The sequence below is a fragment of the Phyllobates terribilis genome, unplaced genomic scaffold (genome assembly GCF_046119375.1).
Source record: "Phyllobates terribilis strain yellow unplaced genomic scaffold, ASM4611937v1 Scaffold_4__5_contigs__length_816908805, whole genome shotgun sequence".
Lineage (NCBI taxonomy): Eukaryota > Metazoa > Chordata > Amphibia > Anura > Dendrobatidae > Phyllobates > Phyllobates terribilis.
This window is the reverse complement of record NW_027362764.1, coordinates 262,386,221-262,458,309: the sequence shown is the minus strand read 5'-3', so window position 1 is coordinate 262,458,309 and position 72,089 is coordinate 262,386,221.

Sequence of the window (72,089 nt, the reverse complement as noted above, 5' to 3'; positions counted from 1 at the left end):
CCAAGGAGGGAAAAGTTGCGGAAAATGCTGAGGGAATACCTTGCTGACCGTACCAACGTCCTCCGTGATTCTTCTGTGCCTTATAATTATTGGGTATCCAAGCTGGACACATGGCATGAACTGGCTCTCTACGCCATGGAGGTCCTGGCCTGCCCTGCCAATAGCGTTTTGTCAGAGCGGGCTTTTAGTGCCGCTGGTGGAATTATAACGGATAGGCACATCTGCCTGTCAACTGGAAATGCTGACAGGCTGAATCTTATAAAAATGAACAAGGGCTGGATTGGGCCAGACTTCTCAACACCACCAAATGATAGCAGCGTAGCATAAACTCAAATACAGTGTCTTTTTTTGGGGGGAAGTCTGACTCTATTCGCATGCACCTCTGTCTTCACACCCAGTCATGGGTATAAGCTTCCTGATTTTTTCTATTTGCTCTTGTCCTCCTCCTTCTCCTCATCCTCCATCACCATTTCATTCACCACCATATCTACAATATCGCCTCCTCTACGTCTCTTGCAAGGGACATTGGAGTTCCTTCAAATTTTTGGCAGCCATTCCATTCATTGCACAGACAAACAGTATGGGAGATCGACTTCCTAAAAATGGGAACATTGTGTTCAGGAGGCCCTCCGACCTCTACGTCTCTTGCAAGGGACATTGGAGTTCCTCCAAATTTTTGGCAGCTCTTGCATTCACTGCATAGGCAAACAGTATGGGAGACCTACTCCTTTCTAATAATGGGAACATGTCATTACTGTGGCCCAGCTCTATGTGTCTTTAAATTGTTATTGGGGTATTTCCTAAATTTTGGAAGCCGTTGGACTCACTGCATACCCTATAACTGTATAGCAGACCCGCTCCTTTCTAATGGGAACATGTCGTTACTCTTGCCCATGCCTTTGTGTCTTTAAATTGGTATTCGGGTTTTTCCCAAATTTTGGCAGCCCTTGCAGTCACTGCATGGGCATTACCACTATCGGAGACCCACTCCTTTATAATGGTAACATTTTTTTTACTGAGACCCTCCTCTATGTCTCTTCAAAGGGGTATTGGGGTGCGTCCAAATTTTTGGCAGCCCTTGCAGTCACTGCATACCCAATGACAGTATAGGAGACACACTCTTTAATAATGGGAACAACAAAGCATTGCCGACTGCTAGCCCTTTAAGAATAGTAAGGGCCGCCTAATAGCCCTATAAAAATAGTCTTTTTGCCTTTCAGAGTCCCTCCTTCATAAATGAAACAGGATGTGTCTGATGATGTCTCACACACCACATGGCCAGATAAGGTAGTAAAATGTTAAAATGAAATTTCCTGGTGAATGCATTTTTTACTGTTGAAAACAATGCAAAAGTGCAAAAACGCATCAAAAACGCTAAGTGTGAACATAGCCCAAGGTGTGGAGGAGCATTTTTGTTTCTGGTTATTTATTTTGCGTTATATACAAGTCATTACCCTAGAAAGAATGTTCCTTAACATTTTTCCCAGGAAAACCCATTTTGGTTTAGTTTTGTATGTTTTATTGTGAGTCCGTAAAAGTAGCGTAATACTTCTGACAACGTTGTTGACAGCAGTGACCTGGGAGTCAGAGGTGCTTCTAGGGGTCTTCCCCATGCTGTTCCCATGTCATTTGAGCACAGTTCTCATCGATTTGGGCAATTTTTAGGCCCTCTGCAGACCGCGGGGGGGGGGGGGGTGAGGCTCTGGAAAAATGTTCGAGTTTCCCATAGACTTACATTGGGCTCGTTACTAGGACCGAGCACTCGAGCATTCCAATTTGCTCTACCCGAGCAATGAGTACACAAGCATTTTAGTGCTCGCTCATCACTAGTAACTAACTGTATCAATAATTTTTAAAGATCAAATATATCACATCAACATTCAAATATGAAAGTATGTCCTCATTAGATAATATTATACTTATTTTTGTTAACTGACATTCAATGGTTTGGTGATATTCCTTTCAATACAGCTTAAGTTTAAGAAAAAGCATGATCTTGGCTTATCTTTAGAACAAAACATATAATTTAGAAACAGGTGTACCTTCATTTTTAGTTAGCAGTGCTTTGATCATTTTATTTGCCTAAGATGATGTGTCAGCAGTCTGTCAGAGCTAATCTTAGAACTTGTTTCCAAGAAAAACGGTTATATAACTTCAGACATTCTTCACAAAGCTAAATATATGCGTGGCACCCCTCATCCCCAATCCTGGTATGCATGGCTCCCTCATCCCAAATCCTGGTATGCATGGCTCCCTCATCCCCAATCCCGGTATGCATGGCTCCCTCATCCCCAATCCTGGTATGCATGGCACCTCTCATCCTTATCCTGGTATGCATGGTACCCCTCATCCCTATTCTGGTATGCATGATACCCCTCATCCTGGTATGCATGGCACACTATCCCTCATCCTGATATGCATGGTACCCCGCATACTTATCCTGGTATGTATGGTACCCCTCATCCCTATTCTGATATGCATGGTCCCCTCACCCCCCAATCCTGGTATGCATGGTCCCCTCACCCCCCAATCCTGGTATGCATGGTCCCCTCACCCCCAATCCTGGAATGCATGGGCCCCTCATCCCCCAATAATGGTATGTGTGGTACCCCTCATCCTGGTATGCATGGTCCCCTCACCCCCCAATCCTGGTATGCATGGTCCCCTCACCCCCAATCCTTGTATGCATGGTCCCCTCATTCCCCAATCCTGGTATGCATGGGACCCTCATCCCCCAATAATGGTGTGTGTGGTACCCCTCATCCTGGTATGCATGGTCCCCTCACCCCCCAATCCTGGTATGCATGGTCCCCTCACCCCCCAATGCTGGTATGCATGGGCCCCTCATCCCCCAATCCTTGTATGCATGGTCCCCTCACCCACCAATCCTGATATGCGTGGTTCCCCTCACCCCCCAATTCTGGTAGGTGTAGTACCCCTCATCCCCCAATCCTGGTATGCATGGTCCCCTCACCCCCCAATCCTGGTATGCATGGTACCCCTCACCCCCCAATCCTGGTATGCATGGTACCCCTTACCCCCCAATCCTGGTATGCATGGTACCCCTCACCCCACAATCCTGGTATATGTATGGTCCCCTCACCCCACAATCCTGGTATGTGTGGTCCCCTCATCACTTTCACACTGTACACACATACAAAAAAAATAAATAGTTATACTCACCTTTCTTCTCTGTACTTCAGCGCTCCTGCGTCCTGTTCTGCCCGAGGTCGGGGGAGGAGTGTGGAGCCGAAGCACCGCGTTGTCCGGCACCATTTTGCTGAAGACACACTGTAAATGTGTTTTCAGTAAAATGGCGCCGGATAGCGCTATGCGCATGCGCCGATATGACCCCTCACTCCTGCCCCGGTCTCAGGCAAAGAGAGAGGCACCACGGCAACGCTCCTCCCGGTCAGGTAAGTATCTAAGTATGGCGCCGGAGATCGCGGTATGCATTCAATGTCTATGCATACCGCGATCTCCGGCACCATACACCTCCTCTTACCTGTAACGGCTCCATGCATTCTTCTGTCTGGAGCCAGACTGGGCGTCGCGCATACGCAGTCTATCGAGGCTTCAGACAGAGGGACACTTGCAGCGTTATTTTATAGATATCAGCCTGCATGTACTCTAATTTGAGGGCTCATTAGGGAAAGAATAAGGGCAGACAAAGTAGAATGGGGCGCCACTGCATATCTTTTTTAGGGTGCCAACCCCTGACATCAGATAGTAATGTTGCTATATATGAGTTGTCAATATCTCAGACATCTTTTAATCCCTTCACAATATGCTGCTTACCATATTATATTGTTTTTGATGTACTGATATCGGTAAGTACTGGCATTTGGGGTGCAAGAGGTTATATATTCGTAGTTTGCACAAAGGCAGTAATTAAATTATTTTGGCACCCTTAATGAAGGTGTTACACATCTGTCCAGTATATCCAAGGCTCCACTTCCGTCCCCTGACCTCTGTTGTGCTCCATTTTGTGTTTTGTACATTGCCCAGTGTGGCTCAATCAAATGATCTCCCTAGACCCTATTTAAGGTCCATACCTTTGCCTTGAGATCGAGACTCTAGACTTCTATGCTTGGTGTGCTCTACCTTCTGTGCATACTGTGCTTTAATATGCTTCCATCCCTGTTGAGTTCCACTGCTAATGTGTCACCCCAGGCCTGGATGCCACAAATATTAAAGGCTGTGTCTGAGAGCAGGAGGGAGGTTCCCTGGTCAGGGACAATTAGCATACAGCACCTCCTGTCCCAGGCCAGTAGGGGGAGCTGGCTGCCCCTATAAAAGCTGGAACTGAGGGCAGGGTTAGAGAGAACTGGACGACCTAGCTCAGGACTGAGACTAGTCCCAGAGAAGGAGGGACAGTCCAGCTGTAGCCAAGGAGTCTGTGAGGCAGAGGAGAAGCTGCGAGCCAGGGACAGAGGCGACGAGAGCCGGTCCTGGCTGAGAGAACTACACTACCGGACATTGGGGTCCGAGGCTGTCAGGGTTGCAAGCCCAGCAGCAGAGAACCAACCCGCGAGGGATTTCAGGTCCCTTGGCCTAAGAAGCCTGGAGGCTCCGCCACACAGAGGGACCAGTACAGCACGGAGAAGCAAAAGGTACCTAAGGCCCAAGTCGCAAGCCATACAGGCGAAGTACACGGCCAGCTCAGGGACGTGGGCTATTACTCCACGAAAAAGGGGGATAGTCAGCAAGGGCAGAGAGAGAACGGTAGGCCTTCACACTCACCCTGACCAGTGGGGCTCACCCGAATGCTCTCAGACACCCAGGCCCATTCCTACCCGGTACTCCTGTTGGGTCAGTAGTAATACCTACAATAAAGACCATGGACTGTTTGAAGCGGACTCTGAACTCTTATTACTGTGGCCTGCACTATCACCCCCAGCATTCACATACGCTGCCCTGAGGCTACACTCTTCCCGTGGGGAGTTATCCGACCCCTGTGCTGCACACCAACATCAGCCTCAGCGGTCTGCCTTGCAGCAGCGGTCATCCCTGACCGCAATCCACGGGTGGCGTAGTCGGACGTTCATAACTCTACAAATAGTCTGCCACAGCATTTGGTCTGACCACCCTGAGCCACGGGATCGGGTTGCCACCACTACTACCCCCATCATCGCACTGAAGCCCGGTTCCGGGTGCCCCACGGCCCAGGGGGCGAGTCACATACATCCTTATTATCAAGCTTCTGGATTCGAATCCTTGATTCTGTGTTCTGTGGCTGGCGTCTCTTTCCGCTGAGCCACAACAGATACACCATTTCTTTGGGTGTTTTAGTTCTGCAATTTTTGTTGCTTTCCGTTTTAGATAACAGGTGTTTTTCATTTACTCTGTTCTATCACCTTTTCAGGTGCAGCTTTAAATACTTCCCCATACTGGTGTTTCCTGCTGGTGATAGACTTTGCTGGATTCATTCACTGTGCTGTAGTGTCTGTTGGTTGCAGTTGTTTTGTGAGTGATTCCTTTTCTTCTTAGGGAACTTCTACTCTAACGATCCTCGGAGCTGCTAAGTGCATTCAGGGTAAGACGCTGTCGAGTGGGGGCATCATTGCATTACCTTAAGGTGCCACCTCTGCACTTAGGCAGGGACAGACCAGGCTCAGAGGAGGGCTTTTCCTAGTCTGAACAGGGACTGGTCAGTTTCAGGTATTTGTCTCCCTGGTTTGTACCTTACCTGTGTGAATGTGCTTTGGCAGTCATAATACTGCTGCATATGAAATTCCTTAGCCAAGTCCTCGGTTCCCACGTGTCTTCCTGCTTGCTGCATCAATACGTGGGGTCCATGTGCCCACTCAGACCCGAGGCTTAGAAGATCAACCTCACCCAGTGAGCTTAACAGAATTCCAATGGCACAAGTGTGTGTGTCAATAGGCCTTATATAGTCTTCCATCCACTCCACAGTTGGCTCAAGTGTTTTTTAAAGAATTCCGGTTCCATGGTCTTCCAGCCCGTATAGCCTCTGACCATGGTGTGCAATTTATTTCCAGATTCTGGAAGGCACTCTGTAAGAACTTAAAAATTTCCTTGGACTTCTCATCGGCTTATCGTCCCCAAAGTAATGGGCAGAATGAAAGAATTAATCATGCCAACCTACTAAATTGTCCACCAATAAATAGAAAATTACCCATAGGAATATATCTAAACCAAAAACTGATTATTTTCCAATACACCATAATTACAGTGCAAATAAATATTCGGAGAGAAAAGAAAAAAACAGCTAAATGGGCATATGAAAAAATTTGAAAAAAAGTTTATTAATGAATATTATAATAATTCACTAATTCATACAATATATGGTAGAGAGAGGAATAGCTAAAATATATATAGGAATAAAGATGGAGATAAATCGATAATAAGGATCAGTGAATTCCTATAAAGAGAGTCAAATACAAGTTCCCCCAAAAGCTATACTCCTAATTGGCAATGGTAGTTATTTGGAGCACAGATGGTGAGTAAAATGTTTGAGAGTAATTAAAAATCTGAAACATGATATAATTAGCATAGAAAATATGTACTATGACATTATATAAAGAGCAAATGTAATCATAATATAGACAAAAAAATGAAAGCCACCAAAACACTCTATCTAAACTTTAGTAATATCAGTCCACATTGAAATATACTGTATGTACTAGGAGAGATTAGGATGCAAACATTAAATCCAAAAAATACTTTGAGACACAGTAAATAAAAAAATCCAAAAGGAGGATAACAAGGGGCATACAAGCACCTCGACGCGTGTTTCACCACACTGTTCTTCATCAGGATAATAATTAATCAGTTCATGAAGCAGTACTTACGAATATCCTCCAACTCCCACCAAGATAACTGGCCAGAGCAGCTTCCCTGGGCCAAATTCACCCACAACAATTCTGTTTCAGAGTCTTTTGGGAAATCTCTATTTGTTACAGTGTTCGGCCGAGAAACTCATCTCCCTCTACCTATTCCATTTAAAAACCTCCTTCCTGCTGTGAAGAGCATCTATTGGGACATCCTTAATATCTGGACTGAGGTGCAAGCTAATTTAGCAAGAGCTAAGAAGACTAACACCACTGACATGTTCCAAACATTGCCCCCGGAGATAAGTTATGACTTTCCACTAAAAACATTTGTTTGAAGACTCATTGCAAAAACTTCAAAAAGTTAATTGGTCTGTTACACATTATACAGCAAATCTCAGTCATCTTATGTCTTAAACTACCTCCTACTCTGAAAATCTCTAATGCCTTTCATGTTTGTCTACTACGTCCTCTGGTACTCAAGAGATTTTCTCATAAGATCATGACTGTTCCTACGTCTGCCTGTGATCTGGACACAAAGTATGAAATCAAACAAATTTTGCACTATAAGAAGCTTTGTGGAAATCTCTTCTACTTGATAGACTGGAAGGGATACGGTTCTGAGGAGAGATGCTGGGTGCTCAAAAGATGTAAATGCTCCAATCTTGCTCAAAAGATTTTTCTGTAGCACCCTGAGGATTCGGCTGCTACAGGGGTATTACACCTCAAGCCAGAGGTGTGGTATTCCACTCCCGGGTAAGGATGGAGTGTGGAACTGAGCTCAGTAGGCTGCATGCACTACATACATCCCATTTCCGGGGGACAGACCAATGGTACTCCCACTAGAGAAATGTGCAGGTACGACAGTGTCTGTCCCTGGCTGGAGTGGGAGGGGGGTGGAACATCCCAGTAGTGTAGGGGCAGATAGGGGGAGCAGTCTGATTAATGCTAGGAGCTCATTGGGTGCTGGTCACCTGAGCTCACACATAGAGGGAGTATATAAGGTGGGAACCATCTTAGATCAGGGTCAGTCTGTCAGAGTTGAGTCAGAGAAGCAGAGCAGCTCAGCCAGCTCCAAGGCCAAGAGAGAGAGAGAGGAGAAAGAAGGACCCAGAGGGGGAGAAGAGGGAACTCCAAGAACCCAAAATTAGACCAGAGGGTGAAGAGTTGGCACAAGGGTACCGGATCCCAAGCTGGTGGAGGGCCCTAATCCTTAGCCAGAGACCGGAGGTCGTGGGCAGGATCTGCCACGACCACCCACTAAATCCACCCGGAAGGCAAACCAAGAATAGGGTCAGGGAACCCAGAGACAAGGGTTTTACCAACAAGAGGCCCGAGGGAGCCGGACTTAGGTGGATCCCTGGTGGGGAAGGCCAGAGAGAAGGACAAGTCAGAAAGGGAGCTCAGGACCACGCTCCAGAATCACCTGGGGGTTGGCCGAGTCCAGGACCTGGTGGACGCAGCACGGCTCGGGTGGTCACTCAAGGCTGGAGTGACCAACACAAAAGCAGTAAGTAAAACCCTGAACTGCACAGCCCGACTCGGAGTCTTATTACCACTCTCACTGCACCACCACAACCACCACCCTCTACAACTGACCCCCTGAGGCTATACCCCTCCCGTTGGGGGTTATACTACCTGAGCTGCACACACACCACCAGCCTCAGCGGACCCTGCTGCAGCGGCGGCCGTAGTGACCGCAAATCAACGGGTGGCGTAGTCGACACTAAAGAACATCCAGTAACATCTGTAGGACTGCCACACACTGAGCTTGACACCCTGGGCACGGACCGGGTCACCGCCACTCGGAGACTACAACCCCCATCTGATCCGGCTCCGGGTATCCCCCAAACAACACTGGCCCAGGGGGCGCGTCAACTTTGGCGTAGTCGGCAGGATTACGTGCCCGCAACAACCGGGTACTGCGTGCCTGAAGAAAAGTTCACCGTTACCTTAAAAAGAAGTCTCCCGCCGGTTCCGGAGGGTCCCCGCCAACGGACCCCATCACAGGTCGTTTCCCGCCGGTTGTCCGCCATTTGCAGCTTTTTCCCGCCATCCATGGAGTTTCCCGCCACTGGGAGACGATTCCCGCCATTTCCAAAGATTTCCCGCCTTGGAAGAGCGGACGCCATTATGGGCGTGCCAGAGGGTGGCAAAAGGCCACCTCCCATCGTGGGCCAGGTCGAAGAATGGCGCCAAAAGCGGAAACCGCGCCCACCAACAGAGACTGTGATGCTGGAAGTGTCCATCAGCGTGAGAGAACTGCCCCTGGAACTGACAATCACAAAGTTGCCCCGGGACCACCCTCAATGTGGGCGGAGACAGAACAAGAGAGCAAAGATGGGTGTCGCCTGGAGCAGTCTGGAGAGAGCGCACCCGGAGACAAGAAGTCTGGAGAGGAGTCCAGAGAAAGCCTACCCGGAGATGGAGGGAGAGTCAGGCAGCACCGACCCAGTGGTCAGGAGCCTGCTGCAAGCAACAACCCCACTAGGCCTAGTGGAGGTCCTGGCACAGCTCCCCCGAGACCGGGAGTGTGCACAGACTGCGCTGGAGGGCCTCGCACGGAGGATGGCCCGGGTGCAGCGAGAGACATTGGCGGAGTGGAGCCGAGAGATGGCCCAGCAGACCGGAACCCGTCAGCGGAGCACGCCACCCGAGACGAGGAGACAGACCGCCTCTGAGGATGGTGCAGGAGGACTCAAGGCCGGAGACGGCGCCGAGAAGGGAGCTGAACGGACGGAGGCAGGTAAAGGGGACGTCTCTACCCCGAGCCGGGAAACCGTGTACCTGCCCCAGCTCCCCGTCGCAAAGCCCGAAATTCCCCCTGCCGTGCCCGTCGCTGCATCGTCACCGCCGCAGACTAGGCCTCAACCGGAACCCGCGGCCGCGACCCCTGTGACGTCACGCGCTTCGACCCTGAGCGCGGCAAAGCAGGAAATACCATCGGCCTGGTCGCAAGGCCTAGTACCCCCGGGCGCCGCCATTCCAACAGCGCCCCCTACCTCCGCGGAGCTACCAGCCTGGTCGCAGGGCCGAGTAACCACGGGCGCTGCCGTTCTTACGGTGCCCTTTTCCTTTAGCATGCCCCAAGCCTGGTCGCAAGGCCTGGTCAACCTGGGCGCCGCTACCACCACAGCGCCCATAACACCTAAAGTACCGCACCTGGGTGAGGACCTGTTCGCCCAGCATACGTGCCCGGATGGGCAGCCCTTCATATGGCCACCGGAGTTTCACAATTCCCGACTCCGGAAAGAAAGACCCCTAGATGAACCCCTGATTCCGGTTCCGAAGCCCGTCAGGAGGACCCAGCCCCCGCTAGAGGAGGCACAGTTTGAGTGGGACCCCACCGGAGGAGACCTCATGGGATTCACTCAGGAGACTCGGGCGGCCGCAGCGGAGCGTGCAGAGTGCTGCCGCCGGCAGCTCGAGGTCTTCGAGAAGGAGCAGAGAGAGAGGCGGGTCCGGGAACAGCAAGCACAGATAAGGAGCGCGGAGCAGAAGAGCCGGACCAGGAGGAACCCCCGTGCAGTTCATGGTCCCCGTACCACCGGGACTGTGATTAAATTCAACCTGCAGCATGGGTGGGGCTTCATAAAAGACCATCATACCCCCGGCGACGTCTTTGTCACACGCAGAGACGTAGAAAGCCATCTGCCGGAGGGACACAGAGGTCGTGACCTGTACGTAGGGGACGAGGTCACCTTCACCCGGCACAAGTGTGCCAAAGGACCCTACGCCCTCCATGTACATCGCCTGACGGAGGAGGAGCTGCGGTGTGAGGAGGAGCAGGAGGACCCGGACGGGTCTAAATCCAAAGAAAGAGCAGGAGGACGCCGTCGTTAAAGTACGGTAAAGAGACTGTAAATAGTTACCCATCGGGGTACAGTGAACTGTTGCTGCTTTAAATAAGTCCCCGTTGGGACAAGAGTGAACTGTTAACCCGTGTGTCCCTATTCCCATTACCTGGCCGAGGACTGAGAGCGGCCATATTCCCCTTGTATATAGTTGCGCTTCCTAAGGCGCCCCCTACCGGTTTTATAGTAAACTGTTGTTTTTCTTAAAGAGACTGTCGCGCTTTTCCCGGTCACAAGTTGCACCGTGGCCGGAGGAGCAAGAGTGTTTACAAGGACGTTATTTATGAAGAGTTTTTATGAAAAGTTTTATGTGATGTTTTATATGTTTATGTTTATGAAAAAAAATTGTATGTTTTGGATGTTTTTGTATCTTACAGCCCGAGGACGTGCTGTGATTTACCAGGGGGGAATGTAGCACCCTGAGGATTCGGCTGCTACAGGGGTATTACACCTCAAGCCAGAGGTGTGGTATTCCACTCCCGGGTAAGGATGGAGTGTGGAACTGAGCTCAGTAGGCTGCATGCACTACATACATCCCATTTCCGGGGGACAGACCAATGGTACTCCCACTAGAGAAATGTGCAGGTACGACAGTGTCTGTCCCTGGCTGGAGTGGGAGGGGGGTGGAACATCCCAGTAGTGTAGGGGCAGATAGGGGGAGCAGTCTGATTAATGCTAGGAGCTCATTGGGTGCTGGTCACCTGAGCTCACACATAGAGGGAGTATATAAGGTGGGAACCATCTTAGATCAGGGTCAGTCTGTCAGAGTTGAGTCAGAGAAGCAGAGCAGCTCAGCCAGCTCCAAGGCCAAGAGAGAGAGAGAGAGGAGAAAGAAGGACCCAGAGGGGGAGAAGAGGGAACTCCAAGAACCCAAAATTAGACCAGAGGGTGAAGAGTTGGCACAAGGGTACCGGATCCCAAGCTGGTGGAGGGCCCTAATCCTTAGCCAGAGACCGGAGGTCGTGGGCAGGATCTGCCATGACCACCCACTAAATCCACCCGGAAGGCAAACCAAGAATAGGGTCAGGGAACCCAGAGACAAGGGTTTTACCAACAAGAGGCCCGAGGGAGCCGGACTTAGGTGGATCCCTGGTGGGGAAGGCCAGAGAGAAGGACAAGTCAGAAAGGGAGCTCAGGACCACGCTCCAGAATCACCTGGGGGTTGGCCGAGTCCAGGACCTGGTGGACGCAGCACGGCTCGGGTGGTCACTCAAGGCCGGAGTGACCAACACAAAAGCAGTAAGTAAAACCCTGAACTGCACAGCCCGACTCAGAGTCTTATTACCACTCTCACTGCACCACCACAACCACCACCCTCTACAACTGACCCCCTGAGGCTATACCCCTCCCGTTGGGGGTTATACTACCTGAGCTGCACACACACCACCAGCCTCAGCGGACCCTGCTGCAGCGGCGGCCGTAGTGACCGCAAATCAACGGGTGGCGTAGTCGACACTAAAGAACATCCAGTAACATCTGTAGGACTGCCACACACTGAGCTTGACACCCTGGGCACGGACCGGGTCACCGCCACTCGGAGACTACAACCCCCATCTGATCCGGCTCCGGGTATCCCCCAAACAACACTGGCCCAGGGGGTGCGTCATTTCTACTACCACTTACTCATATGGGAGGAGCCCTAAGAGTGTGGGGTACTATTTCACTTCTGTCCTGGGTATCCCGGGCTCTGCTTCCTTTCCCTGGGTCCACTGCCCTCTGTTGTGATTCACATCGGGTTTGCAAGTTGCCTGGTGTGGATCAATCACATCATCTCCCTACACCTATTTAAGGTCCATTGACACACATACCTGTGCTTTGAGGTTAAGACTCTAGACTGCTATGTTTGGTGTGTTCCACCTTTTGTGCATTGCTTCCACTCCTGCTGGGTTCCACTGCATCTGTCCTGCTACTCCTGACATTCCAGGGTGTGCAAGTCCTCTTGATACACGTGCCTTTCGGCTTGCTGCATCAACGTTTAGGGTCCGTGTGCCCACCCATACCTGAGGCTTTGAGGATCCACCTCACCAAATGAACCTAAAATTTTAAATATATAATAATAAAAGGTACATTTTAAAGAGTTTTTTTCATAGAAGTTTTGAGGTGTTATTTTCACAGCCACATTTGTCTTTACTTTTCTGCGTTATCATTCACAACTGTTTCAGGTTAGTACCTCGATTTTTCTCACATTCTACTTGCCCAGATGATAATGCACGAGGAAACATCCTTTTTTCTACTTTTCTTCTATTTCTCATTGAATATATCAGATTGTGTCAGTGCTGATCCAATTGAACTCAATAGAATTCTATGAAGCTGCAGTTAATATAATTGTATTTTCTGTTGTCATATTCATTTAACCTGGCTATCTTTATAGTACATTTTTTTTTGTTTGCAAGGGATAATTTCTTTCTCTAAAAAGTTTGTTTAATGTACAGTCATGGCCAAAACTGTTGGCATCCTTGACATTGTTCCAGAAAATGAAGTATTTCTCCCAGAAAATTATTGCAATTACACATGTTTTGTTATACACATGTTTACTTCCTTTGTGTGTATTGGAACAGCGCAAAAAAACAGAGAAAAACAGGCAAACTTGACATATTTTCTCTGAAAACCCCCAAAAATGGGCTGGACAAAATTGTTTGTACCCTCAACTTAATATTTGGTTGCACTCCCTTTGGAAAAAATACCTGCAATCAATCGCTTCCTATAACCATCAACAATCTTCTTACACCTCTCAACTGAAATTTTGAACTCTTCTTTTGCAAACTGCTCCAGGTCTCTCATATTTGAAGGCTGCCTTCTTCCGACAGCAGTTTTAACATCTCTCCACAGTTGTTCAATGGGATTTTTCCAGACGTATTGCTGGCCATTTCACAACTCTCCAGCGCTTTGTTTCCATACATTTCTGGGTGCTTCTTGAAGTATGTTTGGGGTCATTGTTCTTCTGGACGATCCATGACCTAGGAAGAAAATCCAGCTTTCTGACACTGGGCACTACATTGCGACCCAAAATCCTTTGGTAATCTTCAGAGTTCATGATAACTTGCCTTGGTCAAGACACCCAGTCCCAGAGGCAACAACACAAACCCAAAACATCTTTGAACCTCCACCATATTTGACTGTAGATACTGTGTTCTTTGTAGGCCTCGTTCCATTTTTGGTGAACAGTAAAATTATGTGTTTTACCAAAAAGCTTCATCAAATCTCATCTGTCCACAAGACATTTTCCCAGAAGGACTTTGGCTTACTCACAATCATTTTGACAAACTGCAGTCTAGCTTTTCTGTCTCTGTGTCAGCAGGGGGGCCTCCTGGGTCTCCTTCCATAGCATTTAATTTCATTCCATTCAAATGTCGATGGATATTTCGTGCTGACATTGATGCACCCTGAGCCTTCAGGACAGCTTGAATTACTTTGGAATTTGATTGGGGCTGCTTATCCACCATCCGGACTATCCTGCATTGCAACCTTTCATCAATTTTTTTCTGTCATCCACATCCAGGGAGATTATCTATAGTGCCATGGGTTGTAAACGTCTTGATTATGTTGCGTTCCTTGGACAAAGGAACATCAAGATCTCTGGAGATGGACTTGTAACCTTGAGATTATTGATATTGTTCCACAATTTTTGGTTCTCAAGTCCTCAGGCAGTTCTCTTCTCCTGTTTCTGTTCTCCATGATTAGTGTGGCACACACATATACACAGTGCAAAGATTGAGTCAACTTCTCGCATTTTTTTCTGGTTTCAGATATGATGTTCATATTGTTCCCACCTGTTACTTTCCACAGGTGAGTTTGTGTGAGCATTACATGCTTGAAACAAAGTTGTTTACCCACAATTTTGGAAAGGAGCCAACTATTTTGTCCTGCCTATTTTGGGGCTTTTGTGTGAAATTATGTCCAATTTGCCTTTATTTCTCTGTTTTTTCTTTTGTGTTGTTCCAATACACACAAAGAAAATATGTGTATAACAAAACATGTGTAATTACAACAATTTTCTGGGAGAAATACTTCATTTTCTGGAACAATTTCAAGGGTTCCAATACTTTCGGCCATGACTGTATTTTCCTGAAGTGGCCTTTTATTTTCTGTATTATTTCATCTGTTTTTTAATAATCTCAAGGGGTTTATTTAAGATGTCAAACAACTGTTATTCATACTGCTAAAATATTAATACACAGGACAGTTATTTGTGCTAAGAATAAGCACTTTTCTTAAATGTGGCATAGGGTTGCTCTGCAATAGTCCTACAACACTATAACCTTATAACCTGGTCTAGTTCCAGCAAAGTGATAATCATCATAGGATTAACACTCTTCAAATAAGAAAAAATATATTGTTGTTGAGAGCAATGGAGCAAAAACGGGTACTAAAGCCATTCGGTTGATCCATTTATAATTTACAACATGAGAAAGTGTAAAGGAAAAGTTATACATTCTTGATTACTGAAATTGCATGGGTATATTCATGAACGGCAGATTTATTGCAGAAATTTCTGCCTCTGAAAGTTAGCTCTAGTCATCTGATTTAAGGATTATTTTGGTTGCACAAAAAAGGATTTGAGCAAGCTATATTCAGTAGTGATAAGTGAATCTACTGAAGTTTGATTTAATCAATTTACTCAAATTTGGTCAGGAAATTAATTTTGAAACAAATTTATTGGATGTGAATTGAATGTATTTTATTTTGCCCCGTGGTCTCTCCAGAATATAATAAATGTAGAGGGTAAAAAATAAAAATATTATACTCACCTCACCTCTTACCTGTCTCACCGCCACATCTCTCCGTCCGGTCTACCACTGTTTCCCTTCACCTATGATCACTTGTGGTGATCTTTTACTCTGATCTGATGAGTTCTGTTTTGAGTAAGCGTCAGATGCATGTCTTCATATCACAATGTCAAGACATTGCAACCTGTGGCATACTCAGTGCAGGAAGCACCGGCGAAGAGTGAAAGAGGAAGAGAAGAGACTGATGCCACTGGAAGCCAGTGAGGACCAGCTGCGGCAGTGAGACAGGTAAGTAGCGAGGTGAATGTACCTTTTTTATTATTATTTTAGCCCCTTTCCCAGCCCTATATAATGCAACGAAATGGTGGCTAGTCGTCCACCATTCTGCTTGTGCAAAAAAATCTGTAGTTCAAAATTCAGAGGTGCTTCACAAAACATTAAAAAAATGGCAATTCATATAGTAATACAATAGAAAACTTGATATCAACGTCAACAGCAGTTACAAGTGCAAAACATAACAATAAAAGGAAATTTAGTGCCCAATTGGAGAAAGACTTACAACTTAAATAAGGTGAAGTAAATACTCTAAAACCACTGCAAAATGCACAAGAATCAAACCAAATTGATGGTAAATTACACTTGACCAACCAGGTCCAAGTAATTGTAGGAAATGTTCAAGCACCAACCTTATCATGTTTTTTGTCTTTTAAATGAAACCTGTTTGTGGAACATATCAGAGGTCTTGCACATAGATTTTTTCTTTCCTACCATCTGCATCTACATTTTGAACCTTTCAGAACTGCTGCATTGCAAGGCCACTGAAATAATTAACGGTCTCACCAATATAGATCAGATTTATCATTGTTTCGTAACCGTAGAAAGACTTCTGTGCCTCCTGGTCATTTCAATTTTCAGCTTTTACTAATTAATCTACCTACGCATTACAATATTGATTTTTATCAATATAAGATTTATGGAGGAATGACTAACAGCACCCCATACAGTAATCCTTAAAATACATTTTTTTGAAGACAAGTTGCCTCATCATACCCTTAACTTCTTTTAGCTTTCGTTCCCTCGTACTGTCGATTGGGATATGTTCTTCCTTATACTTTTTGGTAGCTCTAATTTATTGACACTAGTGACAAATTAAGACAAGCTGATAATCTGTGAACAAGCAATTATAAGAGCCATTCTCCTCAATTATTGGCCATTGATACCATTGTAGGGTGATCAAAACATTCATACTGGCGTAAAATTCATTGTTATCAGCAGCACATTGCAGATAATGGTTAATGTGCTGCCGACACCTTGATGGGGACAGAACAATCAATAGAACAATAGTTTTGCTCCCATTGGTTCTCATCCGTCCATGTAAACAGGCTGGTAAACGAGCAAATCGACTTGTAAACAATTGATTGGCGCTCATTAATATGCAAAATTTGCAATTCTAATTGGGTGAAAGCAGTATAGGGTACAGATTTGTGTGCTGCACTACTTAAAAAAAGTGTATTAATGTGATACATAGTGATATAACTTGTATTCAAGAGCATTGTTAGGATATTGGGCAACTATGAAGCAAAAATTAGAAATAAAGACCAACATCATATAATTAGAACTATTCAGATGTTTTACAGCTTTTTGAAATTTTGTGACCAGAATAGATATCAGAATATACAGTTGCACTGGATGACCTACTGCATGACCTGCTTTTATCATTACTGTTTCCTTATTCATAGGGTATCCACATGTTAAACATGTGAATTCTCCTAAGTAACTGTACTGTTTAAATTCTTTGGTAGGTCGACTTGCTCGGCTGCTTCTGGAAGTAGATTCAGGAACGAGGTTTTCTCAGCAGGCTTTATTATATGGCATAAAGCTCTGCACTCCAGCAAAAATAAACACGGCCTTACTGGAAAAACAAGAAAACAAAAGATAAACGATAGCACAGTCCATTTGTGTGTGAGCAGTTCGCTCACACAGGTTATGTCCAGCCTCCAGCTCCGTCCTGAGCTATGGCTGTCCAGTCTGGTGACCTTGCCTCTCCAAACACAACACAGAGAAAAAAAACAGGACTGAACATTTAAAGCTTGCTCAGCCACACTCTGAGGAGGAGGTATGGGGAATGACTTCCCTCCCATCTCTACGTCATTCCCATAAAAGCATACCCTTTAAGAGAGGTAACCCCCAGCATATAACATGCTGGCAGAAATTCAGTAGGTCTCAGTTCACACAGGAAAGCATCCTGAGTGACACATACCTCCCCTCGCATATAACACCAGTGACTCTGTCACTATTCTAATAAGTGTCTCAAGAGTAACCAACTCTTTGGTTTTTACATGTTCCAAAGAAATTATTGGAGATTATATGTAACTGTAAATGATGCATTTGGGGTTTTTCAACAAAGTTACGTTTCTTTAAGCTAGATTTTTCCAGTATTAGACATTTCTTGAGCTTGGCTTATGGAAGCCACACATAGTTGTGGTAAAATGGCAGCGATGACAATGATAACTTTAATGATGGTAATGAGGACAAGCAGGATTTCCATTTCCATTACTGGAATCACTGAAAGTGCCCTTAATTTAAAAGCTGATCTTCTGAAAGCCAAGAGTTAAACTCTAAAAAAGCATCACTGAAAAGATCATTGGAACCAATCTAGAATTTTAAAATGTAGTTTGCAATTTTAAAATGAAAGCTAATGGAATTTGTGCACAGTGCCTTTTCCATTAAATAGGACATCCTACAGAATAATTTCATGATGTGAACTTCATTTTAAATGACATATATCTTTATACAAAATATATATTTATCAACGAATGGCCAAGACTTAAAAGTGATAGAGTGAAAGGTCATCACTAGGGCAAATGACACTATGATAAATTATAGTTTCATGCATCCTATTGTGTGCATGAATGTGTGTATGTCTATGTCTGTGTGTCAATGTATTTATACATAACCAGTACAGAAACCATAAATTCTTTTTAGGATTGGTGATAAATGGCTTCTAAACTTATGGCCAATTTATTATGGTGTTTATGTCTGAATTCTACTGTAAAAGTTCTAAATAACTCATAAGTTGCGTAAAAATATTGCAACTTTTGATGTTTTCACGCCAGTCTACACCGGCTACGCCAATATGGGCAGAGTATGGGTGGGACTGACATTGCTTCACTCGCCCGTCAAATTAGTGAAAAGTGACACCTCTTTAGTGTCGTAACTTACTCCAGAAATGTACTCCAGTCTGTGATGGGAGTACATTTCTGCTGGAGGTGCACAGCTCTTGTAAGATCAACCTAATTCATTAAGTGATTTGTTCCTCTTAATTAATTATTTGCATCTTGCTCCAGCAGCTTCATTCGTTAAGACAGGTGTGCACAACAACAGTAATAATAAATTGAGACTTAGTGTTTATTGTGTAGCACAGTAGTTGCCAACCTGTTACTGTCAAGTTGCTGCAAAATTGTAACTTCCAACACCTCTATTATGGAAGTTACTGAGGCAATCAGATGACTGTCATGGGTCCTTCTTCTTAGACCTCTATCACTAGCTCATTTTGCTGGGGAAAGATGTGGTCAGCTATATAAGTGTAATGTAGAATTAAATGATGGCTACATAGATGATTATAATAATTTTATTTATATAGCGCCAACAGATTCCGCACTCTACAAGACAAAGAAAGACAAGGACCCTGTTACCTATAAGGACTTACACTCTACAGGAGAGTGAGACTTACCCAGTGACTCTGGAGATGGAAAACTACTCTGTCTTACAAACTATGCTCCACTGGGATCGGCTAATCTCAGATGGCCTATGTACTGACCACCACTGTACAAGGTAAGATGTCATAGCTGCAGGACATTTGGGGCAGGCTTGCGCAGCAAAATAACGTTAACCTGCTCTCTAATGCTTCAGCAGTGTTGGAAATGTTGGTGGGCAAATTTTTTTTGTAAATCATGATTAGAATTTCAAAATGTTTGAAACTGTGTGAAACCGCGAATTGCAGGAAATTCGACTGAAACTAAATCCTCTATGGATTGATCGTTCATCTCTAGTAGTGACCACTACACATTAAATGTCATTATACATTGAATGGGGCTGTGCAGTGCAGCTTTGTTCAATGTTTACAACTGGTCACCAAGGAGCTTAAAACAGCTGATCTGTGTGGGTGTCGGGTGTTGGGCCCCTACCGATCTGATATTGATGTGAAGCGCCCCCTGGGCTGTGGGGTACTCAGCAGCCGGGCCTCTTACGGATGCCAGTATGTGGAATATCACGGTGGCTGGCCCGGTCCGTGACCCAGGGCGGTCAGTAAAAAGGGGAATTTGATAGAGGATTTTGGGAAAGTTCGTGACGCCACCTGTGGATTGCGGCTAAGGGTGCCGCCGCTGCGGACCAGTCCTCTGGAGCTGGTGTTATGGCAGCAGGGATGGTGTGGCTCTCCACAGGTAGAGCTAGCTCCAGGGCAGTGTAGGGGTAGATGGTGGATGCTGGGGAGAGGGGACCCAGCTGGGTCAGAGGAAGAACAGACACACACACCGGGGCTAGTTTCAGTACCTTTACTGCAGATGGTAGCCAGGTACAGTCTGGGGTACTCGTAGGTGGTGTGCACTATTCACGGATGGACTGAGGGATATGAAATCCTCCTCAGTATGCCGGATTCCCTACTGGGCATAGAGATCCCAAAAGGCTCGGGCCCGGTGCCCGGCTTGCATCAGGGGACGAACTCTCTGTGGTTCCTCTGTCCCTCATGGCTCTTTTCTTCTCCTCTCGCCTTCTAGCCCACTCTAGGCTCTCACTGGCCAGACTAGCCCGCAGCTTGGGCCTAGCCTGGTTTTCAGCCACACAGACTTCATTTTGTCTGGTGCTGCAGCATCGTGTCACACTGACTGCTTCCCATTGACTGACTTCCTGAACTCCACCCCCCAGTATATATATACCTGACAGGGCTCCATCTAGTGGACTTGGGTGGAGGTGTCTGCATGTATTGAGGCCACTGGGGCTGTCCCATCTGTGCAACACCAAGGAGTTCTGTGACAGCCTACAGCTGCAGGGCGTCACAGATGAACTATTCTGGGGCTAGGTCATAATATATATTCTAACCAGACAACCACTATAAGAACTCGAATAGATAGCTAGGAAGTATGAGAAGAAGATTGAAACCAGTTATAAGTTGAGAATGGAAGTCAAGAAGCAAAGTATTTTCTGGACCAAATCTAAATAGGAAGTAGCAATCAAGACTTATCTCAAGTAAACATATTTTGCCTCATTCTCATTCGTGAACGGATTTTCATCATGTTTGGTCAGTGTGTCTGTTTTCACCATTGGTGTTTTTCTCATATGAAAAAAATAAATGCAAAACTTTTCCTAGCCATTACATTGTAAGCAATGAAGAATGCAGTTATTGTTACACATATGCCATCCATGTGCTATCCATGATTTTCAAGGACACAAAGAAAAGACTTGTGTGTGTATTTTTAATCAGTGACGTGGAACTCGGACATGTGTACAGCCCCATAGATTATAATGGCTATGTGATCTATCTGTGAAAAATAAATAGTGCGCATGCTTGAAAAACAGATGTATGAATGAGGCCTAAAGTTCAGTCTATAAAAAAATTTTAAATATGCATTATGTTAATGATATAATCAAACTGCTCAGGTTAGTTATTGCTCTTTCATGCAAGAAATGCTTTTAGATTTTTTAAAGTGACTGGGAAACCCTTTATTTAGTGTATATACAGTATAATGCTAAAATATATATTACAACACATATAATAAAATAAAATGCCATTTGGTCCTAGGTCCTAAACGTACAATGCATTTAACCTGCAAAGTGACTTCCTAGTGGCTGTCTCGAATATGCTGTCAGATCCAGACTGTATTTAACCATGGAGCTGAGAAATGAGAGAAGTGAACAGTAGTGGCAGTTTGCCTTGAGTGTGCATAAACATTGGCAGCAAGATGAAGTTAGAAGCATTAAAATCAAAGAGCTGTGTCACATCAGTGTTTTAAATCTCCAAGCGGCTCTTTGAAAATCATCTGGCCACGGAGAACTGAAACAGTCGATAAAAGCCTCAGTCAAGAAAGCGCTCTGGCCTCTTATATATTGTCCCTCTGAAACTAACAGCATTTCTAACACCCTTCGGCCTCACAAAAAATTGACTGGGGAAAATCATCTGACTGTATAATAATACCTCAACACTTCTAAAATGGTTTCAATCTTTGAACATGCTTTTTGGGAATAAAATACTAGGTTTTCCAATTTTGATGATTATTTTATAGTTTGTATACATTTTTGTACTAGTTTTTGCACTCAACAGAAGCAAATACAATAAAAGGTGTCATTGTCAAGCATGTGAAAAGGGAATCATAAAAAAAATGAATGAGCAACATGCAGTCTTTCCTTTCCTGTATTTATATAAGGACATGCTAAGCAAATCTGTTGGATATTAAGAAACTTACAAAGCTAAATGTTTGGAATTTTCATCCAAATTTTCTTTTTTTGTTTTAGATTAGAAATGGCAAACTGAATAGCAATGATAAAGCTAAATTCCACATAATTATGAGAAAACCTATTGTAGTAACCAGTAATAGACACACCCAACTCTCCCGCATAGTAAGACAAGATTAGTCTGCAGAAATGTGTCGGCAATATCATGACTCAGTGGTAACTAAAGATAGGCATACATCTACAATAACTGTCAGCCAACAAGCACATTTGCCTGACAGCTATTTTTCCTAATTGCCATTGCTACACATGCATATCTTATGTGACTGTCTTCTTAAAGAGGTTGTCCACTACTTTTTGATTGATAAACTATCATTAGGATAGGTCATCAATTTCTGATTGGCCGTGGTCCGACACCCGCCACCCCCACCGATTGACTGTTGTTGGCGGCAGCCGCTGCCAGCGGGGTAGACTCACTTGCGGAGCTGCTCCGTCTTCTGGTAGTGGCTGCCACAGAGTACTACACATCCACCTCCTATTCAAATCAACCAATAACAGCTGATCAGTGGTGGGTACAGGGTGTCAGACCCTGGCCGATCAGACATTGATGATCTATCCTAAGAATAGGTCATCAATCAAAAAGTAATGAACAACTTCTTCTAATGATAAAAGAGGAATAAGCTGCAGCCAGGCATCTTAACTTATCTTACTTAAGAAATGTAACATGCTTACTTGAAATTCAACATGCCCAATAGTTTCTGTTTCCATCATCTGCGAATGAATACTGGCCAAACATAAAATACACATTAAATTACTGTCCTGTTCCTCTGAGGGTTTGACCAATGTTAGTCAAATGTGTATGCCCATTTTAAAAGGGTTTTCTGTTATTAATTTTCTATCCTATATATGCATTCCAAGTGTAAAAATAAGAAACTCAGCTATATTCACACTCAGGGCAGGACTGATCATCTAGTAGTTTTGGCAAATGCCAGATGGGCTGGTCTGACTGTGGGTCACATCAATTGCGACTCTGTTAACCGTATCGGTGACCTCAGGATGCAAGTAGTTTTAACAAATATTGTGGAGCAAGAAGCCAACAGCTCCATACTCCGACATTTACACCGACAGGCCACAGGATGCTTCCGGCCTGCGGCCTGCTAGAGGCTGGCGCCACGCGGTGACGTTGTGCATCGCGATGATGTCACTTCATCGCAGTGCAGGCATCCATTGTCATACAGAATTGAAGAAGAGACGGAAGCTGCGGTGGACACAAAGGCTGGATTAGGTGAGTAGAATTCTTTCTTTTTTGAGGGCTGTGGTGCTAATAATACTGTTTGGGGGACAATCATAATGTACAGGGACCTGTGGGGGGACCATAATACTACATAACGCCCTGTGGGGGGACCATCATACTATATAGGGGCGGGTGGGGGATCATCATACTATATTGGGGCCCGTGGGGGACCATTATAGTATATGGAGATCTATTGGGGCCGATCATGCTATATAGGGGCCTGTGGGGAAACCATCATACTATATATGGAAATCTGTAGAGCACCATCATACTATATAGGGGCCTGTGGAGAGACAATAATACTGCTGACCTTGCTGATGGACCAGAGTCCCGCAAATTGATACACCCATCTCTAGTAGTCATTTATATATTAGTTATTTATTGTTGTAAATTCACTCTTCAAAGGTGAGGATAAGATTCTTTAGGTTAGGTCTTCTAAATCATTGTGATAAAGTAATTCTGGGTATTTAAAGGTTAAGAAAATAATGGGAAGATAGTCGAGACACAGGTGGTATCTCCACATCCCACCATCTTACTAATCGATTTGTTGCAGCCATCAGGTGACATGTACAGTTTCTAAACTAGGAGAAATGAATTCTTTATAGATAACAGGTGTAATATTCCTGCACTATGAAACCACAATCATTGTTCATCATAACAAGTTATTACACTAATCAGGGGGTTTAATGAAATGAATGTAAAAAATGTACCAACATTATAACTTTATCAGAGTGCTTCTACTGATACCAATGGAAAGCTATGGGACATTCCAGTGACTGTCTGATATCTCATTTTTCAAATTCCAGGGCAATTATTGTTTAAAGGGACATTAAAGGCTTTAATTGTCTGTACTTGGAGACAAGGCTGTTTTTTCATGTTGAAGTCTAGGAACACAACTGCACATAGGCATATATAATATGTTTACATGGCAGTTTTTGCATTTCTAGACTGTCAAGTTGCATCCATAGACCATCATGAATAGATATCCATTCTGTTACAATGCCAGTATAGCCTATACTGTCAATTATACTCGATTATTCTAAAGGCCATACATTAGAATTTTAATTGCATTTCCTGTTTTCTACTGCTGTTGTATTTGCATATGTTTCATGCATATTACGCTCATCAGTCTGTGAAGATTCTTAACATGAATATTTTCACTTAAAGCAGCACCTATCTTCTGCTTATTTTACCTAATCGCAGAAATCAATGGACTATCTGGCTGCCCCCATAAATGTTACAGTATGTCACAAAAGTAAGTACACCCCTCACATTTGTGTAAAAGTTTTATTATATCTTTTCATGGGACAACACTGAAATTATGATACTTTGATACAATGTTAAGTAGTAGTGTACAGCTTGTATAACAGTGTAAATTTGGTGTGCCCTCTAAATAACTCAACACACAGCCATTAATGTCTAAACTGCTAGCAATAAAAGTAAATACACAAGATAATAGGCTGCTCTGAGCTACACGTTCCCAGATGGAAAAGAGAACAGGCTGATGAGCCTTACCTGTCAGTGATTAATGTCTCTATTTGACCGGGTTACTGATTCCCTGTAGTGGATGTACAGACCAAAAGTTTGGACACACCTTCTCATTTAAAGATTTTTCTGTATTTTCATGACTATTAAAATTGTACATTCACACTGAAGGCATCAAAACTATGAATTATCACATGTGGAATTATATGCTTAACAACTTAATATATGTCTTATATCCGGTGACTACCTCTTGAAGCTCATCAAGAGAATGCCAAGAGTGTGCAAAGCAGTCATCAAAGCAAAAGGTGGCTACTTTGAAGAACCTAGAATATAAGACATATTTTCAGTTGTTTCACACTTTTTTGTTAAGTATATAATTCCACATGTGTTCATTCATAGTTTTGAAGCCTTCAGTGTGAATGTACAATTTTCATAGTCATGAAAATACAGAAAAATCTTTAAATGAGAAGGTGTGTCCAAACTTTTGGTCTGTACTGTAGGTCCGCACTGATTGACACTGTGCTGAATGGAACAACGATGGATCCTGTGCTCTGGCTAAGTGCTGTGTATCAACAAACAGTGTTGGCGGCGTGGCGGCTGGTCCCGCTTGCTCAGACACTAGTTTGAAAAGAAAAAACTGCCGCCCGACGTATCTGTGAAGTCTCTGACTATGGGCTGTCTTGAAGATAAAAAAAGGGGAGTATGATGATTTTTTGGTCTTCAAGACAGCTGCTGGTAGTCAGTGATGTCACAGGTACGCAGGGCAGCAGTGTTTTCTTTTCAAACTAGTGTCTGAGCGAGTGGTACCGGCCGGCACGCCGCCAACACTGTTTGGTTTTACACAGCAATTAGCCAGAGAACAGGATCCATCGCTGTTCCATTCAGCACAGTGCGGATCAGTGCCGACCTACATCCACTACAAGGAATCCATAAACCGGTCAAATAGAGACATCAATCACTGATAGGTAAGGCTCATCAGCCTGTTCTCTTTTCCATCCAGGAGCGTGTAGCGCATAGCAGCCTATTATCTCTGGGCAGAGGTGCGTCTGCTTATGCAACTTCAAGCTTCCTCATACAAGTGGCAGCACTAGTGCACACATTTTTACTTGGTTTTATCAAAAGTGAATACACCCCTAAGTGAAAATGATCAAATTGTGCCAAATTAGCCATTTTCCTTCCCTGGTGTCATGTGACTCATTAGTGTTACAAAGTCTCAGGTGTGAATGGGGAGCAGGTGTGTAAAATTTGGTGTTATCTCTCTCACACTTTCTCATACTGGTCACTGGAAATTCAACATGGCACCTCACGGCAAAGAACTTTCTGAGGAACTGAAAAAAAGAATTGCTGCTCTTCATAAAGATGGCGTAGGTTATAAGAAGATTGCCAACACCCTGAAACTGAGCTATCGCATGCTGGCCAAACCATACAGTGGTTTAACAAGACGGGTTCCACTCAGAACAGGTCTCACCATGGTCGACCAAAGTAGTTGAGTGCACGTGCTCAGAGTCACATCCATATGTTCAGTGTTGTCCCATGAAAAGATATAATAAAGTATTTGCAAAAATGTGAAGGGTGGACTCACTTTTGTGACATACAGTATATACTAAGCTGATCCCAGATTCTGCCTCAGTTAAACTGGCCATATACAATAGATGTATATCAGCTCAACCAGCCAACCATATAATGTTTTTGTGGGCCTCCTAACTCTCTCCTCACGACAGATATTGCAGACATAAAGACCAGCCATTTGAATTTCAAGAGTTGGAGTTGGATAGCATCTATGAAAAAGTATTGCAATCATTTCCTAAAGAGGTATTCTCGAGTTTTAAAGTTATAACCTATCCATGAGATAGGGGATAACTTCCCTATCACTGGGAGTTCAACTGCTGGGAATCCCACCTGTGAACCTGGGCTTTGACGTGCCGCGTGTGAATTGTGCAGTGATCAATTATGCACACTGCTACTCTATTCAATCTTACTGGTACTGATGAAGAAAGCCAAGTTCTGCACTCAGCTGGTCTACAGCACTCCATTAAGTATAAATGTAGTGGCAGTGCACATTATCGACCTCAGTCACATTACAATGGTTCTCCCAGCAATCTGAAGGTTATCCCCTATCCTATAGATACGGGATAACTTTCAAACTTGATAATACCCCTTTAAGAAGTGATGACAACACTTACTCAGAGAGGCTATCTACCCCCAAGGAGCAGGGAAAGATAACCTTAAAATTTTCTAATACACATAAGTCTGCAAATTGAGATTCTGGTTTGTTTTATTTCCTAAGTCATATTGCAAGGCTCGTTAAAGCGTGGATATTGACTTTTAGTGTCGCTTCTTCCCATAGGCAATGCTAGAGTTCTAGTCCTCTTCCTCTTTGAAGAGACAATTGGCAAATCTAATACACATAAAAAAAAATATAGGACTATTCTCTATCAAAAAACTATTACTATTTCACAAATATGTGATTTATTCTAAAAGTAAAATTTTCCAAAATATATAATCTACTTCGGTATCACTGAGCTTTACTTTTACATATTGGAACCATAATATATATTATACCAAATTTATTATCACATACACTAAGCAAAAATTATATACAACTACTCTAGCTTATGAATAATTAAACAGAAGAAAAAGATTTAATAAGATTTTAAGGTACTGTACATCAACATTGATGACATTTTCTTAGGAGAGTCCAATTAATGTTTGATCAGTAGAAGTCTGAACTTTTGGTTTACACAGGCACAGCAGCTCATATACACGGATGTGCTTGGTACTGCAACTCACTAAGGGGACTAAAAAATAAAGTAAAAGAACATTTTTTAACAAAAATATGAAAAAAAACAAAAGTTCAAATCACCAACCTTTTCCCCCATGAAAGTTAAATTAATTAATTAAATTTAAAAATAAATAAACATATTTGGTATCACCACATTCATAAAAGTCTGATCTATCAAAATATAAAATTAATTACCTAATCAGTAAACACTGTAGAGATAAAAAAAAAACAATTCGCCAGAATTGTGAGTTTACGATCACCAATCTTCCCTAAAAAAATGCAATAATGACAGCTCAAAACCGCCATCTCGTCAACCAAAAATACAAGTCCTCACAAAGCTCAATAGACAGAAAAATTAAAAAAAGTTCCAAGTACTGATTTGCACAAACATGATTCAGAGTAATTTTATCAATTGAATAAAAACAAAGCCTAAAAAACAATGGAGACATAGCATTTTTTTCACAATTTCACCACCCTTTTCACCAATTTTTTCTCCTTTTCCAGTGTATTGAATGTTAAAACATGGCATCATTCAAAACTAAAACTTATCCTGCAAAAAAGAATCCCTCGCAAAAGATTTGTTGACAGAAAAATAAAAAAAGTAATAGATTTTGGAAGAACGGGAGAAAGAAATGAAGCCATAAAAACAATAATCGGCTGAAGAGGTAACATTTAGATTTTCTTTTTATATCTCACAATTCACATCCTATCCTGCATATCTATACCTCACTCAGACATCTTTTCCACTCATGAAACATAAGTATGAACAAAGTTCTTTACTAGAGAAAATCCTCAGTACCACAGAAAAAAATAAAAGTAAATATGCCATTACAGCATCAAATGAAGAATATATACATTTGTTTGCCGGTCAAACAGCCATCCCTTAAAAGACTCCTAATTGATGCTCCTATTTAATCAATTACATTTTCCTAAATACTAGTGAGTTTAAAAGCTTTGTAAATTAATTACAAAATGGGATAGTAGAGTATTGCATTATCTTTCCATCACTACATGTACTATGCTTTTCATGTAGTTGTTCTCTCATCTGAGCGCCAGCAGCTGTACACTAATATATAGGTGCTGCATATGTAACAGCTCTGTGAAAGCCTATATATCATTTCTAATAACAGTCTTTATCTTAAAAATGAATACTCATTGTGTAAACCATCATAATTACTTGTTACAAGCAACTACAAATTTCTATTATTTCCCCTTGTAATATTTTTAAGTGAGGAATAATGAAAATATTTTGAACTTTTGCTGTTCTATATCTTTTCTTTTTTTAAATATCTTATACGCATTCAAAAGTCTTAAGCAAGAACTGACAGCCTTTTGTAACATTACATATTGTTAAGCCCTGTGCTGAGGGACCCAGCAAGACTGGCACCAAACCAGCAAAGGCACAGCCACAAATGCACTTGGCACAAGCTGTCCAGCTAGGCGAGCCCTTGTGGGCCGGGAATACTCTTCACCCAGCTCCCAGTAAATGGAAGGGGGACTTTTGCAGAGCCCTTCCCAGGTCCACTGTTGCCGGACAGCTGGCGCCTGGTGGCACGGTCAGTGCCTAGTCAAGAATCAGGTGAGTACCTCCGCAAGAACCCCAGGAAGTGAAACCAGAAGAGAAAATGAGAAAACCCCTGAAAGATAGCAACACTAATGCTAGCACCACTCACCACTAGTGTTGAGCGAGTATGTTCTGTTCCGAGTATGCTCGGGCGAGCTCCGAGTATTTACAGCTGCTCGGTGATATGGTTGAATCGCTCCCGTGTGCATGATTTGCAACTGTTTGACAGCTTTATTACATGTGAGGAATGTGTAAGAAATAGACATTCCTCACATGTAATAAAGCTGTCAAACAGTCGCAAATCATGCACACGGGAGCGATTCAAACATATCACCGAGCAGCTGTAAATACTCGGAGCTCGGCCCGAGCATACTCGCCGAAAGGGTTAACAGAATATACTCGCTCAACGCTACTCACCACCAAGCACATAGGAACTGCAATATACAGCAAAGGACTGAGCAGGGAGCAGGATTAAATAGCTCTCCTAATGTTCAGGTGTTGAATACCTTCCAATCATACCCAGACAGCCACTCCCTGCTAGTTTGAACAGCAGAATGGACAACATCCCACCATTGCATAGTGCCAGACCATCCTGCGTTGCCTGGCAAGAGGAGAAATCATTGAGAGACATGGCGTCCCGTGTCCTCACACATTCTACAACACCAGAATGCGATGTTTCAAAAGATAGTGACAGTTTCCATGCACGCGTAGTAGCTCTGCCTCCAGGGTCAAGATAATGGTAGCGCCTGCAACCGGAGTAGCGTAGCACCGGACCTGCTCAATTCCCAGGTGGAAGCACAGAGCCACGATTCCTAACAGTACCCCCTCCCTAGGAGAGACCTCTGGGCTCTCACCACCCACCTTATCTGGAAACCTCTTATGGAACTCAGCGATGAGACAATTGGCATGTATATTACCTCTCGAGACCCAGGACCTCTCCTAGGACCGTACCTCTTCCAATGAATCAAATACTGAATGGAGTTCTGAACTTTACGAGAGTCCACAATACTTTCTATCTCAAATTCCTCAATACTATCTACCAGAATAGGAGAAGGGGGATCCTGGGTCACAAGCGGGGTAATCACCTTCTTTAATAATGTCTTGTGAAAAACATTGGGAACCCGCATAGAGGAAGGCAGACCTACCCAAAAAGCCACCTTATTGACAATCTCGATAATGGGAAATGGTTCTATATACCTGGGTGCGAGCTTAGGAGTAGTGTTGAGCCACCAGTAATGCAGGTACCGGAATGCAACGCACAGAGACACAAGGCGAGAACAGTCAGAGATGTTTGTAAACAGTTTTATACAACAGGTATACTGAAACAAGGGATTAGCAACAAGGGTAATGAACAGTGGTTTGAAATATCAGAAAAATACGAAATTTCTCAAACTAAGGCGCAGTCTCTTAAAATAAGGTGCAGTCTCTAAAAGTAAGGTGATGCCCTCAAGCATGAGAAGCACCACACAAGTTCTTTAACCGTGAATTTGGCCCTAGTGGGGGTCACCGGTTATTCCCGCTAGGCCGTGAGTCTCTTTCCGGATGAATTCAATTAAATCATGTTGTGCTACTTTAGCCCCAACCGTCCCCCTCCCAACCTGAGTACTTAAACCCAATTGTACCCGGTACCGTGGGTGAGCAGTGGAAGTGACGGCCCTGCTCACGTATGCAGCTCCTCTCTGCTTGGCTGTTGGGGGCAGTCTCTCGAGCCTTGGATAGGGGGGTCCAGGCCTCGTCTGTCGGCGGCCGACATCGGGTTCCGCGAACTCACACAGCACCGCGATCAGGTTCCTAGTATCCTCAGCAGGCACAGCACTCGAGTCACAACTGTGAGGGATCCGGAGCTCTTTTACCGGTGCCCGGCTGGAGCACCTCTCAGGCCTCTGGATTTGGCCTGTCATGCGGGGTTTCTCAGGACGCAGGGAGCACGTCTGCTCCTCTCTGCTGCTTGGCGCCAAAGACCACTCAGGTTTGGCGCACTGGCCTCTTATCTCTCTGAACGCCTTCCTGGAAGTCACTTGATCGGGTCCAGCCTCTGAATCTGCCCTCCCTGCAACTTCCTTTGTATATTTTGGTTCCGCTTGACTGTCTCTGGCCAGTAGATGGCAGTCTCGCTCCATCCTTGAAACGTCATGTTGAAGTTCTTTTACAAGTTTTTTTGCTCGTTCTACACACCCCCGTAGTGTTCGAGTTCGGTTCGGTTCGTTGAACACCCGTATGTTCGACGAACTGTTCGACGAACACCTTCGAACACCGTTAAAACCAATGGCAGGCAAACAAAAACACATAGCAACACATAGAAAACACATAGAAAACACTTCAAAGGTGTCCAAAAGCTGACAAACTGCTCAGAAGACACAACTAACACATGGAAAAGTGACAAGTACATATAGTCATGTGAAAAGAAAAGAGGTGGAGGAGTAAAAGGAGGGGGAGACACAGGTATAGGCATGTCATGCCCTTCTAAAACCAAAAAAGTGCGAAGCCGACACGGCCAGTCCGTTTCTGCCCGTGCGACCTCCGTATCACCGTGTTTGTGCCAGAGCTGTGGTGGACCCGGACGGCCAGCCCCCTCTCCCAATACTGGTGCCTGTCCGCTGGTGGGTCGAACGAGCCCCCCTGCGGTGGAGGCAGGTCTAAGCTTTTTCATTTAAATTGTCTCTCTAATTTGAATGAGTACACTTTAAATCCTTTTACAAGGATCTATTGGAGGGCAAGTCTGATGCCAGCAGCTGCGGGAATTCCAGCTCCAGTAGCATCTACTAAAGCTGCAGCAATTAAAAAGCTTTTATAAGGATCGAGCTTGGCAGTCCACCGTAAGGCGTCCTACCGCCAGTCCCAGCCCCTGTGCCTTGGGGTGCCTCCCAATGCTCTTCACTGAGTATCCCGGGGGCCCGAAGCATTTCCTTTGGAAAAATTAAGTGTCCAAACTACAGGTGGTGTAGCTTGCTTAACAGGTGGTATAATCTGCTGACTAGCAGACACTGCTACTAGGCACAAAGTATTTCCTGGGCTAGATGCAGTTAAAAATTTGTAATTAGATACTCTCGTTGGATGCTGAGAAAGCATTCCATAGAGTCTTCTGGCACGCCATATATTATTCTCTTAAAAAGCTTGGGGTAGGGGTCTAAGGGACCCTTTTATAGCCAAAATCACGGCCCTGTATCGCAATACGTCACCTAGGCTGAAGATAAATGGAACTGTAGCACCCCGAGGGCTCGGTTGCTACAGAGGTATTGCACCTCACCCAGAGGTGTGATATCCCACTCTCAGGTAAGGATGGAGTGTGGATCAGGACCCCGACACCTGCATGCATTACACCACATTGCCGTGGGGCAGGGCGACCAATATGCCCCTGAGATGGGCACGACAGTCCCTGTCCCTGGCTGGAGTGGGGGGAGGGAACACTGAGGAAGGGGAACCCTGTAGTGCAGAAGCAGGGAGGAAGCAGTTCCTGGGTGCATTGAGAAGGGAGTATAAAAGGTGGGCACCATCTTAGTTCAGTGCAGAGAAGTCTGAGCAGAAATGACAGGGAGCAGGGGCTCTGCATGGGCTCTGCTCCGGAGGCGGGCCTAGTAACAGAGGCTCAGGCCTGGAAGAGGGAGAAGGAAGGAAGAGGAGCGGAGAAGGCTCCAGGAACGAGGAACGAAGGGATCCCAGGGGTGCGGATGGACGAGTCGCCACCGCACGCCCGAATCCACCTGCGTGGAGGGGTCAGGCCAAAGGGGGAGACCGGTCCCCGAAACTAGTGGAGGCGGGAAATGACCCTCAGCTAGAAACCGGAGGCTGTGACATTTTATGTGGCGCAGCCCCTCGCTACACCCGCTAGGAAGGCACCACATAAGGTCAGGGAAACTGGCGCCAAGTTTACCAAGAGGAGGCCCGAGGCAGCCGGACAGAAGCGTGGTCACTGGTGGGGTAAGAAAGGCCAGAGAAAGGACACACAAAGGGGGTCCTGTGAAGCGCTCCAAAGTTATCTGGGAGTTGTCTGAGACCCTCACCTGGTGAGCACAGTACGACGTTGGCAGCCGTTACCTGCAGAAGTGGTCTGGATAATAAGAACTGTGAGTAAAGGCCCTGGACTGCATCACTGACTCCGTGTCGTTACTGCTACTGCCCTGCACCATCACCCCCATCCTCCGCATACACTGCCCTGAGGCTATACTCCTCCCGTGGGGAGTTATACTACGCTCTGCTGCACCCACAACACCAGCCTCAGTGGTCTGCCCTGCAGCGGCGGTTCACTCTGACCGCAATCCACGGGTGGCGTAGTCGGACATTTAAACATCAAAACCACATAAATAGTTCCGCCACTGGTTTGACCGCCCTGAGCCACGGAACCGGGTCGCCGCCACAGAGACTACAACCCCCAGCATCCACCAAAAAGGGTCCGGCTCCGGGTGTCCCAAGGCCCAGGGGGCGCGTCAGAACATTTTCATCACCTTTCATAATCACCAATGGGACAAGGCAGGGATGTCCTCTGTCCCCTCTCTTATACATCCTAGTGACGGAGCACCTGCTCTCATCAATTCGCCATAACCCCAATATTAGGTGGATTGAGGTGGGAGGCACCGAGTACAAGTGCTCTGCATTTGCTGATGATGTCCTAGTATATATCACTCAATCACATATATCCATCCCTGCTGTTATGGCTGAAATAGATCACTTTGTTACATGGTCAAATTTTAAAATCAATGCAGCGAAGTCTGAGGCCCTCGATGTTTCCCTCCCCAAATCCATACAGGATTCCATCCAGTCCAACTTTCCCTTTGCCTAGCCCTCACAGGGTATCAAATACTTAGGAATTCGTATTCATAGAGACCTCTCCCGTCTATGTTATCTTAATTTTGGGCCCTTTATTGAACAACTCCATACAGACCACGGTTGGCAAGTTAGAACTGTAAGATTCACTACCTGAACCACTGGTGTTTTGTGGAAAAGCACATGTACACTGTGTTCCAAATTATTATGCAAAAAGTGTTTAGGAGTGATAAGGTAAAAAATTTTTTGTTTCTCAGTTAAACTCATTGATGGTGATGTGTGTCAGGGCTCTTTATATCACTGTAAGCAATTGCAGACACCTGTGCTAATTAGTTTGGCAGGTGTGTCCAATGAAAGGCAAGACTACTTAAGAAGGCTTTCCCACATTATTAAGCAGCCTACATTTTCTGCCAAAATGGGAAAGAAAAAGGATGTTTCGGCTGCTGAGAAGCAACAAATTGTGGAGTGTTTAGGTCAAGGCATGACTACAATCAACATTGCCAAGACACTTCATCCTGATCATCGCACAATCAAGAAGTATGTAGCTGATTCACAGTATACACGTGTGCGTGCTGATAAGGGAAAATTGAGGACTCTTTCCTACAGGCAATTACGTCAGGTTAAAAGAGCAGCGGCAAAAAAGCCTTGTCATAGCAGCAGACAAGTTTTTGAAGCTGCTGGTGCCTCCAACGTCCAGCGAACAACAAGATGCAGGGTCCTTCAGAGGTTTGCAGCTGTGCGTAAGCCATCCTGTCGACCTACTCTATCCATTGTACACAAGCAGAAACGGCTCCAGTGGGCCAAACAATACATGAAGACTGACTTCAAAACTGTTTTGTTCACCGATGAGTGCCATGCAACGCTCGATGGTCCAGATGGATGGAGTGGAGGATGGCTGGTTGATGGACACCCCATGCAAACACGGCTATGGCGCCAACAAGGAGGAGGTGGAGTAATGTTTTGGGCTGGAATCATGGGGAGAGAGATTGTTGGCCCCTTTAGGATCCCTGAAGGGGTAAAGATGAACTCCATAATGTATGTGGAGTTTCTCAAACAGCACTTCCTGCCATGGTTCAAAAAGAAGAACCGTGTGTTCCGCAGCAAGATCATTTTCATGCATGATAATGCACCGTCTCATGCTGCACATAACATAGCTGCATCTCTGGCTGATATGGGCATAAAAGGGGACAAACTTATGGTGTGACCCCTATGCTCCCCTGACCTCAACCCCATTGAGAACCTCTAGAGCATCATCAAAAGGAGTGTGTATTATGGCGGGATGCAGTTCACATCTAAGCAACAGCTCTGGGAGGGTATTCTGTCCTCATGCAAAACAATTGAAGCAGAAACCATCCAAAACCTGACAAATTCAATGGACGAGAGAGTTCAGAAGCTCCTTTCGAACAAGGAGTCCTATGTGCAAATGTAACATCACCTAGAATAAAGTTTTGAGTTGAAAACTGTTTGATTTCAGTTTCTAATAACCTGCTAATGCTTATAGTTTCAAAAATGACCATTTTTTTGTTCTTTATTAAAATGAAAAGGTTGATAGAAGAGTGTGGGGGATCTAAGAGTGTGGCAACCCAGTAGTCAGGATTATTTCGAATTCTGACAATCTGAGGGTCATGTTGCAGGTAGTGCAGCAAGAAGGCACTCATCTGTCTTGCGCATCTAGGAGCCCCAAAATTATTTTCCGGGCTTGATGCAGCTAAAAATTATTATTAATTTGAAAGCTGGTGGAGCTTAGTATAGATGGCCTAATAGAATCAGTACTGCAAACTGCTACAAGGCCCAAATTATTTTCCAGCCAAGATACAGATAAACATGATTAGTAATTTTAAATCTGGTGGAGTTTAGTATAGATGGCCTAATAGAATCAGTACTGCACACTGCTACAAGGCCCAAATTATTTTCCAGCCAAGATACAGATAAACATGATTACTAATTTGAAAGCTTAAAACGGTTGGTGAGGTGATTTTAACAAATCATCAAGCTTTTACTCTCCCCAGGATGACACAGGGGTAGAAAAGTCGTTTCGGATCCATGATTTGTTCATCTTTATGAACGTGAGTCTGTCTACATTATTAGTGGAGAGCCGCGTGCGCTTATCTGTCAGCACACCACCACCAGCGCTGAACACACGTTCAGACAGAACGCTGGCTGGGGGGCATGACAAGATCTCCAAGGCGTTACTGGCGAGCTCCGGCCATTTATCCAGATTGGAAGCCCAAAAAGAGCAAGGGTCCAGTGACACAGTCATGGCTTCAATGTTTACTTGGAGATACTCCTGTACCATCGTCTCTAGGCGTTGACTATGTGTCAGACTTCTTGTCTCCTGTGGCCTTGCAAAGGATGGGCTAAAAAAGTGGTAAAATTATTCCGCAAAATTGATGTTACCAGCAGATACTGTGTTTCTGTTATGGTTTGAGTGCTGAACACTCGACGGTCCCACGGCTGGCAAGTTGGAACTGTGAGATTCAGTACGTGCACCACTGGTGTTTTGTGGAAAAGCACATGTAAGATTCTGCAACAGTCTCTGCTGATACTCCTGCATGCGTGCATCCCTTTCTATGGCAGGAATAATTTCTGCAAATTTACTTTTGTACCGGGGATCTAACAGTGTGGCAACCCAGTAGTCAGGATTATTTCTAATTCTCACAATTCGAGGGTCATGTTGCAGGTAGTGCAGCAAGAAGGCACTCATGTGTCTTGCGCATCCAGGAGCACCAAGTCCCTGTTGTGTTGGTGGCGAGGTAACAATCATGCTTCCTTCCTCTGTCCTCTCCCCCCAACCTCGCACAACAGAAATGTGATCAAGGTCTCCCTCATCTGATGAGTCTTCCATCAGTTCGTCCTCCACTTCTTCCTGGGCTCCTTCACCTTCCTCACTAGTTTGGCTGCTACCATGCGCCCTGGTAAAACCATATCCCCCACCCTCACATGCCTGCAGCCTTGGTGCTGCCGACCGTCTGGACCTTGCAGATGTTAGCCCTTCCGCATACAACTCCTCCTCCTCTACTTCCTCCACCTCCTCTTGTGCCACCACCTGACTCCGAATTCTGTTTAACATGTGCTCCAGCATGTATATCACCGGAATAGTCATACTGATAATGGCATCGTCAGCACTAAACATCTTCGTCGCCATTTCAAAACTGTGCAGAAGGGTGCATAGGTCACTGATCTGAGACCACTCCTCCAGCGTGATTTGCCCCACCTCTGGATCTCGTTGGCCCAGGCTATACGTCAGAACGTATTGTCGGTGCTGCCACAGTCGCTGCAACATGTGCAGAGTTGAATTCCACGTGGTAGGCACATTGCATTTTAGCCGGTGAAGTGGCAGGCCCAACGACTTCTTTAGAGATGTAAGTCGCTGAGCTGCAGGATGCGAACGGCGGAAGTGAGCACACAGCGACCGTGCCCTCTGCAGAAGGCCATCTAGTCCGGGATAGTGGGCTAAAAATTGGGTTCAACACGTGAGCCATACAAGGCACGTGTGTGACATTGCCCCGGCGAAGGGCCGCACCCAGGTTTGCAGCATTGTCGCACACGGCCTTCCCTGGTTTCAGGTCCAGTGAAGACAACCATTCATGAAACTGGTTCTCCAGAGCTGACCACAACTCCTCAGCTGTGTGACTCACATTTCCCAGACATTTCAAAGTAAAAACCGCCTGATGACATTGAGCCCTGCTGCCAGCATAGTAAGGAGGTGTGCAGGATCCCTTCTGCGCAGTTAGAAAGCTTGAGGCATGACTAGACAGGCTTTGGGTGCAGGTGGAGGACCGAGAGAAGGTTGAGGAGGCAGAAGCAGTGGAGGAACTTTGAGATAAAGAGGATTGACGCACAACTCGTGGGGACGGCAAGACTTGGACAGCAGCCCCTTGTCCTGCTGTCACCATAGTTACCCAGTGCTCAGTCAGCGACATGTAATGCCTCTGTCCATGCCTACTCGTCCAAGTGTCTGTGGTGAAATGCACCCTGTCACACACAGAGTTTCTCAAAGAAGCGGTGATGTTGTGTGTGACATGCTGGTGAAGCGCAGGCACACCTTTCTTTGAGAAGTAGTGCCGACTGGGCATCTGGTACTGGGGCACTGCGACGGACATAAGGTCTCGAAAATCCTCTGTGTCCACCAGGCGGAAAGGCAGCATTTCGGTAGCCAAGAGCTTGCAGATGGTGAAATTCAACCTCTTAGCTTTCTCATGGCTAGGAGGAAATGGTCTTTTACTTGCCCACATCTGAGGGACCGAGGGCTGGCTGTTGTGCTTAGACGGGGTTGATAAGGGTGTCCCCGGCAAACTGCCGGTCTGTGAGGAAGATGCAGGCGGACATGTTAGGTTGCCTTGATCCAAAGGTGGTGCTATCGATGTCGGACAGCGCTGAACACCAGCTGGTGTTTCCACCTCCAAAGAAAATGATGACCTGCCAATCACGCTGGCTGTTGCGGGTAAAGAGGTGGCAGGTCTGCGTCCCAAAACAGGTGTGACTGCTGTCCCCCCAGTCACAGAGGATGAGGAGGCCGTGGATGCACAAGATGTGGCAGACGGTGGTTGGCCCGGCCGGCTAGGCCGCATTGTAGCACAGTGAGCTTCCCACTGTAACTTATGCTTCATGTCCATGTGCCGGTTCATGCATGAAGTACTCAAATTATGGATTTTTTGGCCTCTACTTAGCTTTTGCTGACAAATGTTACAGATAACACGAGTTGGGTCATCTTTATCGATCTGAAAAAATGCCCAGGCTATGCAAGGCTTAGCACCCATGCGACCTGAAGAGCCACCACGACTTGTGGTCAGAGGCAGAGTTTTGTTTGAGGATGCAGTTGTTGACGTGCTTCCAGTACTACGTCTTTGTCCAGGAAGGCGCAACCTGACCTCGTCGTCACTAGCATCCTCCTCCACCTCCTCTGCTGACCTCTTCAACTGGCTGACTGTGGGTTGACAGTGAGTGGGATCTCCAACCTCGTCATCATCACCCTGTGTGTTATCACACCCGTCGTCCTCAGAGCCAACCTGTTCCTGCCTTGACAAAAAACAAAAGTTGTCGCTCCAATCAGGTATTTGAGTCTCATCATCGTCTTCCTCATTGTCTCCACCAACAGGAGTTACAGTTTGGGAACTTGGATCGACATTATGGTCAGAACCTTCTGCGTCTGGTCCTGGATCCGACTCATAAAGATTCTGGGCATCAGTGCAGATTATTTCCTCGTCTGGATTCACAGAAGCTCTGGAGCCGACCTCTGATTCCCAGGCTATAGTATGAGTAAACAGCTCTGCAGACTCAACCATCTGTTCTACCCCATACTCAGACGGGCAGCTGGAGACTTGGGAGCTGTGAGGAAGCAAGTGCGATTGGGGTGACACTTCTGAGGACTGGAGTATTTGTGATGTTGAAGTTGAGGTGGTGGAGAGCCCACTTAAAGGAGCACTTGATATCCGTTGAAGCACCTGCTGTTTTTGTGCCTCAACTGGAATTTGTAGCGATTGGCGTGGCCGTAAGAAAGGGATCTTATCACATTGTCCGCTAAAAGAAGTAGACATCTTAGTTTGGCTGGAAGATGGTCTTTCTTCTGCAGATGTTACTGTTGCTTTAACACCTACCCCACGGACACAACCTTTTTTTCCCTTCCCAACACGCCTATTCCCCCTTCCTCCAGCAGCAGGACTTTTTCCACTCATTTTGGTGGTTAACTAATTCACAACTCTGGAGTTGTTTGCACAAAAAACAATGGATGGGAACCGAGCAGAGCTGAGTGGCCAAACTGTGGTATTAGCCCAAAAGTATTGGCTGGGTTAGATGCAGATAAAAATTATATTGAATTTGCAACCTGGTGGAGGTTAGTATAGATGGACTAATAGAACAAGTCCCACACACTGCTACAAGCCAAAATATTTTTTCAGAGCTAGATGCAGAAAAAAATTATATTGAATTTGCAACCTGGTGGAGGTTAGTATAGATGGACTAATAGAACAAGTCCCACACACTGCTACAAGCCGAAATATTTTTTCAGAGCTAGATGCAGAAAAAAATTATATTGAATTAGCAACCTGGTGGAGGTTAGTATAGATGGACTAATAGAATGATGCTATGCCCAAAAGGTTTTACTTCACTAGGTGCAGTAAAAAGAATTGGTTTTCTATACACAGGTGGTGTAGCTTGCAACACAGATAGGCTACTCCACTGACTAACACACACTGCAAGAGGCCAAAAAGGATTTGCTTTGCTAAATTTAGCCAAATGCTGTGAAAAAAACTTGCACAGCACTGGCACAGACCTGGCTGGCAAAAAGTGATAGGAACTGATGTAACCTAGCCCTCAAAAGGACTGCAATTACAATTAGTCTTTACTCCCAACCTATCTATTTAAGAGCACAGGCCTGCCTGATAAAAGTGATAGGAACTGATGTAACCTAGCCCTGAAAAGGACTGCAATTACAATTAGTCTTTACTCCCAACCTATCTATTTAAGAGCACAGACCTGCCTGATAAAAGTCGTAGGAAATGATGTAACCTAGTACTTAAAAGGACTGCAATCACAACTATTCCCTACTCCCAAACTATCTGTAGATTTGTGCGAAAATTGGCTTGAAATTAACAAAGTATAGTGCACACAGCAACAGCGGTGCCATCTAACATGCAGCTGCAGCAGTGAGAAAATGGTGGCGACGGGGAAAATGGCTGGGTCTTATAGGGCAAGGACATGTGACATACACTGCCAGTGACACATGCCCTTGCTTGTGTGAAAAAAAGCAGTTCGCTCCGTGTGTGCTCTGCTGATAGGCTGACAGATTGCACCTCACCACTGTAAATGTGGGAAAGAGAAAAAAAATGGAGATCTTCATTATTTCTGCAGAGATCCATCCCCTGCCCCCCCCGTCGCCCCGCTGTACACTCAAACTGCGTATTAACATTAATTTTCAGCATTACTGAGAAAAAATCCAGTTATGATTTTGGTGCACGAACAGTTATCGAACATAGCCTTGAACAGCCGAATTTTTTTCAAATCGTTCGTGTTCGCCGAACGGCTCGAACACCGCCCAAAACAGCTCGAATTTGAGATTGGCGAACAGTTCGATTCGAACACCGCTCATCTCTACTTAGGAGATGGTACCTTAATCTTGAGATTCTTAGTAGACACTCAAACTCTGTCCCCCACTCTGAGTTTCTAACCTTGCTGACGATGCTTATCGGCCTGCCTCTTTATGCTCTCCCCTGCTTTCTTGAGATGGATACGGCTTCCCCTCAAACTCTCTGCAGGTGGTGGATAGTAGCAGAGACCACCGGAAGTACATCGTCCCCTATATCAAAACAAGGAGACCTAGGATGGAATCCTATATTACAGAAGAAGGGAGACATTCCCAAGCCCTCGTGGTGTCTATTGTTTAGGGTGAAGTCTGCCAAGGCTAAGTATGATCCAAATCATGCTGAGTATGGGAGCAAAAACATGTTAGATAGGACTCAAGACACTGGTTGGTTTGCTCCATTTGCCCATTAGTTTGAGGATGTTATTGGTATGCAGATGAAAATGAGAGTTCCGACCAGAGGTGTTTACAAAAAGCTCTCCAGAATCTGGAGATAAACTGGGACCCATGATCAGACACAATATTCATAGGAACTCCATGTAATCTTACCACCTGAACAAGGAACAAATCTACCAAGTCCTGCACACTGGGCAACTGAGCCAAAGGAACCAAATGGCATTGTTTAGAAAATCGGTCCTCAATAATTGACACCTTAGTCATACCCTTGGAGTCACGGAGATCCGTAATGAAGTCCTTGGATATGTGGGACCAAGGACCTACAGAAATGGGCAAAGGGAGAAGTTTCCCTGCCAGAGTGATGCGAGGCAACTTGTTCCTGGCACAGATCTCGCATGCCTTAACATCTGCCCAAACATTCTTGGTCCCAGGGAGGTTAAGAGATCGAAAAATGTAAACTGGTAAAAATCAAGGCCCATCGGGCTTGTCTTGAGCTCAGTCTGTTAGCATTCTCTAAAAAAAACAGATTCTTATGGTCAATAAGTACTGTGAATAGGTGCTTAGCTCCCTCAAGGAGATGCCTCCACTCTTTCAGAGCTAACTTATGGCAAGAAGTTCACGATTGCTGATGTCATAATTGAGCTCAATAGTAACATAGTAACATAGCTTTTAAGGTTGAAGGAAGACTAAGTCCATCTAGTTCAACCCATAGCCTAACATGTTGATCCAGAGGAAGGCAAAAAAACCCATGTGGCAAACACTAAGCTCCACATTGGGGAAAAAAATTCCTTCCCGACTCCATACGACAATCAGACTAGTTCCCTGGATCAACGCCCTATCAAGGAATCTAGTACATATAACCTGTAATATTATACTTTTCAAGAAAGGCATCCATGCCCTTCTTAAATTTTAATAGTGAATCACTCATTACAACATCATGCAGCAGAGAGTTCCATAGTCTTACTGCTCTTACAGTAAAGAATCCCCGTCTGTGATTATGATTAAACCTTCTTTCCTCCAGACGTAGAAGATGCCCCCTTGTCCCCGTCTCTGGCCTCAGAGTAAAAAGATCAGTAGAAAGGTCTTTGTACTGTCCCCTCATATACTTGTACATAGTAATAAGATCACCCCTAAGCCTTCTTTTTTTCACAGTAAATAACCCCAAGTGTAATAACCTGTCTTGGTATTGCAGACCCCCCAGTCCTCTAATAACCTTGGTCGCTCTTCTCTGCACCCGCTCTAGTTCAGCTATGTCTTTTTTATACACTGGATACCAGAACTGTGCACAGTATTCTAAGTGTGGTCGCACTAATGACTGGTATAGAGGTAAAATTATGTTCTTCTCATGAGCATCTATGCCTCTTTTAATGCATCCCATTATTTTATTTGCCTTTGCAGCAGCAACCTGACACTGGCCACTAAACGTGAGCTTGTCGTCCACCAATACACCCAGGTCTTTTTCAGTTACAGTTTTGCCCAGTGTTTTACAATTAAGCATATAATTATACAATACTTCCGAGAAATTTTTTTTCAAGGCCTCAAATGCGTTAGGTTGGTGGAACCCTGGGAGAGCACCACTCCCACCCCTACTCCAGAGGCATCCACTTCTGCCACAAAAGGCTTATTGAAATCATGCTGGACTAAAACTGGAGTGGAGGAAAAGGCTTTCTTAAGTGTATTAAAGGCCTTAATGGCCTCCTGTCCCCAATTAGGCACGTCTGTCCCCTTATGGGTAAGATCGGTGAGGGGTTTCACCATGTTGGAAAAACCCTTAATAAATCTACGGTAATAATTGGCAAATCCCAAAAAATGCTGCAATCCCTTGAGGTTAACTGGTTGTTACCACACCAACACCGCCCTCACCTTCTCAGAGTCCATCCGAAACCCTGTGGGGGACAGAATGAGTCCCAGGAACCCCAACTCCTGCACTTTGAAAACACATTTTTCTTTTTTTACATAAAGAAAATGATCCTTCAATATTTTCAGGACTGTGCGCACATGGTCCCTATGCGCAGCCAGGTCTCTGGAGAAGATGAGTACACCATCGATGTAAACAATGGAAAAATGCAAGAGCGCTATAAGATCTTATCTGATTAATAAATGTTACATAAGTATTAAAAACTGCTCACCTAGTAGGGTTGTGTGGGACACAACACCTATAAACATGGACTCCAAATGCTGCAGCTTCCTATGGATATGTCAGAGATATATGCTGGGAAAGGAAGTTGTTTCTGCGCTCTCTAACCTAAGGTTATGTTTGGTTGTCCTGAGGAAGGAGTCGGTGGACTCTGAAATGTGTAGACAAGAAGCCTACATTTATATCCATACTAACTTCCTTTCCCAGCATCTATCATCAATGTAAACAATGACACAAATACCAAAAAGTTCACGGAAAATATAATTTACAAGCATCTGAAACATGGCTGGAGCATTCCAGAGCCCAAAGGACACGACACAATACTCATAATGACCCTTGGGGGTATTGAAGGCCATTTTCCACTCATCCCCCTCCTTTATGCGAACAAGATTATAAGCCCCACGGAGATCTAGCTTAGTAAACCAACTTGCCCCCACCAGTTGGTTAAAGAGGTCGGGGCTGAGTGGGAAAGGGTACTGATTACGTACAGTTATGAGATTCAGCTCACAATAGTCAATACGCGGTCTCAAACCGCCATCTTTTTTGGCCACATAAAAGAACCCTGCTCCAACTGGGGATTTAGAAGGGTGGATAAACCCATTTTTCACATTTTCCGGGAATATATTGCCTCATGGCTTGCCTCTCGGGTTATAACAGGTTAAAAATTCTACCCTTAGGTAACCTAAGATGGAACAGTCATAAGTTATATGTCATCCATAAGTCATAAGTCATCCATAGTGGATGGAACAGTCATAAGTTCTATGTGGAGGTAATTTCTGGGAGGCCTCTTCGGAGAACACCTGTGGGAACTCTGCCACATACCACGACACCTGGGAGGTGAAACCTACTACCTTAGGAGGCTTGATAATACAGAGCATCCAAGGAGATAAGAGGAACCTCCAACTCCTTGTCCACGACAACATTTAAAAAACTTATCTCAGCCCGTAATCAACAAAAGTATAACCCTCCACACTCTTACCGCTAAATGTGATAACAATAGGTAAAAGTAATTTCTGTGCTAGGGGTACCTGAGCACTTAACTGGGGATCCCCAAACCCAGTTAGGCATGGTTTATGACATTTAAATTCAATTTGCATAATAATCTGGAATGTGATGTAGAAAAGCAGTCATCTGAACAGCTCTATTAAATTACATTGGTCAGTGTGCTGTGCATGTGATATCCGATCTAAACTTGGACAGCACACGCCTGAATAATACGCTCATCTGAACGAACCCTAACAGTCACATAAAAAAAGGAGAAGGTAAGTGGGACAGAGGGACAAAACCATTCATCTCAGCTCAAAAATTAGTTATAAAAAAAGATGTAGTAGAACAAGTAAATAATACAAGTTGCACAAATGTCGACTATGAATGTTGAATTCATTAGAAATGGATTATCTGTTAAATAAATAATTAACATTTTTAGTAGAGATGATTCTTAAGGAGTGAATGTAATAAAGCACCTGCAGATGTAAAATTTTCCATATGTAAACATAATCGCTGGTTATGTTACAACCGTATGTATATAAATAATGTACACTTACTAAGTACGGAAGATATCATAGATCAATTACTGGTAACTCAATATACCCTTAAAGGTGCCTAGATTCTCAGTAAGAGATTCTCATCAGTTCATGTCAGGTTATTTTTAGATGTATATTTACACAACACTTTTACATTAAAGAGGTTGTCCACTACTTTATCATTGATGAGCTGTCTTTAAGATAGGTCATCAATGTCTGATCTGTCAGAGTCTGTCAACCAGCTTCCCCACCGATCAGCTGTTCACGGAGCCACCGCTGGCCGGAACTACTCAATTGTGAGGCTGCTCAGTCTTCTGATAGTGGCCGCAGCCGGGTACTGCACATCAGCTTCCTATTGATTTGAGTAGGAGACAGATGTACAGTAACATGCAGCGGTAACTATCAGGAGATGGAGCAGCCCCACAATTGAGCAGTTCCGGCCGCTGACGTCTCCGAGAACAGTTGATCGGCAGGGTGCCAGGTGTCAGACCCTGACCGATCTGACATTGATGACTTATCCTAAGAATAGCTCATCAATGATAAAGTAGTGGACAACCTCTTTAATTGAAATGAAAGATGCCCCATGCTCATAATTCCTTGTTTACAGATGCACAAAACCCCAGTAATTAGCAGTGGTATCTAGATATAGTTGAAATAACAAAGTAATTTCCTTATGCATATAAAGGGGATTTCATGAGGTTTAACTTTAAGGCTTATTAGTACTTTTGCTTAATGCTGGCAGACCATAGAAATCTATTGTCAAGATGTTTATTATAACGATGGTGCAGATTCTGTGCTGTATATTCAACGGCTGGATTACTTGTAAAAGGATTACTTGTTCCACTGGAGACCAAAATAGTATGCTTTCCTAAAGATAAGAGGTATAAAATGACTTGCCTTTTTCTGCAATCACAGACGATGAAATGCTTGCTCCAAAGGATATGTCGTCTAATCTCTACCAGCTGACAGAAGTACGGGTTTCTTAACTGAGGCATAATGTATTGGCATAATCTTAAACTCTTTATTAAATGATTACTAACTATGTTACACAAGAAGTGAAGACCTCTTGGTTTCATCATCTTCTTACATCCAGTTTTGTATGTTGACAACACTTGTACGTTATAAGTTGGTCTTTTGCTTATGCTTCCAATAATAATCCATTACATATCGAATGAGAATAAACTCTGATGTGAAACTGAAAATATGTCCACGTGCAGTTAGAAGACAAGGTAAGTGAAACAATTGAATTTACCTATATTTCTGCATTTGTTACTAATAAAATGTGTTCTAATCGTTTTCTAAGTCACCATTTTAATCACCAGCTAACTAAACTAAGAATACAAACAGTGGTACTGTAAGTTCAGCACACAGAGTAATCATTCTCAGTGTACACAGAAAGGAAAGGGTGAGTGAACCTATGCATTAATGACATCTTTAGCTAATCTGAACGTCTGAGCTAACTGGCAAAAGTTGTTTTAATTAACATGTACTTTTGCCACTTTAGGTATAAATATCTTTGCCATATACAGTATCTATTATCATGATCTACTTGTTTAAGAAAGAGCAACACACATCCCTAAATGCATCCATACAGGTTCGGACACTGACAGCTTGGGGTCCCTGTGCAAGAAATGTGTCTGCGCCCCCCCTCCTTTTATGGCGACAAAGCTACAGATATATACAGTTATATGAAAAAGTTTGGGCACCCCTATTAATCTTAAGCTTAATGTTTTATAAAAATTGGTCTTTTTGCAACAGCTATTTCAGTTTGATATATGTAATAACTGTTGGACACAGTAATGTTTCTGCCTTGAAATGAGGTTTATTGTACTAACAGAAAATGTGCAATCTGCATTCAAACAAAATTTGACAGGTGCATAAGTATGGGCACCCTTATCATTTTCTTGTTTTAAATACTCCTACCTACTTTTTACTGACTTACTAAAGCACTTTTTTGGTTTTGTAACCTCATTGAGCTTTGAACTTCATAGCCAGGTGTATGCAATCATGAGAAAAGCTACTTAAAGTGGCCACTTGCAAGTTGTTCTCCTGTTTGAATCTCCTCTGAAGAGTGGCATCATGGGCTCCTCAAAACAACTGTCAAATGATCTGAAAACAAAGATTATTCAACATAGTTGTTCAGGGGAAGGATACAAAAAGCTGTCTCAGCGATTTAACCTGTCAGTTTCCACTGTGAGGAACATAGTAAGGAAATGGAAGAACACAGGGACAGTTCTTGTTAAGGCCAGAAGTGGCAGGCCAAGAAAAACATCAGAAAGGCAGAGAAGAAGAATGGTGAGATCAGTCAAGGACAATCCTCAGACCACCTCCAGAGAGCTGCAGCATCAACTTGCTGCAGATGGTGTCACTGTGCATCGGTCAACTATACAACGCACTTTGCACAAGGAGAAGCTGTATGGGAGAGTGATGCGAAAGAAGCCGTTTCTGCAAGCACGCCACAAACAGAGTCGGCTGAGGTATGCAAAAGCACATTTGGAGAAGCCAATTTATTTTTGGAAGAAGGTCCTGTGGACTGATGAAACCAAGATTGAGCTGTTTGGTCATACAAAAAGGCGTTATGCACGGCGGCAAAAAAACACAGCATTCCAAGAAAAACACTTGCTACCCACAGTAAAATTGGTGGAGGTTCCATCATGCTTTGGGGCTGTGTGGCCAATGCCGGCAACGGGAATTTTGTTAAAGTTGAGGGATGCATGGATTCTACTCAGTATCAGCAGATTCTTGACAATAATGTTCAAGAATCAGTGACAAAGTTGAAGTTACGCAGGGGATGGATCTTTCAACAAGACAATGATCCAAAACACCGCTCCAAATTTCCTCCAGCATTTATGCAGAGGAACAATTATAATGTTCTGGAATGGCCATCCCAGTCCCCAGACCTAAATATCATAGAACATCTGTGGGATCATTTGAAGAGGGCTGTCCATGCTCGGCGACCATCAAACTTAACTGAACTGGAATTGTTTTGTAAAGAGGAATGGTCAAAAATACCTTCATCCAGGATCCAGGAAATCATTAAAAGCTACAGGAAGTGACTAGAGGCTGTTATTTTTGCAAAAGAAGGATCTACTAAATATTAATGTCACTTTCTGGTGAGGTGCCCATACTTATGCACCTGTCAAATTTTGTTTGAATGCAGATTGCACATTTTCTGTTAGTACAATAAACCTCATTTCAAGGCAGAAACATTACTGTGTCCAACAGTTATTAAATATATCAAACTGAAATAGCTGTTACAAAAAGACCAATTTTTATAAAACATTAAGCTTAAGATTAATAGGGGTGCCCAAACTTTTTCATATAACTGTATATAGATAGCCACACACATATATATATCTATTACATAGTCTCCTTTATTATGTATATTGCTGCCCCTTATTACACAGTGCCCTCTCTTGTTATGTACAGCATCGTCCCTTACATATCGGATTATTTATTGCTTCCTGTTCTTTATTAATTTATTATTATGTATAACACTGTCTCTTATTACGTATCATCCTCTCTAGTTATGTATGGGGCGTCCCTTATTATATAGCTTCAAGTGCTGTTATGTACAGTGCTGTCACTTACATAGCATATTCTCATAATTTTTGTTATTCACAGCACCCTCCCTTTATTACATAGTCCTCTCTTGTTAGATATATAATGCAATGACTGCTGATCGAGCACGGCAAAGCTTTTTCTCTGATGGAGGAGGCTGATGGACTGGTCTTCTGATCAGAGACTGCTCCAGCAGCAGTCATTTTATAGTTAACAAAAGAGGACTATGTAATAAAGGGAGGGCGCTGTGACTAACAAAAATAATGAGAATACGCTATGTAAAGGACAGCACTGTACATAACAGCAGAAGAAGCTATAAAATAAGGGACCGCCCCATACATAACTAGAGAGGATTATACGTAAAAAGGGACAGTGTTATACATAATAAAAGAGGAAACTATGTAACTAATTATGTAACTAAGGCACTATACATAATAAGTGAGTACACTATATGTAGTGCCGGCGTCCCTGCCCTCTGCTAGGCAGGGACGCTGCTCCTCTCACCGCTCTGCTCCGTGCCCGGCTTCCTCCCCCCGCTCTGCTGTCAGCGCGCGCTTCGTCCCGGCGTCCTCCTCCTCCTCTTAAAGGGGCCGCGCGCGCCGCCCTAAAGAGTCCCCGGCCAATGGCCGGAGGACTTCATCATATATAAGGCACCTCCTCCAAGTTCAGAGACACCGGCCGGCCGCCTCCTACCTCTGCCAGTACCTGCTGCCCCCTGGCAGCATATAGCGATGGACTTCATTACTGATCTGCCCGTCTCTGCCGGTTGTACGGTCATTTGGGTGGTCGCTGACCGCTTCTCCAAGATGGCTCACTTCATTCCACTGCCAGGTCTTCCGTCTGCACCCGAGCTGGCTAAAGACTTTATCCGCCACATCTTCCGTCTTCATGGCCTGCCCCGTCACATCGTGTCGGATCGTGGGGTACAGTTCACTTCCCGTTTCTGGAGAGCCACTTGTAAATTGCTGGACGTCACCCTGGACTTCTCCTCCGCTTACCACCCACAGTCTAATGGTCAAGTGGAGCGGATCAATCAGAACCTGACCAGTTACCTTCGGCACTTCGTTAATGCCCACCATTCTGACTGGGTGGATCTCCTGCCATGGGCCGAATTCTCGTACAACAATCACGAGAGCGAGTCTTCCTCCAAATCCCCGTTTTTTGTAGTCTACGGTCAGCATCCTCGGATCCCGTTTCCCGTCTCCACCTCGGCGGACAATCCGGCTGCGGAATCTCTTGTTAACAAATTTTCCTCCATATGGGAGAGTACCCGGTCCGCACTCCTTCTGTCATCCGAGCGTATGAAAAGACACGCTGACAAAAAACGTCTGGACCCTCCTCAATTCCGCCCTGGGGATAAAGTCTGGCTCTCGTCCAAATATGTCCGGCTCAAGATCCCTTCCTATAAGTTAGGGCCTCGGTTCATCGGCCCACTGGAGGTCATCAGTCAGATCAACCCGGTGGCCTATAAATTGAAACTCCCGGCCAACTTACGGATCCCTAACTCCTTCCATGTGTCTCTCCTCAAACCTGTGGTACTTAACTCTTTTTCCAAGTCTACAGGTACGCCTCCTGCTCCGGTTTCTGCTGAGGACGAGTTTGAGGTAGAGAACATTCTTGCCACCAAAAGGGTAAGAGGAAAGACCTTTTTCCTGGTAGATTGGAAGGGGTTTGGTCCTGAGGAGAGAACGTGGGAGCCCCGGGAGAACATCCATGCCCCTCTCATCCTAGCTAAATTTCTGTCTGGCCTAAAAAAGGGGGGGCCTAAAGGGGGGGGTACTGTAGTGCCGGCGTCCCTGCCCTCTGCTAGGCAGGGACGCTGCTCCTCTCACCGCTCTGCTCCGTGCCCGGCTTCCTCCCCCCGCTCTGCTGTCAGCGCGCGCTCCGTCCCGGCGTCCTCCTCCTGCTCTGCTCTCAGCGCGCGCTCCTTCCCGGCCCCTGTGCTTAGGGCGCGCGCGCGCGCGCTCCCCTCCTCTTAAAGGGGCCGCGCGCGCCGCCCTAAAGAGTCCCCGGCCAATGGCCGGAGGACTTCATCATATATAAGGCACCTCCTCCAAAATGGAGGTGCCCGAGCAATGTTGTTTGCACCTGTGTCTCACCTGTGCTTCAGCCCTCAGGTCCCGTTGCCAGTTACCTGCCAGCTTCCTGCCAGTTTCCTGCTAGTTACCTGCCAGTACCAGCCAGTTACCTGCCTGATTCCTGCCTGAATACTTGTTACCTGTCTGCCAGTCTGAGGTCCGACGGTCTGCCTTACTACTCCTGTCAGTCTGTCTAAAGGACCAGCCTGCCCGCTCACCTGGGAGCGCATATCTGCTACCTGCCTGCTTGCCTGAGGTCCGACGGTCTGCCTTACTACTCCGGTCAGTCTGTCTATGGACCAGCTTGCCCGCTCACCTGGGAGCGCTTCTCCGTTATCTGCCTGCTTGCCAGCCCGAAGGCTCCGTTGTCACGTGCTGTGACCACCAGCTACTCCAGACTCTTGCCCGCTCACCTGGGAGCGCATCTCCGTTACCTGCCTGCTTGCCAGCCCGGAGGTCCCGTTGTCACGTGCGGTGACCATCAGCTATTCCAGAGACTCTTGCCCGCTCACCTGGGAGCGCTTCTCCGTTACCTACCTGCCTGCCAGCCCGGAGGTTCCGCCGTCACGTGCCGTGACCACCTGCTATTCCAGAGACTCTCGCTTGCTCACCTGGGAGCACACATCTACCACCTGCCTGCTAGCCTACCCGGAGGCTCTGCCATCACAGGTCGTACCTACCCCTTACCCAGAGACTGCCCTGATCACTTGCCGTAACTCCCTGTCCGTTCACCCAGAGACTGCCACCCGCTCCCTTACAAGGGCCGCCCCCTTGTATAGTAGCTCAGAGGTTCCGCCTCCCGGACCCGTTACAGTCCGCCTCCCGGACCCGTTACAGTTTGCTCAGGCCATGGAACCCGGTGGCACCCAAGCTCCCTCGCTCTCGGACCTCGGTCTTGAACTGTCCCGTCAGAGGTCCCAACAGGAGGCCATCCTGGGTCACCTGCGGAATGTTAATACTCGCCTGAACACTCTGTCTGATCCACCAACAACCTCCGCCAGTGCCATATCTTGCAATCCGGCGGCTCCGCTGCTCACTAATACTATGGTATCCTACCCCGGACCCCGGCTTTCTGCACCTCCTCGCTTCGGAGGCGACCCTGTCCAGGCTCGGGGCTTCTTGAATCAGTGCACCCTGCATTTTGAACTTTTGTCCTACCAGTTTAACTCCGACCGGGCCAAAATTGCCTTCATCATGTCCCATCTCACCGGGGAGGCCCTGGCCTGGCTGAATCCTCTATGGGAGAGAGGAGACCCCCTGGTGTCCAACTTGCCTGCTTTTCTCACGGCTTTCCGGAAAGTCTTCGACGAACCCGGACGGAAGACCTCATCTGCATCATCGTTGCTACGCCTCCGTCAGGGGAGTCTCACCGTGGGCCAATATGCCATACGGTTCCGTACCCTTGCCTCGGAGCTGGCCTGGGATAACGACGCTCTGGTTTCCGTCTTCTGGGAGGGTCTGTCCGGCCGTATTAAAGATGAACTTGCCGGTCGGGACATTCCTACCACTCTCGATGACTTAATAACTCTTGCCACCCGAATTGACCTACGGTTTCAGGAGCGTGCCAAAGAGGTCACCCGTGAGAGAAGGATTCCACGTTTAGCTCCTACTTTCCAGAAACCCGTCATTCCCTCCATCTCTCCCCAGGTACACTCTCCTGAGCCTATGCAGGTCGACCAGACCAAGATGGTCAAAACCCGTCAGGACTCACGCCGTGCCGAGGGGAGCTGCTTCTACTGTGGCAGTAAGGAGCACCGGATCCGTGCCTGCCCGGAGAGGTCGGGAAACGCCTGTGTCTAGGTTCGCTCAGAGAGGTCCACCTAGACAAGAATAAATCCTCTCCATCCCTGCTGTTGTCAGTTTCGATCATCTACGGGGAGAACCGTTATTTCGAACTAGCCCAACTTGACTCTGGAGCAGCCGGGAACCTTATTTCACAGTCCCTGGTTGAGAAATACCGCATCCCCACCAAACCTCTGGCTGTACCCTTGTCTGTCGCTGCCGTGGATGGGGGCCTCTTACCTCGCCCCATTCAACTCATCACCGAATCCATTACCCTGCAGGTGGGAATGCTGCATTCTGAAAGTATCTCCTTTCATGTTCTGCCTGGACTCTCTCACGCCCTCTTGCTAGGTCTGCCCTGGCTCCAGAGACATGCACCCGTGCTAGACTGGCAAACCGGAGAGGTCCTTCGCTGGGGACAAGACTGTCATAAAACCTGCCTGGTTCCCGTCCATCCCGTCCGTCCCTCTCCTACCCCAGCTAATCTACCTGGACTTCCGATTCCTTATTGGTCTTATGCAGATGTCTTTAATAAAAAGGAGGCAGAGACATTACCACCACATAGACCATACGACTGTCCCATCGATCTGCTACCCGGTACTACTCCTCCCCGTGGGCGTATCTATCCTTTATCCGCTGCTGAGACCCGGTCAATGTCCGAATATATTGAGGAGAATCTGGCCAGAGGATTCATCCGGAAATCTACCTCCCCGGCGGGAGCAGGCTTCTTTTTCGTCAAAAAGAAGGACGGCTCTCTCCGTCCCTGTATAGACTATAGAGGCCTAAACCAGATCACGGTGAAGAATAAGTACCCCCTTCCGCTCATTCCAGAATTATTTGATCGTCTGAGGGGGGCTAGGATCTTCACCAAACTGGACCTTCGTGGGGCGTACAACCTGGTTCGTATTCGTCAGGGGGATGAATGGAAGACGGCATTCAACACCCGGGACGGCCACTATGAATACCTGGTAATGCCCTTTGGTCTCTGTAACGCTCCTGCCGTCTTTCAAGAGTTGGTCAATGACATCTTCCGGGACCTTCTCTACTCCTGCGTAGTGGTGTACCTGGACGACATCTTGGTCTTCTCTCCGGATCTCCAGACTCACCGGAGGGACGTTCGTCAGGTCCTGCTCAGGCTAAGGCAGAACCATCTCTACGCTAAATTTGAGAAGTGCCTCTTTGAGCAGACCTCGCTTCCGTTTCTGGGCTACATTATCTCTCAGACCGGCCTTCAAATGGATCCTGAGAAACTGTCTGCCATCGAGAAATGGCCCCGACCGGAGGGGTTGAAGGCCATTCAGCGTTTCCTGGGCTTCGCCAACTACTACCGCCTCTTCATACCACACTTCTCTTCCCGGACGGCCCCAATTTCTGCGCTCACCCGTAAAGGTACTAATCCCAAAGAGTGGCCACCCGAAGCAGAGGAGGCCTTTCTTTCCCTTAAACAGGCCTTCTCTTCCGCCCCGGTGCTGCATCGCCCAGATGGCAACAAGCAGTTCTTCCTGGAAGTTGACGCCTCCTCCTCTGGAGCCGGAGCGGTACTTACTCAAAAATCATCTTCCGGGAGGATGGTAACTTGTGGCTTCTTCTCTAAACTCTTCTCCTCCTCTGAGCGCAACTATTCCATAGGAGACCGAGAGTTATTGGCCATCAAACTGGCATTGGAGGAGTGGCGTTACCTGCTCGAGGGGGCTCTTCACCCGGTAATAATTTACACTGACCACAAGAACTTGGCTTACCTCCAGCATGCCCAGAGACTTAACCCGCGCCAAGCCCGGTGGTCCTTGTTTTTTGCTCGTTTTGATTTTGTCCTTCATTTTCGCCCGGCTGACAAAAACGTCAAGGCGGATGCCTTGTCTCGATCCTTTCTGGTGTCTTATCTCGAGGAGGATCCGAAACATATCATCGATCCCGCCAGAGTAATGCAGGTGGCTCCCGTGAGTCTAAATCGTCTTCCTCCTGGTAAGACGTTCGTACCAGTACCTGATCGGGAGAAGATTCTACACTGGGGTCATTCGTCTAAACTAGCTGGCCACGCCGGTCAGAAAAAGACCCTCCAGCTTATTACCCGGCACTACTGGTGGCCTAACCTGCACAAGGATGTAATAGACTTTGTTTCTGCCTGTGTGTCCTGCGCCCGCAACAAAGTTCCGAGACACCTGCCGGCCGGCCGCCTCCTACCTCTGCCAGTACCTGCTGCCCCCTGGCAGCATATAGCGATGGACTTCATTACTGATCTGCCCGTCTCTGCCGGTTGTACGGTCATTTGGTTGGTCGCTGACCGCTTCTCCAAGATGGCTCACTTCATTCCACTGCCAGGTCTTCCGTCTGCACCCGAGCTGGCTAAAGACTTTATCCGCCACATCTTCCGTCTTCATGGCCTGCCCCGTCACATCGTGTCGGATCGTGGGGTACAGTTCACTTCCCGTTTCTGGAGAGCCACTTGTAAATTGCTGGACGTCACCCTGGACTTCTCCCCCGCTTACCACCCACAGTCTAATGGTCAAGTGGAGCGGATCAATCAGAACCTGACCAGTTACCTTCGGCACTTCGTTAATGCCCACCATTCTGACTGGGTGGATCTCCTGCCATGGGCCGAATTCTCGTACAACAATCACGAGAGCGAGTCTTCCTCCAAATCCCCGTTTTTTGTAGTCTACGGTCAGCATCCTCGGATCCCGTTTCCCGTCTCCACCTCGGCGGACAATCCGGCTGCGGAATCTCTTGTTAACAAATTTTCCTCCATATGGGAGAGTACCCGGTCCGCACTCCTTCTGTCATCCGAGCGTATGAAAAGACACGCTGACAAAAAACGTCTGGACCCTCCTCAATTCCGCCCTGGGGATAAAGTCTGGCTCTCGTCCAAATATGTCCGGCTCAAGATCCCTTCCTATAAGTTAGGGCCTCGGTTCATCGGCCCACTGGAGGTCATCATTCAGATCAACCCGGTGGCCTATAAATTGAAACTCCCGGCCAACTTACGGATCCCTAACTCCTTCCATGTGTCTCTCCTCAAACCTGTGGTACTTAACTCTTTTTCCAAGTCTACAGGTACGCCTCCTGCTCCGGTTTCTGCTGAGGACGAGTTTGAGGTAGAGAACATTCTTGCCACCAAAAGGGTAAGAGGAAAGACCTTTTTCCTGGTAGATTGGAAGGGGTTTGGTCCTGAGGAGAGAACGTGGGAGCCCCGGGAGAACATCCATGCCCCTCTCATCCTAGCTAAATTTCTGTCTGGCCTAAAAAAGGGGGGGCCTAAAGGGGGGGGTACTGTAGTGCCGGCGTCCCTGCCCTCTGCTAGGCAGGGACGCTGCTCCTCTCACCGCTCTGCTCCGTGCCCGGCTTCCTCCCCCCGCTCTGCTGTCAGCGCGCGCTCCGTCCCGGCGTCCTCCTCCTGCTCTGCTCTCAGCGCGCGCTCCTTCCCGGCCCCTGTGCTTAGGGCGCGCGCGCGCGCGCTCCCCTCCTCTTAAAGGGGCCGCGCGCGCCGCCCTAAAGAGTCCCCGGCCAATGGCCGGAGGACTTCATCATATATAAGGCACCTCCTCCAAAATGGAGGTGCCCGAGCAATGTTGTTTGCACCTGTGTCTCACCTGTGCTTCAGCCCTCAGGTCCCGTTGCCAGTTACCTGCCAGCTTCCTGCCAGTTTCCTGCTAGTTACCTGCCAGTACCAGCCAGTTACCTGCCTGATTCCTGCCTGAATACTTGTTACCTGTCTGCCAGTCTGAGGTCCGACGGTCTGCCTTACTACTCCTGTCAGTCTGTCTAAAGGACCAGCCTGCCCGCTCACCTGGGAGCGCATATCTGCTACCTGCCTGCTTGCCTGAGGTCCGACGGTCTGCCTTACTACTCCGGTCAGTCTGTCTATGGACCAGCTTGCCCGCTCACCTGGGAGCGCTTCTCCGTTATCTGCCTGCTTGCCAGCCCGGAGGCTCCGTTGTCACGTGCTGTGACCACCAGCTACTCCAGACTCTTGCCCGCTCACCTGGGAGCGCATCTCCGTTACCTGCCTGCTTGCCAGCCCGGAGGTCCCGTTGTCACGTGCGGTGACCATCAGCTATTCCAGAGACTCTTGCCCGCTCACCTGGGAGCGCTTCTCCGTTACCTACCTGCCTGCCAGCCCGGAGGTTCCGCCGTCACGTGCCGTGACCACCTGCTATTCCAGAGACTCTCGCTTGCTCACCTGGGAGCACACATCTACCACCTGCCTGCTAGCCTACCCTGAGGCTCTGCCATCACAGGTCGTACCTACCCCTTACCCAGAGACTGCCCTGATCACTTGCCGTAACTCCCTGTCCGTTCACCCAGAGACTGCCACCCGCTCCCTTACAAGGGCCGCCCCCTTGTATAGTAGCTCAGAGGTTCCGCCTCCCGGACCCGTTACAGTCCGCCTCCCGGACCCGTTACACTATATACTAAGGGACTGTGCTATACATAATAAGGCTACATTCCTGTATCCGTGTGCAGTGTTGGTGTGCTGCCCGCTTTTACAGATGCATTGAGCATGTCCTATTCTGGTCTGCAAAATCAGATCAGAATAGGAAATTCTCTGACCTTCACAGATCTCATTCTCGGATCCATGATTTTCACAGGTGTGTGAATGGTCTATAAAACTCTATGAGTCCGTATGCTGTCTGATAAAAAAATCTAGCAGCACACAAACATTTCACACAAATGTGAGAATGCAGCCTAAGGGATTTTACAGCTAACATTATCACTCCAAGTCATACAGTACAAATACAGGATAATATTTTCATCCAGGCACTTTCAGCTGACGTCTCATCTGATTAGAGTCGTTTTCTGCTGTTTCTTCTCCATCTGGTCAGACCTTCATGTCAACATCTTTCAGTCACAGCTCGTCTTGTCACGATGATCACCACGGCCTTGAAAATAATAAGGTCACATATATTGTATACATACATGTGTCTCCCCTGCACTGCGCCCCTGACTACAGTTATGTACCACACCATTAACATGCTTCTGCACGCATCAATCAAAATATAAAATGATAAGCAGAACTGTGCTCCTCATTAGCTATAATCTCCGCCGCCCAATAAATATAAATTATTCAATCTCTTTGACTCTCCCTAATTAAATTTAAGGCTATGTGCACACGCTATGTTTTTGTTACGGAAAATATGCAAGGTTTTACAGGACAAGCAAAGTGAATGGGATCTCTGAAGTCTCATGCACACATTTGTTCATTTTTTACTTGCCGATTTGCAGTAGATTAAAATCTCCAGTATATCAATTCTTGCATCATATTTCTCCCATACCAATGAGTGGAGGCTAATACGCAACAAAAGCATGTCAAAAACGTGGCAAAACAAATATTTTACGCAGCGTTCTTCCTGGCAATACATTAGCAATACATTAGGATATGCAGCAGAATTTTCATTTGCAAATCTTGAACATGTGCACCTAGCCTTAGTCCCTGTCCCGTGTCCCCCCATTCATTATAAGTCCTTGATAGCATGATAATGAATTTGGGGGTGGGAGAAGACATTATCAGGTACTTAATATTCTCCACCACCTCCCAATTCATTAAAAGTGACTGATAGTGTCTTCTCCCACCTTTCAATTAATTACAAAGTGTCCTATGCATCTTATCCTCTGCTCTCCCACTCTCCAATAAATTTTAAGTCCCTGATAGTGTCATAATGAATTGTGGGATGGTGGAGGACGCTATCAGGGACTTAGTACCCTCCTCCACCACTCAATTCATTTTTCATCCATATCTAACATCCTCCTCACCCCCCCTGTTCATAATCCCCACACCCCATATTGTCCTCTCCCCCATGTCTCTCATTGTACTCTCCCTTACATTCCTAATTGTCCTCTCTAACACCTCCCTCATTGTCCTCTCTCCCACATCCCTCATTGTCCTCTCCTCCACCAACCTTATTGTCCTCTCCCCACCCCCTCATTGTCTTTTCCTTCACATCCATCATTGTCCTCTCCCCCACATCCCTCATTGTCTTCTCCTCCACATCCATCATTGTACTCTCCCCCACATCCCTCATTGTACTCTCCCCCACCCCATCATTGTCCTCTCCCCCACATCCCTCATTGTCCTCTCCTCTACGTCCACCATTGTCCTCTCCCCCACATCCCTCATTGTCCTCTCCGCCCCCACATCCCTCATTGTCCTCTCCTCCATATCCCTCACTATACTTTCCCCACCCCACTCATTGTCCTCTCCCCCACATCCCTCATTGACCTCTCCCACCATCTCTCATTGTCCACTCCCTCACCCCCTCATTGTCCTCATTGTCCTCTCCCCCACATCTATCATTGTCCTCTCCCCACATCCCTCATTGTCCTCTCTCCCACCCCCCTCATTGTCCTCTCCCCCACCCCCTCATTGTCTTCATTGTCCTCTCCCCCACATCCATCATTGTCCTCTCCCCCATCCCCCTCTTTGTTCTCTCTGCCACTCCCATCATTGTCCTATCACACACCCCACCATTGTCCTCATTGTCCTCTCCCCCACTCCACTCATTGTCCTCTCCCCTGCCCCCTCATTGTCTTCATTGTCCTCTCCCCCACATTCATCATTGTCCTCTTCCCATTCCCCTCTTTGTCCTCTCTGCCACTCGCATCATTGTCCTATCCCCCAACCCACCATTGTCCTTATTGTCCTCTCCCCCACACCCATCATTGTCCTCTCCCCATTCCCCTCTTTGTCCTCTCCGCCACTCGCATCATTGTCCTATCCCCCAACCCACCATTGTCCTTATTGTCCTCTCCCCCACTCTTATCATTGTCCTCTCCCCCACCCCACCATTGTCCTCTCCCCACCATCCCTTGCAGTCCTCTCCTCCACATCCCTCACTATACTTTCCCTATCCCCCTCATTGTCCTCTCCCCCACTTCCCTCATTGATCTCTCCCCCATCTCTCATTGTCCACTCCCTCGGCCCCTCAGTGTCCTCATTGTCCTCTCTCCCACATCCATCATTGTCCACTCTACCATCCACCTCATTGTCCTCTCCACCACTCCCATCATTTTCCTTGCCCCCACCCCACCATTGTCCTGAATGTCCTCTCCCCCACATCCCTCATTGCCCTCTCCCCCACCCCCTCATTGTCTTCATTGTCCTCTCCCCCACATCCATCATTGTCCTCTCCCCCATCCCCCTCTTTGTTCTCTCTGCCACTCCCATCATTGTCCTATCACCCACCCCACCATTGTCCTCATTGTCCTCTCCCCAAATCCATCATTGTCCTCTCCCCCACATCCCTCATTGTCCTCTCCCCCACTCCCCTCATTGTCCTCTCCTCCGCCCCCTCATTGTCCTCTCCTCATTCCCCTCTTTGTCCTCTCTGCCACTTCCATCATTGTCCTATCCCCCAACCCACCATTATCCTTATTGTCCTCTCCCCCACATCCATCATTGTCCTCTCCCTTACATCCATAATTGTCCTCTTCCCCACCCCATCAATGTCCTCTCCACCACTCCTGTCATTGTCCTCTCCCCCACCCCACCATTGTCCTCTTCCCCACATCCCTTGTTGTCCTCTCCCCCACCCCTCTCATTTTCCACTCACCCACCCCCGTCATTGTCCTCATTGTCTTCTTTCCCACATCCCTCATTTTCCTCCTCCCCACCCCCTCATGTTCTTCTACCCCACCCCCTTCATTGTCTTCATTGTCCTCTCACCCATCCCCCTTATTGTCCTCTCCCCAACATCCCTCATTGTCCTCTCCCCCACATTCCTCATTGTCCTCTCCCCCACATTCCTCATTGTCCTGACCCCACATCCTTTGTTGTCCTCTCCCCCACTGCCCTCGTTGTCCTCTCCCCCACATCCAGCATTGTCTGTGCCCCCCCCCCAGATTGCCCTCATTGTCCTCTCCCCAGTGTATTGGGAAAAAAAACACACTCACCTCTCCATATGTTCCCCTACGGCATAGCTTTATTTTCTTCGCTGGAAACTTTCTAAGTGACACAGGAACATACCATGCTGACGTCATCAAGCCAAGTGTGCCTGTGTCACAGAGAAAGCGCCGGGCAGGAAGCTGAGGACGGATTCCTGTAGCTGCGCTGCCATTTTACTTGTAGGCAGCGGAGTTGCAGGATCACTCCCAGCCCATCATGCCACATATGATGAAGGCAATCTGGCCATGGGCCCCCCAGAGCCTCGGGCTCCAAGCAAAAGGCCAGATTGCGCTCATTATTACCGCCTTGCAAGGGCCTCCCTCTACCTCCGGGCCCCGGTGCACCGGCTGCACTGGCTATATGTCTGCCCCTCCATCCATATTGAACTAATAATATACAGTACAGACCAAAAGTTTGGACACACCTTCTCATTTAAAGATTTTTATGTATTTTCATGACTGAAAATTGTACATTCACACTGAAGGCATCAAAACTATGAATTAACACATGTGGAATTATATACTTAACAAAAAAGTGTGAAACAACTGAAAATATGTCTTATATTCTAGGTTCTTCAAAGTAGCCACCTTTTGCTTTGATGACTGCTTTGCACACTCTTGGCATTCTCTTGATGAGCTTCAAGAGGTAGTCACCGGAAATGGTCTTCCAACAATCTTGAAGGAGTTCCCAGAGATGCTTAGCACTTGTTGGCCCTTTTGCCTTCACTCTGTGGTCCAGCTCACCCCAAACCTTCTCGATTGGGTTCAGGTCTGGTGACTGTGGAGGCCAGGTCATCTGGCGTAGCATCCCATCACTCTCATTCTTGGTCAAATAGCCCTTACACAGTCTGGAGGTGTGTTTGGTGTCATTGTCCTGTTGAAAAATAAACGATGGTCCAACTAAACGCAAACCGGATGGAATAGCATGCCGCTGCAAGATGCTGTGGTAGCCATGCTGGTTCAGTATGCCTTCAATTTTGAATAAATCCCTAACAGTGTCACCAGCAAAGCACCCCCACACCATCACACCTCCTCCTCCATGCTTCACGGTGGGAACCAGGCATGTAGAGTCCATCCATTCACCTTTTCTGCGTCGCACAAAGACACCGTGGTTGGAACCAAAGATCTCAAATTTGGACTCATCAGACCAAAGCACAGATTTACACTCGTCTAATGTCCATTCCTTGTGTTCTTTAGCCCAAACAAGTCTCTTCTGCTTGTTGCCTGTCCTTAGCAGTGGTTTCCTAGCAGCTATTTTACCATGAAGGCCTGGTGCACAAAGTCTCCTCTTAACATTTGTTGAAGAGATGTGTCTGCTGCTAGAACTCTGTGTGGCATTGACCTGGTCTCTAATCTGAGCTGCTGTTAACCTGCGATTTCTGAGGCTGGTGACTCGGATAAACTTATCCTCAGAAGCAGAGGTGACTCTTGGTCTTCCTTTCCTGGGGCGGTCCTCATGTGAGCCAGTTTCTTTGTAGCGATTGATGGTTTTTGCAACTGCACTTGGGGACACTTTCAAAGTTTGCTCAATTTTTCGGACTGACTGACCTTCATTTCTTAAAGTAATGATGGCCACTCGTTTTTCTTTACTTAGCTGCTTTTTTCTTGCCATAATACAAATTCTAACAGTCTATTCAGTAGGACTATCAGCTGTGTATCCACCAAACTTCTGCACAACACAACTGATGGTACCAACCCCATTTATAAGGCATGAAATCCCACTTATTAAACCTGACAGGGCACACCTGTGCAGTGAAAACCATTTCCAATGACTACCTCTTGAAGCTCATCAAGAGAATGCCAAGAGTGTGCAAAGCAGTCATCAAAGCAAAAGGTGGCTACTTTGAAGAACCTAGAATATAAGACATATTTTCAGTTGTTTCACACTTTTTTGTTAAGTATATAATTCCACATGTGCTAATTCATAGTTTTGATGCCTTCAGTGTGAATGTACAATTTTCAAAGTCATGAAAACACAGAAAAATCTTTAAATGACTACCAAAATGAGTTTTGAAGACCAAGATTGGCTTCCTGGGAGGTGGAGTCCTCTTTCTATACACCTGTTTCCAAGCGTTGTGCCTGCACAGGTCAGCACCTCAGCAATTATATGCAGCTTTTCACCCATATTAAACATACATACAGTCCTACAGTGTGCTCTGCTTTATTTTTAGGTAAGCATTCTTAAAAAAAAATACACCTTCATGACACTGTCAATCTTTTCGCACAATAAATATCATACTTAACTTTTTTGAAGTATTTCATTGAAATCCATAGAATTCTTATGCGTTTTGGGGTAAAATTATCCCTTTATCAGACCAGTAAGTAAGGGATTTTGTTACCCAAAAGCACATAACAAATGTATGGATTTTAACTGAATAATAAAATACTTAAATAAAGAACAGTAGTGCAGTCTGGTGTTTTTTATGAAGAGGTTGATAGCACCATTGAGGTGTTTTCTATGAATAACTTGACAGCGCTGTGGAGGTATTTTTTTAACTTCTCATCCATTGTATAATCTTAAGAATACCTGCACCTTACCTCATTATACCCTGAAATGAGTTATAGGCACAAATTTTCACACCAGGAGGTGAGCCTCCTCTTCTGGGGATTGCCCGCTACCCTTTTCCATATATTTGGTAAATGTGTTTCATGAGGCGCCATCCTCGTGTTCTTTTTTCTCCACCCAGTGCACTTCTTTATTTTTATTCCAGTTTATCCATACTGAATTAAGAAGATAAGATTGGAAGTGAAAGTTTCACAAGTGCTCTCTCTATTAAAAAAAAGGCACACAAAGACTAGTTAATGAGAAGTCAGTTTTTGTCAAGAAAGACTGGTTAGTGTGCACCATATCTTTCTGGAGACCACAGAAGACATATTGTAGTAGAGACAAATGAACCTCAAGAATGCTAAATTAGTATTGTAAAATACCATGAGGGTGTATATTGATCCATGGCTATACAATGTGTCTACAAACAGATAAAATTTAGGACTGTTGCTACTCTCACTAAGACTAAGAGTTCTTTTAAAGTCACACCAAGAATTCAATGGTCAATCCTGAAAGAGGTGAAATGGAATGAAAGGGTGCCAGCAAAACACCTACTGTAAGCTCTACAAACAGCAAACACCTCTGTTGATGTGTCCACCAGAAGAAAACCACTAAACTAGAATGGTGTTCAACTGTTCACATAAGGACACCACAAAAAAAACCCTTGCAGCCCATTTCAAACTGGTCCCAGAACACCTTTATGTTCCACAACGGTCCTGGGAAAATGGACTATGGACAGCGAAAACACATTAGAACAAAAAAACTTGTGTCTTAGAATGTCCAAGTTCCAGCCCTGATATTAACACTGAATGAAGAAGCTGTTGTATCGCTACAGGAAACATTTGATGGAGCCGATTGCTGCTAAATAGGAATCAGCAGGTTTTTAAATGTAAAGTTCCCCTTACTTTTTCTCCAATTCTCAATGAACTGTGGACATTTAGGCAATATGCTCAATAAAAGACATAAACAGTACATACAATTTAGTCAGATTGGATATGTTTATAATTGTGACAAAGATAATAATCTGACCACATTTTATGAGTAATCATTGCGGAAATAAAGGTACTTCTTAGGCTATGTTCACATGTCTGTTTTTATTTCCCATTATATGATCCATTTGGGAAGCATAAAAATTGAAATAAACCATTCAGTTACAGGACCCAGTTGTTTTTATGTCCCTATAATATCATCCATTTGCATCCATTCTGTCTGCTATCTGTTTTTTGACGGACAAAAAAAAATCTTATCTGCACAACCTAGTTTCCATCCAAACAAATGTATAGCAGAAATTCTGGACATTTTTTTTCTAACATTAAAATCTATATGAAACAGATCACAATGGATCATCATCCATTTAATGGATTTTTAAGCACTTTGTATGCCCAGAACACTAAAAGTGTCTAAAAGACGGATCTCTTCAAAATGGAAAAAAAATAGATCCCAAGAGATATAAAATAGAAAACAAAACTTCTGTTTTTAAACAGATTAATTTTAAAATATAAATTTGGGGTTTAGCTTGGTATCCCTTATGAATCCATTTTTCACATGTCCATTTTTTGTTCTACTGGATCTATTACAAATGGACATGTGAACATAGCCTTACTCTTTTTCTTGTAACTGTATACCTAAAGTGTTTTTTTTCTGAAGTAAATTTTGTACATTTTCATTAAAATAACAAAAATGAGTTTACTGCTGAGTCAGGTTCTCTGTATTTTGAATGCCCTCTCAAGAGATTTGCTAAACAGAACTTTTAAGTAGCACTACTAACATAAGGTCACTATGCACAAGTTCTGTTTACTGAAAAAAAATATTAGGAAAAATCTATGCAATGTTTAATCAGAAATATCTACTAGATAAAAAATGTATACCTGTATAAGCTTTTAGACACAGTGGCTGGTTTGTGAGTTGGTTTCATGATTTTATTTTATAGATAAAGGGCCATCTTACAGACTATCATGCACCTTTGTTCCAATATCCCCAGGAAAATGTAATTTAATGGAAAAAAAATATGTGTACTGTTTAACTCCTTCTCGACATCAACCATACAGGATGTTGGGTGAGCATGTAAGGAGTGAGCCCAGGAGCTGAGCATACTCGTTAGACAGGAGGTGCCAGCTGTGTACACATATATGTATGGCAGAACTGGCTCCAATCATAACAGTTGAACCTCTTAAATGCCACTGTCAATTGCCGTCAATACCGAAAACCGGAAATATTGAAATGGAAGAATAGCTTATATGTCACCTAAAAAAATGTAATAAAACGCAGTTGAATGGACCCAAAAAAAATCAATAAGAACAACAGTTTGCCGCAAGAAAACAAGATCTCATACAACTCTGTTGACGGGAAAAAAAATTGTAAGTTCTTTCATAATTTTATAAGTAGTATATCAAAAAATTAATTACATCAATTTCATAAAACCATAACTGATCGGACCAAAGGAACAAAAGTACCAGGGCATCTTTCAGAGCAAAGTGAACGTCATCAAATTAAAACCCCAAAAAGATTGGAATTGTAGGTTTTATTTACTTTCACCCAAATTGATTTGCTTTGCCCTTTTTAAGTACATTATATGTTAAAATGAATTGTTGAATTGTGTCATTCAAAACTACAAATAGTTCCCCAAGAAAACAAGTCATCATACACTGCTCAAAAAAATAAAGGGAACACTTAAACAACAGAATATAACTCCAAGTGAATCAAACTTCTGTGAAATCAAACTGTCCACTTAGGAAGCAACACTGATAGACAATCAATTTCACATGCTGTTGTGCAAATGGAATAGACAATAGATGGAAATTATTGGCAATTATCAAGACACACTCAATAAAGGAGTGGTTCTGCAGGTGGGGACCACAGACCACATCACAGTACCAATGCTTTCTGGCTGATGTTTTGGTCACTTTTGAATGTTGGTTGTGCTTTCACACTCGTGGTAGTATGAGACGGACTCTACAACCCACAGAAGTTGCTCAGGTAGTGCAGCTCATCCAGGATTGCACATCAATGCGAGCTGTGGCAAGAAGGTTTGCTGTGTCTGTCAACGTAGTGTCCAGAGGCTGGAGGCGCTACCAGGAGACAGGCCAGTACACCAGGAGACGTGGAGGGGGCCATAGGAGGGCAACAACCCAGCAGCAGGACCGCTACCTCCGCCTTTGTGCAAGGTGGAACAGGAGGAGCACTACCAGAGCCCTGCAAAATGACCTCCAGCAGGCCACAAACGTGCATGTGCCTGCACAAACGGTTAGAAACCGACTCCATGAGGGTGGTATGAGGTCCCGACGTCCACAGATGGGGGTTGTGCTCACAGCCCAACACCATGCAGGACGCTTGGCATTTTCCACAGAACACCAGGATTGGCAAAATCGCCACTGGCGCCCTGTGCTCTTCACAGATGAAAGCAGGTTCACACTGAGCACATGTGACAGACGTGATAGAGTCTGGAGACACCGTGGAGAGCGATCTGCTGCCTGTAACATCCTTCAGCACCGGTTTGGCAGTGGGTTAGTAATGGTGTGGGGTGGCATTTCTTTGGAGGGCCACACAGCCCTCCATGTGCTCCCCAGAGGTAGCCTGACTGCCATTAGGTACCAAGATGAGATCTTCAGATCCCTTGTGAGACCATATGCTGGTGCGGTTGGCCCTGGGTTCCTCCTAATGCAGGAAAATGCCAGACCTCATGTGGATGGAGTGTATGAGCAGTTCCTGCAAGATGAAGGCATTGAAGCTATGGACTGGCCCACCCATTCCCCAGACCTGAATCCGATTGAGCACATCTGGGACATCATGTTTCGCTCCATCCACCAACGTCACGTTGTACCACAGACTACCCAGGAGTTGGCGGATGCTTTAGTCCAGGTCTGGGAGGAGATCCCACAGGAGACCATCCGCAACCTCATCAGGAGCATGCCCAGGAGTTGTAGGGAGGACATACAGGCACGTGGAGGCCACACACAATACTAAGCCTCATTTTGACTTGTTTTAAGGACATTACATCAAAGTTGGATCAGTCTGAAGTGTGTTTTTCCACTTTAATTTTGTGGGTGACTCCAAATCCAGGCCTCCATTGGTTAATCAATTTGATTTCCATTGATGATTTTTGGGTGATTTTGTTGTCAGCACATTCAACTTTGTACAGAACAAAGTATTCAATGAGAATATTTCAATCATTCAGATCTAGGATGTGTTATTTGAGTGTTCCCTTTATTTTTTTGAGCATTGTATATCTACTTATATGTGAGAGTGACTGTAAAAGTCAAACAGTCCCAAATTTTTGTTAAAATACAATTGAAAAAATAATTTTAAGCCACAAATATGTATTGAAGTACAACAAATGCCTCCACAGGTGCCATTAATCAATAAAATAATACACCTATCAATTGCCCTTTGTCAGCAGGATTCTAGGCCCTAAACTAACTTCAACTATGTAAAGTGACATCACCGCCGCATTACTGTGAAATACCAGTGATTGTCTGTCCTCTGTCTCTAACATCATGTCCTCCCTCCCTATCTAAAACTGATTCAGTCAAAAACTGAACTCCTTGTGTTTCCTCTGTTAGATGCACTCCGCTAGGTTCAGATAGGGTGAGAACGGTTACATGAATTCGTTGGAATCCTGGGGGAACCGTTACTCAGGGTGACCATAGGCTGCAGCTTCTCTCAGGCACAGGATAGATTCAATTACTGACCAGACACATTTGACAAGAGTCCTCAGAAACGGTAGAACAGTAACATTTAATGAGGCACGGCCAGTGCAATTTAAGTGTCTCTTTGAGCAACAGGCTCCAGTAACAACAGTACAACCTCCTCTGCAGCACAGTAGTACACATTCTAGCCAGTAGCACAGTACAGCACAGTTTTAATTCATAGACAACCACAGGCTTTTCCTTCACAAGGACTCAATAGTACATAGCATTCTTTATCCTGCATGGAGATGGAGGGGGGGGGGGGGTTTGACGAGGGAGGTGATCCCTATGACAGGATTCCTTTGTTGTTGATACCGCTGTAATACGGTCCTCACATGTTCAACATGCTCCCGGAAGGTTTTGCTGTATACCACATTGTCAACCAAGTACGGCTGGCAGATTTTATCCTCAATCCTTCTAAACAGGTCTTCATGCTCCTCTGCTGGAGCTGAATTGAGCCTAAACGGTATGCGGATCCACTCATATAACCCCCACGGTGTGATGAATGCTGTCAAAGGTCTACTGGACTCTTCATCAAATCCTTGATGGTATGCTTTACCCTGATCGAGGACAGAGAACCAAGTACTTCCTGATAGGCTATCCAGCATATTTTGAATCTTTGGTATGGGGTGCCGATCAGGTACTGACTTTCGGTGTAGCTCCCGGTAATCACAGCAGAGTCTCAACGTACCGTACTTCTTCCTAACACAGACAATAAGAGAGGAATAAGACGACTTCGACTTTTGGACCCAACCTCTGTTGATTAGGTCTTGTAAATACTCTTTCACTTCATGGTGTAATGGTTTTGGCACAGATATGTAACTTCTGAATACTGGGGATGTGTCTTTCAAATTGATTTTGAGCTGCAACGATGGGATATAGTCTATATCAGAGTCATCTTTGAAGAATGCATGACACTCTTCTCTCAGCATCTGTTTTGATACCGCTCGGTCTTCAGCATGCAAGTGTTCCAGGGGTACTGGGGGATCCCAGGACCCCGAGGTGGGTCGTGCAATTTCCTCCCCTGGGCAACTCCTGTTCCTTGGTGGGGAGACTGAATTAATGGTAGACCCCTGGACTGGTCTCACACTGACTGGATATATCGTTTTAAAGGTTTCCATGTGACCTAACACAGTCTTTGGATCCAGTCTAATTTCGTATTTCGTAGTGTTCATCACAGGTACTGTCACTCGAGTAAACCCACCAGTAGGAATCATAAGCACAGTCTCACCTTGAACAAGACCTTCCGGAAGTTCTGAGGAGTCTTTTGCCACGAACAGTCTTTTCTGGACTCTTCTTCCTGGTTCTACCCAGACTCCACACCTCACCCCCACAATTTTGATTGCAGGGATGATGGTTGGGCGCCAGCCTACTTTGACTTCTTTTAGGTCCATTGTATTCTGTGCTTCCTTTACTCTATGAATCACATTTTCCGCCACGTCGTTGGGTATGGCAAGCGATATGCAATTGCATCCACTACCAGCGTCCCTGACTTGTGTTTCGTGATGACCTCACTCATTACATTATAACCCAGGATAGGATACTTTGCCACGTTCTGATCATTGGTCACGAGAAAAGGTACCAAAAGCTCAATGGTGTTGCTGTTCTTCATGGCCCTCAGTTGGAAAGTCACTTCCACCCAGCCTATGACAGCTTTGCCGTTGAGTTCCACTGGTCCTAAGAGTTCTTTTAGCGACCGAAGGCAGGCATGTGGCAGGTAGCGCCTTCTCCATTCTTCATTTAAAAGGCTTGCTTGGGCTCCTGAGTCCCACAGTGCTTTTACCAGGAGTCCATTTAGCTGGCACTGTATAAAGCACCTTGCCAGCAATTGCTAACCAGACACATTTGACAAGAGTCTTCAGAGATGATAGAACAGTAACATTTAATGAGGCACGACCAGTGCAATTTAAGTGTTTCTTTAAGCAACAGGCTCCAGTAACAACAGTGCAATCTCTTTCGCAGCACAGTAGTACACAGTCTATCCAGTAGCACAGTACAGCACAATTTTAATGCATACACAACCACAGGCTTTTCCTTCACAAGGACTCAATAGTACACAGCATTCTTTATCCTACATGGAGATGGAGGGGGAAGGGTTTGACGAGGGAGATGATCCCTATGACAGGATTCCCTCCAGTCCTTATCTTTCTGCCCAATAATACTCCACACTGTTAGCTTAGGGAGTGTATCTGACCTGTGTTTAGCTTTCCTCCTGACCTGAATTCTGTTTCCTTGCCTTCTGTGAGATGCAGATCATACACTACCTTTCTCTTCGGCTCTAGCCAGACAGTAAACAACTTCCCCACAATGCCCCTGGGGCTCTGCTAAAACACTCCCTGTCTCCTGTGACTTTGTTAACCCCTCTTGTTGCTGGATGCTTCTGGAGCACAACACTTTGTGTCTCCTGTGCTTGTGTTACTTCCAATAGTTGCTGGATGCTTTTGAAGCAACAGCACTACTTCTGCATGTCACACCTCCCTCTACTAACCTTCCTAAACCGAATATTGCCATTTCCATGTGTGGTTGGTTCCACCATAACTCCCCAGCAGCATGCCCACTATCTTGGGGTTATATTTGACTCAGATCTTTGCTTCACTCCCGATGTCCGAAAACTCATCCGCTCATGTCAGTTGCATCTCAAAAACATCTCTAGAATTCTACTTTTCCTTAGCTTTGATTCTGCAAAAACTCTTACTGCTGCTCTTATTCGTTCTGGTCTGGACTATTGCAATGCTCTACTAATCAGTCTCCCTCTAACTAAACCACTCCTCTCTCCAATCCATCCTAAATGCAGCAGCCAGGAATCGGATCATATTTCTGTCCAACCGCTACACTGATGCCTCCACCCTGTGCCAGTAATTGCACCTGTTGCCCATCTGTTATAGAGTACTGTATAAACTTATCACTCTCACTCACAAAGCTCTCCACAGTTCTGTACCACTCTACATTTCTTCCTTCATCTCTGTCTATCACACTACCCTTGTCCCCCATTCCACTAATTACCTAAGACTAATATTCTCAATTATATAAACCTCCCACTCCCTTCTCCAAGACTTCTGGCATGCTGCAACAATTCTCTGGAATGCACTACCCTGGACAATAGGATTAATTCACATTACCCACAGTTTTAAGCATGCCCTAAAAACACATTTCTTTAGACTAGTCTTTCGCCTCACCTCACTTATCTAACTATTCTCGTTTTGCCCTTCCAACATTTTCCTCCAAATCTGGTCCCTTGTATCATCTGTTTACACAGCCTCCATGTACTTAATACCACTCTGTGTCTGTACTTGTACACATACTGGCTGGTGACCGGTTCATGTAGCGTTATATGAATACCCTTTTTATTATATTGATGGCAGTACTTTTTACCATTTACCTTTTCTGCGTCCCTTATTTCCTCATAGACTGGAAGCTTATGAGCAGGGCTCTCATTCCTCTTGATATCTGTTGAATTATGTGTTACTCTGTAATGTCTAATATTGTCTGTACATGTCCCCTCTGAATTGTGAAGGGACTGCAAAATGCGTTGGCGCTAAAGAAATAACATTATTTTTTATTATTATGTTGATTACATATAAACCTTTTTTTATAAGTCAGTATATCTATTGTATAGAAATCCATCATCACATTTTTATGCAAATGAGCTGCAAGTGTCTTAGCCCAGCACTTGTAGCTCTCCAGTCTCTCTCCCTCTTTCCCTGCCCATTGCAGACCTCCTCTCAGTGACTGACAGGTCACTCTTCTCTGTAACCTGTTGCCCGATTCAAAATCTATCATATCAGAATCACCATCTGTCCAGGGAAAGGTGTATGCCTAGATAAATAGTCTGGCTTTAGCAATATCATCAGGAACTTATTGCATTAATGAACCCCTTGGGAATAAGGGCGCTAGCTCTAGGTCTCAAGTTTAGAAGCAGAGAAGAGTGACCTGTCAGCAGGGAAAGAGGAAGAGAGGCCAGAGAACTAATAGGTCAAGCCCCTGCACTTACGGTTCATTTGCATAAAAATTTGTCCATTTGATAAAATAGATACACAGATTTGATGGGATAAAATATATATACAGACTTATAAAATGAAAGTATGGAGGTAATCAACATTACATGGACTTTACATACAGTAGATGATGAAAATTAACATTCTACTGACAGGTTCCCTTTAAATCAATTTCACAACTCTGGCATGAAAGTCCAGCGTTGTCAATCGTATTTTTCTTCTAAACAACTTAGATAAAAATCATATAGACCAAATTTTTATGATTACTGTATTTTGGGAGAACAAAAATTAATCATAAAGCATGGTAGTAAAAGGTAACGTTCAGAATACAATTTTGAACTTATTTGCAGCACGTAAAAGTAAAAAAAATAATAACTTTCTCAAGCTTTTCAATTTAAAAAAAGTCATGAACACATCTATGTTTTATTTCTGTACATTTGTCTACTTTGTTTATGGCGCTATCAGTAAATTTATGAAGGGTTGCCTACCTTAAACCTTATTCATTCTATTCCTCGTGAAAAGTTTAAGCAGCTGCATCAGTGTTGGTCTATGTTCTCTACCTGCACATTTGCCTTTGTGCGGTCTATATAATCAATTTTACAGTACTGTACATTCACAACATGTATTTTATTGCTATTAACTGATATTTTTCCTGGTCAGCAAATACATCACTCTTTATATTACCATACTCATGGGTATAACAACCATGTAACATGCAAAAAAAAA